This window comes from Podarcis vaucheri (genome assembly GCF_965113315.1).
Source record: "Podarcis vaucheri genome assembly, chromosome: 6".
NCBI classification, from domain to species: Eukaryota; Metazoa; Chordata; class Lepidosauria; order Squamata; family Lacertidae; genus Podarcis; species Podarcis vaucheri.
In genome coordinates this window covers 57825536-57897018 of record NC_138764.1, presented here as the reverse complement: position 1 = coordinate 57897018, position 71483 = coordinate 57825536, and the positions used below count along the sequence as shown (strand labels likewise).

The 71483-nt window shown below is 40.8% G+C and overlaps 4 protein-coding genes across 5 annotated transcripts in view; all 4 read left to right on the top strand.

The window, feature by feature from the left end:
- Positions 1-14656, top strand: part of LOC309535392 (embryonic pepsinogen-like) — a 15600-nt gene extending 944 nt beyond the window's left edge. Inside the window, exons 2-9 of the mRNA XM_082228431.1 lie at positions 405-567; positions 1080-1197; positions 1751-1869; positions 2593-2792; positions 4038-4151; positions 10769-10913; positions 12269-12367; positions 14282-14656. Coding sequence (XP_082084557.1) covers positions 405-567; positions 1080-1197; positions 1751-1869; positions 2593-2792; positions 4038-4151; positions 10769-10913; positions 12269-12367; positions 14282-14419 — 1096 coding nt within the window. The 3' untranslated portion in view covers positions 14420-14656. The remainder of the gene's footprint in view (positions 1-404; positions 568-1079; positions 1198-1750; positions 1870-2592; positions 2793-4037; positions 4152-10768; positions 10914-12268; positions 12368-14281) is intronic.
- Positions 14657-28252: 13596 nt separating this feature from the next.
- Positions 28253-39033, top strand: LOC309535394 (chymosin-like). Its single transcript, XM_082228433.1, has 9 exons — positions 28253-28338; positions 28749-28905; positions 30382-30499; positions 31529-31647; positions 33115-33299; positions 34647-34760; positions 36198-36327; positions 37348-37446; positions 38662-39033. Exons 1-9 carry the CDS (start codon positions 28283-28285, stop codon positions 38800-38802), a joined length of 1119 nt encoding a protein of 372 aa, XP_082084559.1. The 5' UTR covers positions 28253-28282; the 3' UTR covers positions 38803-39033.
- A 3102-nt stretch (positions 39034-42135) lies between these two features.
- LOC309535393 (embryonic pepsinogen-like) lies at positions 42136-54311 on the top strand. Its single transcript, XM_082228432.1, has 9 exons — positions 42136-42254; positions 43608-43767; positions 44922-45039; positions 47771-47889; positions 48611-48795; positions 50180-50290; positions 51040-51169; positions 52630-52728; positions 53939-54311. Exons 1-9 carry the CDS (start codon positions 42199-42201, stop codon positions 54077-54079), a joined length of 1119 nt encoding a protein of 372 aa, XP_082084558.1. The 5' UTR covers positions 42136-42198; the 3' UTR covers positions 54080-54311.
- A 2915-nt stretch (positions 54312-57226) lies between these two features.
- LOC309535391 (embryonic pepsinogen-like) lies at positions 57227-66354 on the top strand. 2 transcript variants are annotated; one of them, XM_082228429.1, is made up of 9 exons: positions 57227-57314; positions 58048-58210; positions 59067-59184; positions 59882-60000; positions 60975-61174; positions 62420-62536; positions 63424-63568; positions 64607-64705; positions 66029-66354. In XM_082228429.1, the coding sequence occupies exons 1-9, from the start codon at positions 57259-57261 to the stop codon at positions 66164-66166; spliced, it is 1155 nt and encodes a 384-aa protein (XP_082084555.1). In that variant the 5' UTR covers positions 57227-57258; the 3' UTR covers positions 66167-66354. The 2 variants fall into 2 exon arrangements, with proteins under 2 accessions (XP_082084555.1, XP_082084556.1); XM_082228430.1 differs by lacking the exon at positions 64607-64705.
- Positions 66355-71483: the final 5129 nt, after the last annotated feature.

Genomic DNA, 71483 nt, shown 5'->3' with positions numbered 1-71483 from the left:
AACTATTTGCCTTGTTGGTTGGGGCTGATGGGACATGGAGCTCAACAACCTCTGGAGATCCACAGGCTTCTTTCCCCTGCATAAAAGCTGTTCAAATCCCTCCCATTCTATGGAAAAGATGCATGAATGAATGTGTGCAAGATTATAGGCTATAGTACTATTTCTTGATGCTAAAAAAAGACTTTTATTGCATTGAGTGGGTGCGAACTTTCAGTTCAATTTCCTAAGTGCTCCCCCCTTTTTTTGAGTAGCTTAGATCTAGTAGTAAAGAGAGTTTAGATGAGGTGGTAATATTAAACCTATTATTATGTTTGGAGTTATGGAGTGGAAAGACAGGTTGCAAAATAAGCAAATTTTAGGGAGACAGAAAATCCAAACCTAGTATTTTGTTTCTTATGTTCCAGGATTCCCTTGCAGAGAGGGACAAAAGTAAGAGACACTCTCAAGAAGAAAAATCTGCTGGAAAATCTTCTTCAGAAACACCGTTATGACATTGGTACAAAATACAACTCAGCTTTTTCTAAGGCTGCCCTGGTGGCTGAAGAACCACTTCTGAACTCCTTGGATGTGAGTTGATGCTTTGCTCTTATCAATTTGCTGTGGTGCTGAACAACATTTCCCAAAAGTTTTCATGATGCTCAGTGGAGATACTTCTTCATATTTCTCCTGACACCCAGAGGTAATCAACATAATACCGTGGTACCTCAGGTTACATACAAACGCTTTGGGTTACAAACACTTTGGGTTATAAACACTTCAGGTTACAAACTCCGCAAATCCGGAAGTAGTACCTCGAGTTGTGAACTTTGCCCCAGGATGAGAACAGAAATTGAGTGTCGGTGGCACGACAGCAGCGGGAGGCCCCATTAGCGAAAGCGCACCTCAGGTTAAGAACGGTTTCGGGTTAAAAATGGACCTCTGGAATGAATTACGTTCGTAACCCGAGGTACCACGGTATGTTGCATGTACTTAGCACAGATTTATAGTGATTACCTTGCATATCTGAGAGGAAGTAAAATGTTCAAAAGCCTAAAAAGAAGGAAAGTTTTGCAAATTGTGTTTGTTTTATGAATTAACAGACTGAATACTATGGAACAATCTACATTGGAACCCCACCACAGAAGTTCACTGTTGTGTTTGACACTGGATCATCCAATCTCTGGGTACCCTCTGTCTATTGCAGTAGTCCAGCATGCCGTAAGTAACTGACTATAAAAAAGTCTTCAAGCATGTCACTCTGATATTAAAAATGACCTGGGAGGGCCTATGAAGTTGTGTAAAGGAATGGATTCATTATTTCACTCAGGTCATAATTCTATTTATCTATGAGTAGGGTTGATTGAACTCAGTGAGGCCAACTTCTAAATAAATATGTGTAGAATTGAAGGTGGGATTGTAATCCTATACCCACTTACCTGGGAGTAAGCTCCTTCAGATTCAATTATGGGGCATGCTTCTGAGTAAAATTGTGTAAAACTTTACTCCAAATCATGTGGATTTGGTTTTGCAAAATTTAATTCCCATTTTTTTGTCCACTATTATTTTTAGTAATGTGTACAAAAATGAAAATGCTAAAAAGAATATGCTTTTTTGAATATATGAGTTTTTCTGCTAGATATTTTCCAAATGCCCTACACTTTACATTGTTCCAATAGTTTTCTTTAAGCAACCAAATTTATACTGTAGTCTTATATCTATAATTAAAAGCCATTTTTACATTAGTTAAACACTGTTTTCTTTTTCTTTTTAGAAAAGCACCAGAGGTTTAACCCATCTCAGTCTTCTACTTTTCAAAGCACTCGACAGACCATATCCATTCAGTATGGGACAGGAAGCATGCAAGGGTACTTGGGATATGATACAGTGAAGGTAATTCAACTCAGTTCAGTTGCATTACATGAGTACAGTACAAACTGCGAAGACAATGTTATAGGCATCTCTAGAACCAGTGCAATTCAGTCTCCTTGAATCCTGGAACTGGAAAGCAGTCTTTCCTTTAAAGATGTGTAGATGGATGCACATCAAGTAATTCAGAACAAACTATCCAAATTATCCAAATAGTGTATATTTTTAATGGCCATTTAGAGAATCAGAGCCGTGCAATATTAAAGCTGGAGTCCTTAAGTCATAGGATCCTAAAGTAAATTTCTGTGAAATAGATGGGACTTCCTTCTGAATTAACAGATTGAAAAAGAGGGTGCAAGCCTGTTAAACAGAAGCAAACATTGATGAACGAATATAAGACACATGCCCTGTGGAAATTCTCTGACAAAAGGGAAGCCTCCCAGATGATCACTGTATGAGGGGTACATAGGAGACGTTTTATTGATTCATGTACAAAATGTCAAGACACAGTTGGTCATATAAAGAAGTTTCATCTTCAAGAAAAAAGCAAGTTTAAAAGAGCCACTACTTGCTCTGCACCTTTTTACAGATTAATCTTGTTCTATAGTTAAAAGAAAAAGAGAAATAAACCCTACCGGGTTTAGTTCGCTTGCATAGAACTGAAGCCTTAATACATCAGTAGTAAAAACCTGCTCTGCAGATCACAGCTTGACATGAAAGTAAAGGTCTACTCTGTTTCTCTCCTAGGTGTCCGGTCTTGCCGTTTCAGATCAGCCATTTGGCTTGAGCAGCAGTGAGCCAGGCATCATATTTGTCTATTCTCAGTTTGATGGGATCCTGGGCTTAGGCTACCCAAACATTGCTGTTGATAGTGCGACTCCGGTCTTTGATAACATGGTGGAACAAGGCTTAGTTCAGCAAAACCTGTTTTCTGTTTATCTCAGCCGGTAAATAGTGTTTTTATCTCTTGGTAATATTATTTGTTTTGTATAGCTGGGAGGAATCATGTGCCTGATCTGACACAGCTTGTCTTTTGGCTATTGCTCTGGCTGTTGTGTTGTAAATCAGGCTGGCCAATCCTGTACTCTAAGTAAGATGGCTGCCACTGTGCTGTACTTGCATTGGTATAAGACAGGGACCCCAGAAAATGATTGGCAGAGGGGGCTGGAAGCCCCCCTCAACTGGCCAGGGCACCGGGCCCCTCCAGAGGTGAATGATCTATTGTTGTCAATGCTACTTGATGAAGAAGGAAACGTCCATCCAGTTTTCTAGGACATAACTGCACCCTCTTGCTTGTTGTGCCTTGAGAGCAGGGTTTTGCTATGAAGAGAGGGGCCAAGCTCAGGGAAGCTAAGTGTTAATGTGGAAGAGAGGGAGGTAGACAGAGTTAAGCAGGGAGAGAAGAGGCCAAGACTTCTGCTTCTAATTTTTTTACTATTCTATAATTTGTGAAATTGTAGAATATATAATTAATTAATTAATTAATTAATTAATTACTATCTCATCAGTAGAGTTAATATCCCTTTTATTGAACCAGCTTGATATCCCTATAAAAACACTTATGGAGTCTTTGCTCCAAATCACAAACTTACCCCATCCAGAATAACTGGAGGGCATTATTGCAAAGATAATTTCACCTATTTCTGAGGTAGAGGAGTCAACAAAAAGTGTCAATCTTTCCCCCTCACCATGTGTATAATATGCAGCCCAGATCTATATATGTCAGCTTAGAAGACAGTGATACTCATGAGTTAGTGTGCACAGGACTGAAGTCTTGTGAAAGGAAGACTGCAATCTTCCAGGTGGTGATAATTCTAGTTCTTGTCCTCTTTCTGGCTGAGAACTACAAGGGTAACACTGACACTAAGGAGGAGGAAACTGAAAGACATTATGAGATTATGAAGGGGGAAATCAGTTTGTGATATACAGACCAGAGTTGCCAATATTATGATGTACTTGACAAGACTGGAGAAATGTATTAACAGAATTTGCCTTTCGAAATTTGCTAACCACCAATAGATACTTATTCACTGTGATATATTATACACCTTCCTACTCACTCTCTCTCTCTCTCTCTCAATGGGAATTGGGACAGAGGTACAGAAGTAAGTGACATTCACATTTTAAATGTGTAGTTTATCTTATTCTGAATGAATGGATTGCCAACAGCACACCATATATTTTTGTTTCAGAAAATCAAGTGGGAGCATGGTCATTTTTGGCGGAGTTGATCACTCTTACTTTACTGGTCCTATTAACTGGATTCCTGTCACTAAGCAAGGTTATTGGCAGATTGCAGTGGACAGGTAAGCAGAAATTGCTGCTGCTGCTGCTATTACTACTACTACTATAACTATTTAAAAAGATTAAATACAGGACTTCCGGTTCGGCGCCAGCGCTAATGGCTGCTCCCTCTCCGAGCTCCGGAGAGAGGACGGCTCTGCGAGTTCGGGTCTGACCCGCTACGGCAAGCGGGGGACCCCTAAAATCACAGGAACGGAGCCTGTGAACAAGGAGATTCGGTGGGCACCTGAAGCGCCCCCCTTTACCGCAGAAAGAGCCTTTTTAAAGGCTCCGGAACGACAACGGGGAGCGCGGTGCTGAGAATCGCTACCCAGCCCGCAGGGTGAAGCCGCATCGCCATTAGTGGAGAGCGCCGATTCCCTTCCTGAATAATTTGGATGAAAAAGACCCGTGAGTAAGACTGAACCTTTATTCGTGTCAAAACTACCTGAAATTAGGCTGAAAACGGGAAAGGCAAAAATTAAGGAAGTCTGCCTTCCCCCGACTGCATGACAATTAAAGCAATGAAAGTTACTGAGCTGCATCCGTATGGGAAATCCTCTTTAACTGTTTGAATCCGACATTTGGACTTTGACTATCCCCTCTAGCTTGCAGGGCAGAGGGGAGGAATAAGTGACTTTAAAAGCTGCATGCCTAATTTAAAGGAAAGGGAACTCTCTGCAGCCTTCAACCTGGCACAAACTGCTATTAAAACAAAGGAGCACTGAACTGACTTTAAATTCCTGTGAAAGTAACAAAGTGGAAGTCTTATTGCTTATTGGTTACAAAGTTTTGGGACTCTGTGGATACAATTTATCAGGGAAGGCTGGGACTCTACCTATTGGGAAAGTGTTGCAATATACATATAGAAGCCTCCCGATAAATCTGCTTTTTAAATACTCTTTGCCTTTGTTTGCGGACATCTTGATTTGCTCCCTCTAGAGGGTAAATTAAAAGTTGCTACGCTTTGGGACAGTGGAATTTTCCTTTAGGAGAAGGCTCTCGTGGGAAACGACCTTGGGATATGAGTGGCCCAGCAGACGAGATAAGCACGAGAGCCAAGACAAGGCAATATCAACAACAGCTACAGCAACACAAGAAAAGAGGCTCGATCTCAGGCATAACCTCTACAGTGACAACAGGACAAGAAAAAGGTACAGCAGTCTCCATGGATGCAGTGTCGCAAGCCCTTCTTAAGATAAACCAGTCTTTGGAGAATCTAACAAAGCAGACGGCAGAAAATACCAAGAAATTGACAGAGAATTCACAGAAATTGACAGACTTAACAACAAGACTTGACCTGAATACAGAATCTATAAACAGGCTTACGCAAGAAAATTCTGCCACACGCCAAATTGCGGAGGAAGCCAGAACTATTGCTGGAGAGACCCAGGAAAAATTAGAACCGATTGCCAGGAAGGTCTATGATCACGACACAACTCTGGCATTGTGGGAACTACAAAGAAAAGAAAGGAATTTGAAATTACGATCAATTCCAGAGGACGAAGGAGACAATCTCACGGACTTTTTAACGAAAGAGTTTGCTGATTCCTGGGAAGATCTAGAGGAAGACGAATTTAAAATTACAACAGCATTTAGACTGGGCAGAAGACAGAACAGAAAGGCGCCGAGAGACTGTCTGATTACCTTGAGATCGAAGGAGGAAAGAGACAGAATTTTAAGACTGCACTTTGAAAAGGCCTTACAAATTGGGAACTCACCGATACAGATCTTCAAAGACATTCCTAAACATATTTTGGACTTGAGAGCTTTTTATAAAGATTTGGTTTACTTGTTGAAGAAGAACACCATTCTCTTCAGGTGGGAATTTCCACAGGGACTGTCTTTTGACTATAGGGGGAAGAAGGTGAAAATAAAGACGATACAGGATAAAGACAGGTTCCTGCAAAGAAATCAAGAAGATCTACAGAAAGGAACTGTAGACCCAATTGCTGAGCAAAAGAGTGTAATAGACATCCTGAACCTTTCGTTTGGACAGAACCTTCCACCACCAACAGAGGAGGAACAACAACTGGGAGCTGTTGGAGGAATACCAGAAAAATAACAAGATGGCCCTGCAATTCCTTAGCTGGAATTGTAATGGGATGAACAGTCCTTTGAAGAGACGACAAGTATTCCATATTTTGTATAGAGAACAACTGGACTTGATTTGTTTACAGGAAACCCATATAACCAGAGCACATAGGAGACTGCTTATGAATAAAAAATTGGGACAAGAATTTATTTCGTCGGACAAAGTGAAAAAAGAGGAGTTGTGATTTATGTAAAAGAGAAGTGGGCCCCAAAAATGATGTTCAAAGATGAACAAGGAAGATATTTGGCGGTGGAGATCCAGGTACAAGGAGAAAAATTTTTGATAATTGGGATCTATGCACCAAATGAAGGTAAAGCAGAATTCTTCAAAAAACTTCATGAAACTTTGACGGATTATTTGGAATACAATATGATAATCATGGGAGATATGAATGGTGTAGTTTCTACAAACATGGACAAGACACAAAGACTGACACTCACTAAAGAAGGGAGACTCCCCAAGACTTTTTTCGAAATGACTGAAAATATGGACTTAATAGACATTTGGAGAACAAGGAACCCTCTTGAAAGAGAGGGAACCTTTTTCTCCCATGCAAAGATGACCTGGACCAGAATCGACCAAATATGGGTTACTAGTGGAATGGCTCCGAAGATTAAGAAGGTAGAAATCTGCCCAAAAACCTGTTCCGACCATAACGCCGTGAAGATGGAAATGAAATTTACAACAACTGGTCAGTTTAGATGGAGAATGAATGACACCCTGTTTCGTGATAGAGAGATCCACATGAAGGCCCAAAAAACTCTAAAGGACTATTTTGAAATTAATCTAAAGGGCGAGGTGGAAAAAAGAGTGATCTGGGACGCAAGTAAAGCTGTGATGCGAGGATTTTTGATTCAACAAAATTCAATAAAGAAGAGAAAACAGATTGAGAAAAAGGAAAAAATTCTGGAAAAGATAAAAGAAGGAGAGAAAAAATTAAGATCAAAACCAAAGTCCCAGGAGATTTTGAGAGAGATTAAGTTGTATCAAACGCAATATATGGAATTGATGAACCAAGAGATAGAATGGAAAATAAAGCAAATGAAGCAAAAGACATTCGAGTCGGCAGACAAATGTGGTAAACTTCTGGCATGGCAACTTAAGAAAAGACAGAAATTAAATACAGTCACAAGCCTAGAAGTGGATGGAAAAAATATATCTAAACCCAACGAGATAAGAAATTGTTTTGTGAGTTATTTTAAAAAACTCTATTCCCAAGGATTACAAAATGAAGAGGACATAGATAAATTCCTTAATAAATATGGACTACAAAAAATCTCTCATCATAGCAAGGTGGATCTAAACCAGAGAATAACAGAACAAGAGATAGAGGGTGCCATTCAGGACATGCAATTGGGCAAATCTCCAGGGCCAGACGGACTGACTTCCAGATATTACAAATCTTTAAAGGAATGGTTGATACAACCGTTAAAGGAGGTGTGTAACGAGATCTTAGAGGGAAAAAAGGCACCCGAATCGTGGAAAGAAGCATATATCTCACTCATACCAAAGACAGAGACTGAAAAGACTCAACTGAAGAACTACCGCCCAATTTCGTTATTGAATGTGGATTACAAAATTTTTGCAGACATTTTAGCAAAAAGATTTAAAAGAGTATTGATGGAGAAGATTCACAGAGACCAAGCAGGCTTTCTCCCAAAAAGACACCTCTCAGACAATGTTGGGAACATAATAGATATTTTGGAAAAGTTAGAGGTGAACATAAATACTAAAGCAGTTTTGATATTTGTGGATGCGGAGAAAGCCTTTGACAATATTTCGTGGAGTTTTATGAAAAAGAATCTTCATGGGATGGGGGTAGGACAAGGATTTGAGAATGGTATGGGTGCAATATATTCCGAACAAAAAGCTAAGCTGATTGTAAACAATGTAATAACTGAGGAACTTAAGATAGAAAAAGGAACACGACAGGGGTGCCCAATTTCCCCATTGCTTTTTATTTCGGTCCTGGAGGTGTTGCTGAACATGATTAGAGATGACCAGCAAGTTAAAGGTGTAATGGTCGGAACCAAACACTATAAGTTAAGAGCATTCGCAGATGACCTTGTATTGACCTTGCAGGAGCCAAACACTAGTACAAAAAGAGTGTTGGAAATAATCCAACAATTTGGACAGGTAGCTGGATTTAAATTGAATAAACAAAAAACTAAAGTCTTAGGGAAAAACCTAACAGATATGGAAAAGAATAAGTTTCAAGAAGAGACAGGTCTGACGGTGGTTAAGAAGGTGAAATACCTAGGGGTTAATTTAACATCTAAAAACTTGAATTTGTATAAGGACAATTATGAAAAATGTTGGTCAGAAATTAAAAAAGATCTAGAAATATGGTCAAATTTGAGATTGTCAATGTTAGGCCGAATTGCAGTGATTAAGATGAATGTATTGCCTAGAATGTTATTTTTATTTCAAACTTTGCAGATTATTGACAAGATGGACTGTTTCAAGAGGTGGCAGAAAGACATTGCGAAATTTGTCTGGCAGGGCAAAAAGCCCAGAATAAAATATAAAATATTAACAGATGCAAAAGAAAGAGGGGGATTTGCCCTGCCGGACTTAAAATTGTATTATGAAGCAGCAGCATTCTGCTGGCTGAAAGAGTGGATGCTCCTCGAGAATACAGATATCTTGGACTTAGAAGGTTTCAATAATGCATTTGGCTGGCATGCATATCTATGGTATGACAAAATCAAAGTGCATAGTGCCTTTAAAAATCATATTGTAAGGAAAGCATTGTTTAATGTTTGGATGAGATATAAAGATCTGTTGGAAAACAAAACCCCTAGATGGTTGTCACCCTTAGAGGCTAAGGCCCACAAGAAAGTTAATATGGAGGTCGGATGGCCAAAGTATTGTGAGATCTTAGAACAGGATGGAGAGAAACTGAAATTAAAGAGCCATGAAAAACTAAAACCCAAAGTACAAGATTGGCTCCACTATTATCAAATAATGGAGGTTTTCAAACAAGACAGGAAAATTGGCTTCCAGGTGGAAAAATCAAAACTTGAGACAGAATTGTTAGAACCCAATACTAAGAATTTGTCAAGAATGTATAACTTGCTGTTGAAATGGAATACACAAGATGAAACAGTTAAATCAGCTATGATTAAGTGGGCACAGGACATTGGTCATAATATTATGTCTGCTGACTGGGAAAGGTTGTGGAACACTGGTATTAAATTTACGGCATGTAGTGCCTTAAAGGAAAATGTGATGAAAATGGTCTATAGGTGGTACATGACCCCAGTTAAGCTAGCAAAAATTTACCATTTGCCTGATAACAAATGTTGGAAATGTAAGGAAACTGAAGGTACTTTTTATCATCTTTGGTGGACATGCCCGAAGATTAAGGCTTTCTGGGAGATGATATATAATGAAATGAAAAAGGTATTCAAATATACCTTCCTTAAGAAACCAGAGGCCTTTCTCTTGGGCATTGTCGGCCAATCGGTGCCAAAAAAGGATAGAACTTTTTTCATGTATGCAACAACAGCAGCAAGAATACTGATCGCAAAGTATTGGAAGACACAAGATTTACCCACCTTGGAGGAATGGCAGATGAAAGTGATTGACTATATGACATTGGCGGAAATGACGAGCAGAATTCGTGACCAGGGAAAGGAGGCTGCGGAAGAAGACTGGAAGAAATTTAAGATTTATCTTAAGAACTATTATAAACTTGATGAAGTTTAGATTGTCGAGATTTTACAGAAAGAAAGGGTTGCAGTAATATAAGAATAGATCAAGAAAGGACTATGAGGAACTAGGATGGGAAAAAACATTTATAAGTTGCTATAAAATTTGGACATGAGGATGCAGAAAGGGGAGGTATGGGGAAGTCCGAGGAAAGAAGTTTATGAAAGGATATTTTGAAATTATATTTCTTTGTTTGTCTGTTTTTCTTTTATGTTTGTTTGTTATAAAAACTTTTGTAAAACTAATAAAAATTTTATAAAAAAAAAAAAGATTAAATACAAAAAGAAAGGAAGAGATAGAGGACAATGAATGAGAATACTAACGTTCAGTTTACTTTGTATTTGCTAGCTGGCAGTTAGGTCGAACTGATTAGTTATTATCATTATCTAGTTATATAGAATCCTCATTAATAGCACTTTTACAGAGTGTAAGAGGACAGGTCCCTGCCCAGAACAGTTTGCAAGCTATAGTGCCTGTGGTCTTATTGCCTTCTACAATTTCCAATGATGTAATACTGGCTAACACAGGAGAGAACGTTTCCTTAATGAGAATGGAGAGCTACCTTAAGGCAGTTATGACATCCCGCTATCCATGTTGTTTTAAGTTCATGTTTGGGGGAAGGTCCTTTGCTCAATGGCAGACCATTTTCATTTTGCATGCAGAAGGTTACAGGCTCAGTCACTTCAAGTAGGGCTAGGAGGAAGACTTATCTGAAGCACTGATGAGCCCCTGGTAGTCAGCTTGGAGTTTACTTAGTGAGATGGACTAATGGTCGGTATATAGCAGTTTTGTATGTTCCATGTCTAAATCTAATGATTTCCAATTTCTCAGCATTCAAGTGAATGGTCAGACAATTGCCTGCAGTGGTGGCTGTCAAGCAATTGTTGACACGGGGACGTCCCTCTTGGCTGGTCCGGCATATGAAATTAGCAAAATCCAAAATGCCATTGGAGCTACCGCAGCACAGTATGGCGAGGTAAGATTTACTCTCTCACACCAATTCTCTTCACTTTGTGGCTGAAAAAGACTCAAAAGCACCCTAGCATCCACACTCAGTACTCAAATCCTTAGCCAGAGTTCGGGTTTCAGATATGCGCAACGTAAAATGGTTAAGATTAGACTTGATCCCGGTTTCCTCCTGGACTACAGCTGCTGGCATCTCAGTCCCATGCTTCATGTTTCTTCATGATACTGCAGAAGCACACAAATGTGCACAAGCATAAGGAAATACGGTGTGTAAGACTGGAGTGGTAGCATCCCTTGTGAGCATGTATAAGGAATGCAGAAGGAAGAGACAATGGCAATGGTAGGAAAAGGAAACAAGCTGAGGTTTGGCTGAGCCTGGGTGACATCCAGGGAAAGAAACAGCTCCAGTGGACCTAATACTGAATTCACAAAGATAGCTGAAGTGATGGCATTCATTCGGAAAGGCTTGTAAATTGCCCTCTGTTGTTAGATCCTGATGTAATGAGAGGATGATCTGTGAAATCTTCTATCTGACTGGAATTTCACATGTGACCTTGCCTTTATCATATGACAAGGGTAACCTGAGAATGTCCCATGAGTTTATTGGACTGTTGTGTGTTCTGAGAAGGATTTGCAATTTATGTAAGGGGACCAGATGCAGAATTGGACAGGGCTCTTGCACCTTTTATAGTTGTACAGAAGAGGGATTTTCAGTAGGTGTAAGCTTGCAAGACAGGCTAAGACATTTGCTCTTTTACACAACTATGAAAGGTGCAAGAGTCCTGTCCAGTTCTGGATCTGACCACACTGCCCGCAGAGAGAGAGAGAGAGAGAGAGAGAGAGAGAGAGAGAGAGAGACCTTACTGTCATTAATTTGTACTATTGTCTCTCTTCAAAATATCCTGACTGATAATTGTGAAAAGGGGTTCTTTCCCTCAAACAGTGTTCTTCAGCACAGAGCATACATAGGCATTCATTACTTCAGCATGCAAATAGCTCCACCTTCCGAATGAAGAATCTAGACTCAGACCAGAGTTTAAAATGCAGTGCTGTATTATCTGAATTGGTTGGGGCACATGGTTGTTATGTATGAAGATTAGATGAGAAGTTTTAGGTTGATTCACTTGTAGTCTTCAGTGAGTTGCTTTGCTTTTATGTCACAATGTTCCGCTCAGGCCTGTGGGTTATACCAGATGCTTATCTGAGTGAAGTCCAGAAGTTTCAGAATTTCACTTAAAGTGGAAGGTGTGGTTTCCTGAGGCAGACTTTGTGGGTGGGGGGAACCACTGCATTTCTTGAGCAAACCTGAGGTTTGCATGTTCATTTCCTTCAGAATAACTCAACACTCCTGCTTATCTTTTTCAGTATAAAATCAACTGCGGTAACCTCCCCAATATGCCTAATGTTGTTTTTGTAATCAACGGAATCCAGTATCCTCTCACCCCTTCAGCCTATACTAATCAGGTACAAAACAGATTTGTATTTACTGAATCAGGGAATTGTATTTACTCATCAGGAGTGCAAGTTCAAAAGGGTTTGGGGGTTTATCAGCAGGGCAAAATCTTTATGAACAAATGGGCTGCAAACCAGAAAAAGGAAAGAAATCTTTGGGAAGAAATATTATCAGATATACAGACACTATCAGAAGAGCTGGGTTGATAGCTGTGTATCTCACGAAAAAACTGGTCAACCCAGGTACAGAAGATGACTCTGTCCTGTCAAGGATGAAGAGACTCTCCATCAACATAGTTTCATGACTGTTGATATTGTATCTCTGACCACAGATGATTCCCATTCTGGGAAAGGTGCCCCACTAAGGTGGAAGACCTGGGTGCCCGATCATTCCCAGGAGGACTCACATTACACCTTCCACCAAAAAATAGCCTCCTGGGATCAAGCTATAAATACAGTGCTCAAATGCTACAAGTTATTTGTTTTGCTGTTGCAGAGATGGCTGAATGTGGAAATATGCTCTGTTTTTCTCCCTTTGTTTCCTCTTATCAGATATTGTACAATCCAGAGAATTTCAAAATCTCACTTCCCGCGTTATCCTATTTCCCAATGCATCAAGTTTAACCTTGGAAATGCAATGCAAGAAAAGGGGCCCCTTTGCACCCACTGCCCCTGACTGCTCCATCTGTAATAGCTCCTCCATTTCCACACCAAAGGCTTGAAGGCAAAGCATTGCACTAAAGCATTGATAGGGAACCTGTGGCCCTCCCAGTGAGGTATGACCCCAGCTCCAATCATAGCGGACCATTAGTCATGCTGTCTGGGGTTGATGGGAGTTGGGAGTCTAACAACACCTGAGGGCCACAATTTCCCCACTCCATCTGAAAGGAAAAAAAGAAAATAACCTGGATACAGCAGCAACGTAACATCATACGAAGCCTAGCATACAATATGTTTTCAATATAGAATGCCTGGCAGATTGATTCTATGATTGTGCTGTGCCAGGTCATTGTCACTTGCCTTGGCTTGAATCCCATCCTTTGATGTAGGCAGAGGCAGGTGGGAGGAAGCAAGTAGCACTTAATAGAATCAAAGAATCACAGAATTGGATCATCTAGTCCAACCCTCTGCAATGCAGGAATCAATGCATTTTTCTTGGGCCCTCCATTGACTCCACAGGGAAGGGCCGTAGCTCAGGGCTGGAGCATCTACATTGCATGCTAAAGGCCCCAGTTTCAATTTGGGGCATCTTCCATTTGTGGCATCTCCGAAACCCTGAAGAATTGCTACCAGCCAGTGTAAACAATAATAAGTTGGATGGAGCAATGGTCTGTCTCAGTATAAGGCAGCTCCCTATCTTCCTATGACTTCAATGGAAGTATTTTTTCCCCTTTAGACAACTTCTTTTGCAGGCATATTGTCACATTCTGTTGTCATCCAACTAAGCTCTTCTCCCTATCAAATGCCCCCCCCCCTGTGGTGGTTGTAATGTCAACCAGGAATAAGGTTAATGTCAATGCAGCAGTGCAAATTCGCCACACTGGCACGACCTTTTCCCTATACAAATTCCAAGGATAGGATTGCATTTCCATTCAATGATTGTTTTCAACAGAGCAGAACAAAAGCAATGTCAGAATCATGATTTCCTATAACTTTTAAATACTATCCATACTTGTACAATTTGCTTATTTGAACTGATTAGGATATTGAATTATTTATTGATAGAGTGAATACATAATGTGCACCATTGTCTCTTTTGTTGTTGAATTTGTGTTATTTCTCTCCATTTCTTTTGAGACTTTTTCAGAGAATATCCTGCAACTTCCTTTTTTAAATGTTGGAATGTTACCCTAAGCATTTTTTACCTAGATGGGTATTTATGTAGAATAACCCCTATCTGATGGCTGTCCTTTTCTTCCCTTCTAGGTGATGCAAGCAGAATGCACTAGCGGTTTCCAAAACACAGCTGGGGACCTCTGGATCCTAGGAGATGTGTTCATCAGGGAATATTACAGTATTTTTGACCGGGAGAACAACCGAGTTGGACTGGCAAAGGCAGTCTAGAATAACTGTGCTTTTAAACAACAGCATGTCCTGTAATTGCTCATCTAATCAACTTACTCAGCTTGCATCTTAACTTCATAGCTATTTATCTGAGCAAATAAGCAGCGACTCCAGTTATGTACTTTTAAAAGTAATATCTATCTAATGTCTTTAAGGAACCTGCAGATGATAGCACTGTTATGCCATATATGATCTGAAAATGGTGAATTTCAAATTAATAAACTGTCCTAAAGCTAAGTTTTTTTGTTAGCGATTTCTGTGTAAAAGCCTATAGTTAATGTGAGTCAAGGGTGCCTATTTGAATAAAATAGGGGGGGCAGATAAGCCCCACCCTGCATAATCAATCACATGATGCAGTGCGCAAACACTATTTGAATGGCAATGCCCATGGGGGGGGGCTCAAATATTTTATTGGGGGACCAAAGGGACCTCAGTGCCTAGGAGTGAAGTTGGGGTGCCATTTCAGAGGTCAGCAAGCAGAGCAGGGGAGGGGAAAGCTAAGGGCCCAGGGCCCACTCTCAGAATCACTCCAGTGCAAGTTATAACTTTATTTGTTGTTATTTCTTTTTATAGCTTATAAATATAAATTACTGTGCAATAAAACAATGCACAGAATTGGAGTGACCAGAAATATAGGAGCTCCTAATTCAGGAATGGGGAACCTGTGCCCCCCCATAAGTCCAGCAACACCCGAAGAACCACAGGTTCACCATTCTATCCCTAACTGATCATCACATTTTGCCCTAAACTGGATGGAGAGGGTACAGCTCTGTCACCTTGCTGCCCTGATAGTTTCAGGTGATTCCAAATTTAGTTATCCTTAGAGCCACCTTGTTAGGCAGGCAAGAACAGTTTGAAAAGTGAGTGTATAACCATTTGGATTAATTGAAATACAACCATATCTGGATCCTGTACTGAAAACATCCTTTCTCCAGGAAGCTTCACCACCAGCGATGGGCAAATCCACCCATTTAGCTTTCTCCCAGTTTCTTCCTTTTCCAGCCTTAACTTCAGTTCTCCACATTTCCAGAATTTAAAAAAAGTATTCATGAAAATTCACATAATTTTAGTTCTAATGTCTCCTAATATGCATGTTTGTATGCCATTTCGCCAAACATGCATATTTTTCCAAAGCAAAAGTGCCTTTTTGTATCTTATTTTCACCAATACATTACCCTGGTATGTGGGTATTTTTTTGCACCCATTGCTTTGCGGGAGAATTGTCCTGCAAAACTTGGAGAAGTCCAAATCCTGAAAGGTGGCTGCATTTTGGCATTTGTTGGGTGGTCTTTCAGTGTGAACAGAATCAAATTTCTCCCCCAACTCTGCTCACCACTTCATGTGCATTTGTACTGGCAAACCCACAGCTGGCATGGCATGCTGAAAGAGTGGCAGAAATTGTGGATTTGGGGGTTTGTAGAGATGAATAAAGACAGACAACGAGATGTTTTCTTTCTGAGAGCTTGCGTGTGTGCCAGATGAAAGTGAGAGAGAGAGAGATTCTTTCTCCTCTAGCCTCACAGCATCTCCTTTTATTCAAAGTTACAAAAAGCATGGCCACGAATGTGCCAGTGGCTGATTGGCTCAATACAAGACAAAGAAACTGAAATCCTATTGGCTCATTTGTATGTAAGGCGGGCTTACATAGCTCCATAGATCTTTGGCACATGAAAGACAGAATGTTAGAGCTGTATTTAGACAGGCATATAAGCTCTTAATCCACCTATGACTAAGATTGATAATGTTATAACGAAGGTGTTTACTAATGTTTAGATTGTTATATAAACTCACACAATTAATTATACATTGAGGATTAACACATCATTGTGATTTACACATCATTGTGAACTAAAGGTGAACTAAAGAAGACAAGTGTGGTATGTAAGGAATGCTATACAGAAAGATCTGTGCCAGGCACAGACCTTTAGCCTTGTGCGTGAAAGAGAGGGAGAGAAGCGTGATTGATTATAAACAGGCCTTATAGTCTGTTTTAGAAGCAAAGAGAAGATAGAAATAATTCCCAGAATGCAGGAGGAAAAGAACCAATGTTTTACTATACTAGGCACATAGAAATAACATGTCTACATCTCCTCCTTTTTTTTCTTCTTTGCGAGGTAAGGCAACTAGGTGAATAAAGCAACAATACTTCCGGATTAGTGGTTTGCCATCAAATGCCGGAAATAATACTGCTAGGCTTGATGGGGCAAAAGTACTTCAAGATTAGTGGTGTGCCAACGAATCTCAAAATAATCCTACCCACATCTCCCCTTTTATTTTTGTTTTTTCTTACTGGTGGCGTTGCCATTTCGCATAATAGGCTGCAAGGAGCGCGCTAGGTGGTGGTGGAGGAGAGAGAAGGCGAGAAAAAAGATTTGTAAGGCTAGGAATGCATTGGAGAAAGCAACAAAACAAAATTAATATACATACAATAATAATTACATAAAAAAAGGCATTGCGTAGCCAATCGAGATTAGGGAGCCACGCCATAGACCACAAGGAAAAGGAATCCCAGAGTCCGGAAAATCCTATATCCTTTTTAATGTGGTGAGTGAGATTTTGCAAATGAGAAATTTGCCTTTGAACGGCCTTAGAATTGTCAGTGATGTTAAAACAGCACATTTCCTTGAATTGTTCGCAACCATAATGATGTACCATGAGTAGGTAGTCCAAAGTAGATTTCGACCTTAATAAACCGTTGCGAAGTTCGGCTTGCTCTGTGTTGAGAAGATGAAGCGCCTGAGAGGTAAAGTTCAGGGATTTTGCTGCAGAGCAAGCTAAGGAATTAATATTTGCGCTATTACGCACAGCCAAACCTGGAACACCTAAGAGAGAGACAGCTAAAGAGATGTATTCAGACCTGCTAGGGAGAGAGACAAGATCATCACAGTCATCAGACAATTCAACACTACGCTGATGTCTAGAGTAAGAGAAATGATGTTTTCCAGGCAATATGATAGACAGACGGCTTAAACAACAAGGTGTGCCGTGACTAATGTTTGCCGGAATGTAATTGAAAGTGTAACCTGGGCAGGACCAAAACCAGCCTGCTGGCAGTTCTGTGTACTTATATATATAAGAAATATTTACATAATCAGAGCAATTAAAGTTATTTTTGCCCATTTTCACGCAGTTTTGTTTCGTACAGTTGACCATACGTGCACAAGTAGCATTATAAGAGGCCACATATGGTGTTGTCAAATCAATAGCTAAAGGTGGGCGTTTATGCACTTGCGTGCCCCAATTATGATAACCTTTATATCCAAGGGTACGAAGTGAATCATTTTGAGGTAGGAATGAGAAAAACCAAGTATCATTCTGTATGTCATGAGGATCATGGCAAACTGGAATGAGACAAGAGCCAAGGATATCACCAATGGCTACTTGCTGAGTAAGGCAAAATGCTGAGACATTGAGCGTCCTTGCAAACGATTCCCATACATTTAACGATGTGGAATCACCAGTAGGAAGAGCTGAAGTAGAGAGAGGCAAAATTAAAATACTGAAAATGAGAATTATCATGGAATTCATATTAAGACAAGCAATGAGGGATAGAAGCTGGTTAGTAGGGCTTGCTTCCAGCTGCTGTTCTCTCCTATACTGTTCAGCTTGTAGAGAGAGCGATTTTATTTGGCCCCACGTCACTGGGGGATTGCGATGTCCCCGCTTACGAGTCCTGGGGGGGCTAGACGTCACATCGCGGGTGATCTGGAGTTGGTGGTTGAATTGAGGCAATGGATCCGGAAGAACCTGTCGCCACGCCATGGTGCAGCCGGATACAACGTGCAGGAACCCACCGAGCACCCTGTGGAGTAGAAACTGCAGCGTAACCCTTACCCCATGTAATCAATTTCACTGGTTCACTCCACTCATTGGAGGGTAGAATTTTATAGCGCACCAGTGGAGCTGGAAGAATTTCCTTTTGCTGGAAATGCTTTTGAAGACGTGTGTAAGATTGATGATCCTGTATGGAGATATTCAAATGATTAAGAGTAAAGAGTACACTTGACAACCAACTTTCCTTTTCTGAAAGTGAGTTTGGAATGCCTGCTTTCTTTTCCTGCCTGATCAGTGCAGTTTTCAGGGTACGATGAGAGCGTTCAACTATAGCTTGACCTTGAGAATTATAAGGGATGCCAAACAGATGATGAATATCCCAAGTTTCACAAAATTTAGCAAAGCCTTTTGCACAATACGCTGGGGCATTGTCAGTTTTTATAGAATGAGGCTTGCCCATAACTGACATTGCACGAACAAGATGATTGCAAACATGTTTTACTTGCTCTCCTCTTTGAGGCGTAACCCAAAGGAAGCCTGAGAATGTGTCAATACAGACATGCAAAAACTTCCAGGGTGAGAAAGGGGCAAAATGGGTTACATCCATTTGCCACAATTGATTGGCTTCCAGTCCACGGGGATTAACACCAGGGCTGGGATGGCCAATCTGATTGGAGCATTGAGGACACTGCTGAATAATTGCACGCGCCTCTTCCAATGAAATTTGAAATTGGCGGCTAAGGGCTTTTGCATTTTGATGATGAAAAGCATGACTTTCTATAGGAGAGACAGGCAAAATCTTTAGCAAAGAATCTGCTTTTGCATTTCCATCTGAAATGAAACCTGGAAAAGGTTGGTGAGAGCGAATGTGCACTACAAAGAGTGGGTGAGAACGATTAGAAAGAAGCAGTTGCAAAGACAGGAAGAGACTCAACAAGTTATCATCTAATAAAGGACTTACATAACTGCCTTGCATTCTGCTTATGACGTTTGAAACATACAAACTGTCAACAATCAAGTTAATTGGTTGTAAAGAAAAATGATGCAGAGCTTTTACAGCAGCTGCAAGTTCAGAACGCTGAGCAGACTTTTGTGGGAGAGTGTACAGGCTATGCCACTCCTCATTCTGTTGCCAAGCAACAACTCCTCTAGAAGGAGCCCCGTCAGTGAAAACAGTCAGGGCATTCAAAGGAACAGGGGAAATGATAGAAGAGAAAGACATAGGGAATTGCTTGCTCATTTGCAGGCGCGTATCGGGTGGAATATGACAATCCACCTGACCCACAAAATCAGCGAACGCACACTGTAAATCCATGCTCGTGGAGAGAGCTGTTTCCCATTGTTCTAAAGGCATAGGGACAATAATTTGATTACAATCAACACCAAAAAGATGCTTACAACGTCGTCGTCCCTTGCTAATGAGCTGAGCAAGGAGATCCACTAAAGGGTTTACTGTGTTTCTTGGTGCATGATGTAAATAAAGCCATTCTAGTATATGAACTTTTGATGGACCTTTCTGAATAATTGCAGCAAAAGGTTGTACAGAATCCGTCATTATGACCAAATCAGGCATAACATTAGGAATCGCTCGATCCACCCAATGAATACGCATGAGTGCTTTCAACTGTGCAACAGTTTTGAGTTGATCAGAGTTCAAGGTGATTTGCTCACCTGGAGATTGATGGCCTTTTAAGGCTGAAAACAGTGGCCTTAGCACTTCAAGAGGGATTTTAAAATAAGGCCTTATCCAATTAATGTTTCCCAGCAATTGTTGCAGTTGTACATATTTCATTGTTTTTGAAACATGAAGTTCTGGGATTATTGGAATAGAGTAACTAGCTATCATTTTATGTCCTAGATACTGAAAGGGGGGAGATTCCTGAACCTTCTCTGGAGCTATTTTTAAACCATACAAAGACAAACTGGTTATTAAATCATGTTTCCAATTAGGGGGAAGGACTGGTGCATAGAAAAGTATATCGTCCGTATAATGCTGAATCTTAAGATGTGGGTACTTAAGACGAAAGGATTGAAGTGCCTTATCCACAAAATATTGGCACATAGTGGGGGAATTTATCATGCCTTGGGGCAAAACCTTCCAGTGGTATCTTTTAGATGGTCTACTATTATTTAATTCTGGAATTGTAAATGCAAAAAATTTGCGATCCTTTTCATGCAGGGGAATAGAGAAGAAGCAATCCTGCAGATCTATTATAGCCAATTGATATGAATGTGGAATCATATTTGGATTAGGCATACCACATTGCAAAGGCCCCATGGGTTCAATGATGCTATTTATGGACCTCAGATCGTGCAAAAATCTATATTTTCCATTTTTCTTCTTAATTACGAAAACTGGGCTATTGAAAGGGCTGACAGAAGGTTCTATATGGTCAGCTAATAATTGCTGATCGACCAATTGTCTCAAAGCAATCAATTTCTCTGTAGTAAGAGGCCATTGCGGAATCCATATAGGATCAGTGGACTTCCAAGTAAGTGGAAGCACAAACTTACTCATTTATTTGAATGGTTGCTTGTAATTGTTGCAACAAATCTCTTCCCCACAAATTAAGATGAATTTTGAGCACACAGGGCTGAATATATGCAATAACTTCAGAGCTATCAGGCAAAGAGACAGGCAGCCACTGTGCGCTTTTGCAAGAAGCCTGATTACCTCCCACGCCCCACACTTCAGGAGAAGTTTCAAGCGGCCAAGTTTGTTCCCAAAAATTACTGGAAATGACCGAAACATCCGCACCAGTGTCTATCAGACCCTCTAATATTTTTCCATTGATTTTATACTTACGAAGGAGTTTCTCTCTTCCAATACGTTGGGTCACAGCTAGAAGCTGTGGGGAAAAAGATAAAGAGAGCTTGTGCAGATTAGTGTCAATTGCATAAACAACATCAGGTGGTGAAGGCAGCATCACCAAATGAGCAAAAGATTCACCCTTTGTTAACTGCATGGGCATATGGCTCCAAAATTGAACCATGATTGTGCCCACATAGTCAGGAGGCAAGGCACCTGGGATGACATGAATGCCTTGTTTTGCAGCAGAAAATTTAGGTAAAATTAAACCTGTGATATTAGGAGGAAGTGGACCTGCCATTTGGCTGGCCATGATTATGATTTCACCAGGCAATGCAGTGTTTTTGGTCTCTTGATTAATCAAATCAATGGCAAATTCAGAAGGCATATTTTTAGTAACTTTTGCAGCAGCAGAAACCAAAGGCTGACATCTCTCTATTCTTTGGGGCCCGAGAGACTGGGCCCAGTGAAGTTTCCCTGAGACCTACATTGATTTGCCCAATGATAGCCTTTCCCACACTTTGGACATTTTTTGGAAGGTCTGGTCGTGGTATTTGCATTATTATTCTTCTGTGCAGTCCCACCTTGGGCCTTGCACTGCTTTGCAAAATGACCAGGACGGTGACAATTATAACAGTTGCCTGTTTGTCTCACGGAAGCCTGAAGTGCATTGGCAAACAAAGATATTGTATGAGATTGACTCCCTACTTCCGAACACGCTTTTATCAAATCTGCAAGGGAATATGTTGAACGGCTTATGATTGATTGCAGCATTTTTTTACAGTCCGTGTTAGAGTTCTCATAAGCCAATTTTTTTAGCAACTCATTCTGAGCCGTTTCATTATCTATCTGTCTACAGATAGATTCCTTCAGTCTATCCACAAATTGATGGTATGGCTCTGTATTCTGCTGTTTAACATTTACAAAGGAACTCAGTGGCTGTCCTGAGACAGGAATTTTACGAAATGCACGCTGCACGCAAGTTGCAGTGCGCTGAAAGTGTGAAGGTGACAACACGGCTTGGGCAGCCAGGGTCTCAAATGGAGGAGCGCCGAAAAGCTGGCTTGCTGTATGCGTTGGATCAGCCAGAGCTATGGCGGCATGTTTAAATTCATTTTCAAAAACTAAAAATTGCGCTGGAGATAACATCATCCTCATCAAATCTTTCCAGTCACTCGGAATCATTGTATAAGAGGTAGAAATGCCCTCTATAATACCCATTACATAAGAAGATTTAAGACCTGAATCACTAATGGCTTTCCTGAGATCTTTCATGACAGCATAAGGCAATTTTTCATGATAAACTTGTAATTGCTGACCTCCAGGAGCATTTTGATATGTGAGAGGAAAAATTAATGGCATTTCACCAGCCCATGCAGCTGTTTCTTCCAATGAAAAAAGCCCATCTTGCTTAGCCTGTAAAAGCCCAGCACGGACGGCTCCATATTGTTTTGGCAAAGCAGCATGGTCTAGAGACAAAGAGGAAGGGACAAAGGCATGCTGATTTGCTTGTTCAGGCAGAGAAGGGGGGTGAGGGGGGATTGGGGGGGAATTTGTAAACTGAGACGGTTCAGGAGCAAGGGAAGGAGAAAAGGGAGGGGGATTTCGGCTAGGTGATGAAGGAGACAAAGGGGGCAAAATCAGAGGGTATGGCGGGGGGGAGGTTTCTGCAGTTGCCAGCAATGGAGAAATTGAAAGAGAAGATTGTTCTAATTTTGCTATGGCGTTAGCACACTTTTGCCATGTGAGTAGGCAGCTGATTGGAGCACGTGGCTCGGAAAATAAAATTTTGCCGATCTTCTCCCATGTGCTAATTTGCAATGAGCCTTCTGCTTGATAAAAAGGACATTGATGATTTATTTCCTGCAGTAGCTGTTCAATCTCTTTTAGAGAAATTTGAACTTTGTCTATTGTCTGTCTTACTAACGAAAGAAGCTCTTTCGCGTGAGCCTTTTGCACCTTACTTAAATCCCCTCCCATACTAACGAATTAAGCGCTTTAGACTTTTTCCCAGTTGGATTAGTATGAGGAATGCTTTTGGCTCTAAAGGGATCTCTATTGGGATCTGATTACTTACCCTTCTTCAGGATCACGTCGGGGTCACCAGATGTGGATTTGGGGGTTTGTAGAGATGAATAAAGACAGACAACGAGATGTTTTCTTTCTGAGAGCTTGCGTGTGTGCCAGATGAAAGTGAGAGAGAGAGAGATTCTTTCTCCTCTAGCCTCACAGCATCTCCTTTTATTCAAAGTTACAAAAAGCATGGCCACGAATGTGCCAGTGGCTGATTGGCTCAATACAAGACAAAGAAACTGAAATCCTATTGGCTCATTTGTATGTAAGGCGGGCTTACATAGCTCCATAGATCTTTGGCACATGAAAGACAGAATGTTAGAGCTGTATTTAGACAGGCATATAAGCTCTTAATCCACCTATGACTAAGATTGATAATGTTATAACGAAGGTGTTTACTAATGTTTAGATTGTTATATAAACTCACACAATTAATTATACATTGAGGATTAACACATCATTGTGATTTACACATCATTGTGAACTAAAGGTGAACTAAAGAAGACAAGTGTGGTATGTAAGGAATGCTATACAGAAAGATCTGTGCCAGGCACAGACCTTTAGCCTTGTGCGTGAAAGAGAGGGAGAGAAGCGTGATTGATTATAAACAGGCCTTATAGTCTGTTTTAGAAGCAAAGAGAAGATAGAAATAATTCCCAGAATGCAGGAGGAAAAGAACCAATGTTTTACTATACTAGGCACATAGAAATAACATGTCTACAAGAAATTGCTCATTAAATGAGCACCTAGGTTTCTGTGCATCCTGTTTTGCACAGCTTTTCCCCATGAGCCCATCACACAGGCAAGATACTGGGCAAAACCTTGCCTTGTATTTTGCTGCAAAGGCACCCCTTGCTTATTGGGTGTGGAGCGAGGCATGCAAGATTAATATTAACCAAACAGAGCTTTAAATTTTTAGAGGCTTTTTCTTAAAAATATATATATATAGAAGAAACAACTAAATTTCAAAAGAAAAATATAAACCACTAAAATATATTGTAAGTTGCCCACTCGCCCCCTCCCCATAAGAAATTACTTTATACAGCAAATTATGATACCTTGGGAAGAAAAAATTAAAGTAGATCCAGTTGTGCCTTTCTAAAAGTAATAACTTTAAAGTGCCTGCAGGTGGAAGCATTGCTATGGCACAGACATTCTGAAAATTATGAATTATGAAACTGGCTCAAAGCTTGGCTTTCTGTAGTGATTCATGTGCGGAAACCTATAGTTAATGTCAGCCTATAGTTAATGCCAATTAATTGGATGAATTGCTCATTAGATTGAGGGGACTGATCTTTGAAGTCCAAACACGTTCCTCCACAGTCCTCATTTGCTTTTAAAGTTGTATCACACTTTTCAGGTTAACAACAAACCCAGCCCACACTCAAAGATAGCCACATTTGTTTATGTATCATTATTGTTACTTGTGTAGGTTTTTCGGTACAGACTTCATCAGTGCCAATAGGGTACTGTTGCTAAAGGACTATTGAACAGCCCTAGTCAAAGCCATATGCCCCTCTCAAACTTTGTTACAATCAAAATTCTGTTATCTAAAAATGTAATGTGAATGTATTTGAGATATACAGTGTATTTTTTAAAAAGTTACAGAGAGAAAATTCTGTTGGCAGTAAGAAATGTCTTGAAAACCAGAGTATCCACAGTTCTGGATTCCTAGTACATTCAAAAAATGGGGGATGGGGGTGGCTACCAAACCAGGAATAATTGCCTGGATATGAAATATTCCTGTGGTCTGTGCAGCTTCATTTGAATTTTGGACGGCATTCAGTCCAGATTTCAGAACAGGGAAGCCTGCCTAGCTTTAGCATAGAAATTTATTAGCAACTTCCACCTTTAAAAAGCAAATATAGGAATTTAACTGAAAGAACCACACTGTAAGGGAAGTGGTTTTTATAATATTCATGAAGACCTACCACTCTCATAAGAAGTGTCCCTTTTTAGAACTGTATCTGATAATATCGGAGCACATCAACGGTTTCATGAAATGGATGGATCAGAGTCTGGTGTCTAGACTGTATAGTATGCTAATCTTAATAGATAGGGTACATCTGATGGTCTAAGTCAGATGTGGGAAGCCTGCTGTCACTATTAATAAAGAGGTCTGGGCATCACTGTAGGGAAATTTCCTTTTAAATCTGTCTCAACTCAATGAAAGATAGCACTTAAAATATTGCAAAGATGGTATCTCACGCCTATATGTTTAGCCCATATTAGATTGTCTTATTCACCAAACTGTTGGAGAGGATATGGCCCGTTTGGCTCTAATCAACATACATGGTGGACATGTGGGGAAGTGGTTCAGTTTGGGGGCCAAATATTTGTCAAAATAAAAGCAATTACTGGACAATATGTCCAGAGTTTCTGCTGTTCCATCTTTTCACACAAGATAACACTAACTTACAGTTCAAACCCTTAATAGGTTCCATTTTGCTAGAGGACAGGCTTGTAATAAGGAGACACTGGAAGAATGTAGAGATTATATCTTTGACAAATTGTTACAATCAAGTATGACAGCAATTGTGGAAAAATTGACTAATAAAATGAAATTTGCACAAGGCTTGAAGCATAACGACTCTCTTGCAATGTATTCTGCTGTATCATTATATATATATATCACAGAAATAAAACTATACAGTCGTACCTTGGCTCCCGAATGCCTTGGGAGTCGAAAGTTCTGGCTCCCGAACAATCGAAAACTGGAAGTGAGTGTTCCAGTTTTCAAATGTTCTCTTGGAAGCTGAACATCCGACGGGGCTTCTGCGGCTTCTGATTGGCTGCAGAAGCTTCCTGCAACCAATCAGAAGCCACGCTTTGAAGCGCTTCGTAAGTCGAACGGACTTCTGGAATGGATTCTGTTCGACTTCCAAGGTACGACTTTACCAAAAAAAAAAAGCCATTAAGAGGCAAGAAATAAAAACAGAGGACTTTCCACACATTAGAAAATGTTTTGACTCATATAAGCTGTATATTGCCTTCTATACAGATGCTTGTCAAGACCTGAACTAATTGTGTTATTTAAGAGAAATAAATATTTTTAATGGGGAAAACAGTTTCATAAAATTTTGGCTCTCTAAAATACTTCTGTTACAGAGCACTCCAACCTTCTCTGACTGGGCTTGTGGGGAGAGTGAATGGATTAGGTGGACATGTTCTTTCACCTAAGCCCAGGCTGGTGCAGTGAACTGCCTGTTCCCCCACCTTCTGCCCTGACTGCTAGCTGCCAGGAGTGGGTGTCAAGAGCAGGTCAACAATAAATCACACAGACTAAGTGAAGTTAATTCTTTACTAGAAGAAACAAGGTCTGCTCAAGAGTACTAGGCCTAGTGAGCATGGCAGCTCTTCTCAGCTGATCTTGCCCCTATGAGGCAGTTGTGGGGACTGCAGGTCTTCGTCTAAGTCTTCTCCTCTCCAAGGTCCCTCCCAAGCAATCTGAGACTCCACTGGTGCACCTATCTTTGCTCCTCTTTCTTCATACCTCTTCTAGTTCTGGGAGATCAGGAGGGAGGGTAGCTTGTCGCAGCAGGAGTGGGAGACATCCTGGCTTCGTCCCAAGCCTGACTCATCCCTGCCTCTTGGCCTCCCCCCTCTCCTGTTTCTGCTTCCGCATTTCTCTCTGCCACAGACTCTCCCTGCTCAGTAAATTATTATACTTTGGAAGAAAAAATAAATAAAGTAAAAATGGAAAGATGGGAATTCTTAAAACTAGCTTTTTCCGGATGAATATATGCAAGAACGATCAGTATCTTATCCAGTATAAGCTTTTTTTGGTTTCAACATCTTCCTATAGCAGCTACTGAGGAAACAGTGAGAATGTGGCAATGTTTGAGAAATGAATTCCTATGGCCTAATATAAAAAAACCAGTAATTAAATCTAGGCCTTGAGGTCATTAAATGAGTTCAAAAAATTCATACTGTATAAACCAAAGTAAGGCAGCGTAAAAGTTATCAAATTATGAGGAACTTGGGAAACAACAATTAACTATCATTCATTTACATTTTTATAAGAAAATATGGCTTCACTGCAAATGGCCCTCCTATTTGGTAACAGTAATTATCAAAGGATCTAAATTTCAAATTATTATTTGGTATACTGTAAAGGGAATTGCTATTAACTGTCAAGAATGCAATCAGTTGCTATTGTTACGGGGGGGGGGGGTTGGCCCAAGACATTTTGGCACCTGAGGCGAGCAAAAACATGGCACCCTACCCACTGCCAGGGAAGAGGGGGCAGAAGGGGCCTGGTCTGAATCAATGTTGGGTGGATGCAAAACCTAGGAGACTCAAGATGGCAGCCTCCACCATTTCCTTCCTGGGGTAAGAGGAGACGAGCAGCTCCTCCAAGCAGATCTGGCCTCCACAGGTCACATGGCAATAGCAGCAACAGCAGGCAATGCATTCCTTGGAACTTTAGCAGTTGCAGGCACTTCACTTCAAATGTCAATGATGGCAGTAGCTGACTAAGTTGTATTAAAAGCAATGTTGTCATACTGGATAAATTCTCAAAAAAGGACCTGGTATGAGGAAAAGCCACAGAATTCCACTGCAAGCAAGACAACTTCACAAAGACAACAAGCATGCAAACTTTGGGTTTGTTTGGTGCTCAGTTCACCTGTATGAATTGCTCCAACATTAAAAAAAAAATTATTATTACATGATTTTAATAATTATAAAAGTTATTATTAAAATAATTGTTTTGCTCAGTCATTATTTGTCTGGACTGGTTGAAGACCACTGGACTACACTGACTGTCAGTGAGTCTCCAGGGTGTCAAACAGGAGTTGGAAATAGAATGCATGGCAACATATTTAATGGAATTGTTTATATTTACAGTGGTATATGCCAGGCACCCCCAACCTTTGGCCCTCCAGATGTTTTGGCCTACAACTCCCATGAACCCTAGCTAACAGGACCAGTGGTCAGGGATGATGGGAATTGTAGTTCAAAACATCTGGAGGGCCAAAGGTTGGGGATGCCTGGTATATGCTGAAATCTTATGTGTGATTTCCACATATTTGCAAAGAAATGTGACTGATCAGTTCTGGTTTCCTGGAATGGGCTGGACTTTCTGTGATGAAATATGACCACCTGTTCTTTAGAAAATGGTGGTTACTTCTCAAGCAGCTATAAAATAATGGAGTTTCTAGAGCAATTAGCAGAGAAACTTGTGCAGTCTCTGATGAACTAGCAGGATGAAGTGCCTTGCAATTCTCTTCACCTTTGTTGCTCTCTCTGAATGTCTTGTTAAGTAAGTGATCATTAAGTTTCTAATATTTACTTTATTGACAGCTGTGTTTTCTGATTAAATAATAATTCAACAACATCTGGAGATCTACAGGTACTCTAACCCCGAATTACACCTGTTCAAATCCTGTTGAAGTCAATGGAGAAGATGCATGAATGACTGTGTGCAAGATTGTAATCTATATTAGTCTTTATTGATACTGAGAAAGACTTTGGTCATGTTGAGTAGATGTGACCTTTAAGTTTCATTTCCGAAATGCCTTAATTTTGGAAATGCTTAGACCTGGTAGTTGAGAATGTTTGGATGTGGTGATGGCATTAAACCTATTAATTATGAAAGGCTGATTTCAAAATAAGCACATTTACAGGAGCAGAAAAGAATCCAAGCATAATCATTCATTTATTTTGTACCAGGATTCCATTGCAGAGAGAGAAGACGCGAAGAGGGATGCTCAGGGAGAAAAACTTGCTAGAAAGTTTTCAGAAAACCCATCGGGACATTGATACAGAATATATGACAGCCTTTTCTAAACGTGGCCGATTTAAGAAACCACTTAAGAACCTCCAAGATGTGAGTCTGCTTTGCTTTTATCAATTTGCTGCGCCATTGAGCAAATTTTCACCAATGTTTTCCTGATGTTTGATTGAAATACCTCATATTTCTCCTGACACCCAGGGGGTGTCAACATAATCAGTTAAGCAAATCACACCCATCATTCATTCCCACTGAAAGCATGGAAAGGGAATTTAGCCATGGCTAGATCAAAGCCCCATTTATTTCTATGGGACGAGTTGCTGGATTGCACCCAGTTAAGCACTTTGGAACCCCATTGAAATCCCATTGGCCAGATGCAAAAGAGAACAGAGTTCTTGCATCTGTAATATCTGTAGTGGTGTAGAATACAGTGCTTCAACAAGAGTGGTTTGTTGTCTTGCAAGCTTCCACTTGCTCAGAGTCTCTTTGCTAAAGACCCTTAAAGGTTTGTCAGCCCTGCCAGCTAAATCAGGTGAGGGGAGCCAATGGGTGTGAGACCCTTGGTGAGTTGGGAACGTGTCCTCTGAATGAAAAGACAGGCTCTGGTGGATTGAGCGGATGAGACCAATAGTGGGTGGAACTGTCAAGAAAGCGGTTTCTGTACATGCTGTAGAACAGGGGTTGTCAACCTGGTCCCTACCATCCACTAGTGGGTGTTTCAGGATCTGGGTGGGCGGTAGGGGGTTCTACGGAACAAGCTGAATCCTCCTTCCATGAGCACTGACGAGCAGTAAGGAAATTTTTACCGCCAAGAAAGATACATTAGTGGGTGGTAGGTATGAAAAGGTTGACTACCCCTGCTGTAGAGGGAAGCGAGGGGCAGATGGGGCTTGTTAACTTGGGAATGTAGCCCATCTAGGAAAATGAAAACTCAGATTCTAAACCTCTGCTGCCTCTGATTCTAAGTCTTTTCAAAAGAAGAAAAGGCTAAGGATTAAGACGTTGAGCAAGGACAAATGATAGAGGGTAAGGATTTGCTGAATTAAATATCTGAACTGGAATACAGTTTCTTTTTTTCTTTTTTTCTTTCTTTTTTTCTTCTTTTTAGCTGTTTTCTATTTTGCATTTTTCACGTGTTTTGTTTTTGTATTTTTGTAGCTCTTTTTTCTTTTATTAGGGTTATTCTTTGTTCTTTTTTATGTTTAAACTTTGAAACTTTTTATTGTTTGTAAAACTTCAATAAATATTACTTTAAAAAAATAATAATAAGTGAGATAAACGGTATTTATTGCCCATGCACAGATATACATGGGAAGGGCATGTCAGCTCTACTGCTGCATCTTTCAAGTTTCAAGAATTTATACTGTTTATTTTTCATTTATTTGAACAAGGTCCTTTCCACATGACCCTACGAAAGACTGTGATTTATTTCTGCCTCTCCCCCACCCCACCTCTTAGTTAAGTACTCAGATTTACAGGATTATCTTGCATAAGTATGAGGAACTAAAATGTAAAGCCAAAAGAGAGAGGCAGGGTAGTGCTGCAATGCATATTTGTTTTATAAATCTACAGCTGACCTACTATGGAACTATCTACGTTGGAACCCCACCACAGCCATTCAAGGTTCTGTTTGACACTGGATCATCCCCTCTCTGGGTGCCATCTATCTATTGCAAGGACAAAGCATGCAGTAAGTAACTGAGAATGTCCAAGTGTTTAAGCATGTTAGCCAGGTATACAAAAGGAAGGAAACGAAGTGGCATAAAGGAAAGAGTTCATTATATCATAACCAGTCTGGTTGAGGCCTTAATTCTATTTGCCTAAAAGTAAGACTCATTGAATGCAATGGGACTTCTAAATAAATATACATAGTCTGCAATCCTATATGCTCACTTACCTGGGAGAAATTAAACTCAATTATAGAAGTTACTCCTGAGTAAACACGTACAAGAGTACACAATAAATCAAGTAGATTTGGTTTTGTAAAACCTAGTTTCCATCATTGTGCACAGTCATTTTTAATGACAGGTACAAAATGATAATGCTAAAACAATGTGGTTCTTTGAAATATATATGGTGGAAGGAGAGACAGAGCTGGCCCACCCATGAGGCAGCGTATGGTAGCTACCCCGGGCAGCAGAAGCAGAAGAGGTGGCACCTGTGTGTGTCCTGTTGGCCGGCACCACCAGCAGCACCAGTTTCCGATGAGATCCCATGAGATCTCATGGAGCATGCAAGATCTGGCAAGATTTCGGTGAGATCTTGCTAAATATCACTGGAACCAGCTGTCATCAGTGCCCCCACACAACCCAAGTAAGGGTGGCAGTGGAGGAGGGGTGGGGTGGGGAGGCAGGGTAGTAGAGTGGGGGCACATCCCATTATGCTTTAAGTGGCAAAACAGGACGCTCCACTGCTGGAGAGAGAAATCTCAGTTTTCAATGATCAGGGTTAGGTCAAATTTCCTTGTTAAAATAAGAATACGTCCTAGCTCCTGTTTACTATAATAAATTAATAATTATAATAATAATTTATTATTTATACCCCGCCCATCTGGCTGAGTTTCCCCAGCCACTCTAAATGTTTCCCTAGTGTTTTCCAATGTCCTTTTATTACAATTTTTCTCTTCAGAAAATTTATATCTTCAGTTTGTTTCTGCTATCGATCACTGATTAAAAACTGTTTTTATATTAATTAAATTCTGTTTTCTTTTTACTTTCAGTAAGACACCACAGATTTGACCCACGTAAGTCTTCTACCTTTCACGGAACAGGAAAGCGATTCCCCATTAAGTATGGGAAAGGAAGCGTGGAAGTGATCTTAGGACGTGATACAGTCAAGGTAAACTAATACAGTAGTATTTTATAGATACAGGATAAGTTGGGAATACAAACTTATAAATACTTAACTGTTCTGTGTATTTCAAAGGCCATTGCATCTCAATGTTTTTGAATCTTGGAAACTTTAAAACAGTAAAAACAGAATCAGCCCATTATATTACTTGGATATATTTATGTATATATTCATAGAATGGCTGCTCCTCAAGGAATTCAGAAAACAATATATGGTAACCAAGAAGTTGATTTTAAATTGTCGTTGTTAGAATCAAAGTAGCACAAATTAAAGCTGCAGTGCTAAGGTTATGCAATCCTGAAGTAAATATCAATGAAATTGATGAGACCAACCTCTGAATAAACAGGTTTAAAACTGGGACTCAATTTGCTCTTGCCCACTCTCCATAGGAGCCAATTCCTATGGGCCATGGTCCCTTCATCCCCCGAATATTATCTGACGAGGGCCGCTGCCCAAAGTTAATGGGCTTTGCCATTCAAATGGTGTGCATGGACTGTGTCTTGTGATCAATTATGCAGGATGGGACTTACCTGCCACCCCCAATATTTTATTACCTACCACTATACATGTTTAAATATTATTGTCTGAAAGGTCAAATGAGGTTCCCGTTCATGTTAACATTGTCGTTGTTAGATTCGAAGTAGCACAAATTAAAGCTGCATTATTAAGGTTATGCAATCCTGAAGTAAATATCAATGAAACTGATGAGACCTACCTCTGAATAGTGGGACGCAGGTGGCGCTGTGGGTTAAACCACAGAACCTAGGTCTTGCCAATCAGAAGGTCGGCGGTTCGAATCCCCGCAACAGGGTGAGCTCCCGTTGCTCAGACCCTGCTCCTGCCAACCTAGCAGTTCAAAAGCACATCAAAGTGCAAGTAGATAAATAGGTACCGCTCCGGCGGGAAGGTAAATGGCGTTTCCATGCGCTGCTCTGGTTAGCCAGAAGCGGCTTAGTCATGCTGGCCACATGACCCGGAAGTTGTACACCAGCTCCCTTGGCCAATAAAGTGAGATGAGCGCCGCAACCCCAGAGTCAGCCACAACTGGACCTAATGGTCAGGGGTCCCTTTACCATTACCTCTGAATAAACAGGTTTAAAACTAGGACCTAATTTGCTCTTGCCAACTAGCCAATTCCTATGGGCCATGGTCCCTTCATCCCCCGAATATTATCTGACGAGGGCCGCCGCCCAAAGTTAATGGGCTTTGCCATTCAAATGGTGTGCATGGACTGTGTCTTGTGATCAATTATGCAGGATGGGACTTACCTGCCACCCCCAATATTTTATTACCTGCCACTATCCATGTTTGAATATTATTGTCTGAAAGGTCAAATGAGGTTTCCTTTCATGTTAACATGCACAGGATTGTAGCCTGAATGCAATGCTCATAAAAGCCTGCTCTGTACTTTACTGCATGATACAAAAGTAAGGGAATATTTTGTGTTTCTCCTAGATATCCAATCTTACTATTTCTGATATGGAATTTGGATTGAGTACCAGTGAGTCAGAAGACCACTTTTCCAAATCTATATATGATGGGATCCTCGGCTTAGGCCCTGGGTGGAGAAGTTCATTCATTGATAACCTGATGAAAAAAGGCTTGCTTGAGAAAGACGAATTTTCTGTTTATCTCAGCGGGTAAACACTATTTTGCTTTATTGCTAAGTTGATTTGTTGTGTGTACTTGGAGGATTCATAGAAGGAAAATGCACCTGAGATTATTTTACAGGTTGGCTATTGCTTTGCCTGCTGTACAATTCTGTCTGCCACTGTGCTTTGTTTGCACAGAGGTTGATGGGTAGAGGGGACTGGAACCCCCATCCTCAAATTGGTCAGAATGCTAAGCTTCTCCAGGGATGAATAAGCTATTGTAGTCAAGGCTACTTGATGATGAAGAAGAAAAGGTCCCTCCGGTTTTCTAGTACCCAGCAGTCAACTGCACCCCCCTTGCAGCTTGTTCCTTGAGAGCAGAGCAGAGCGGGAGCCAAGCTCAGGTGAGCTAAGTGTTAATGTGGAAGAGAGGGAGGGAGACAGAGTTGAAGCAGAGAGTGAAGAGGCCAACCCCCCTGCTTCTAATTCTTGTACTATTCCGTAATGCATGGAAATACGGTACACACACACACCCATGTAGCTACCTTCACTTATTATTTTAATTTAATACTTCTGGAGTCTTTGCTCCAAATCAGAATCCTACCTCATGCAGAATAATTGGAGGACTGTAATGCAAAGGCAAAGACCTTTTCACCTGACTATTTTGGGAGTAGATCAATAACGATAAATCTCTCCATCACACTAGGTGGATAACATGCAACTCATCCTGTACATGTCAGCTCTACTGTTGAGTAAGTGTGCCCAGCACTGCACACTTAGTGGTTTTGTGAAAGGAAGGTAGCAAGCCTTTCTAGGGCAGAAGGCAGGAAGGGAAGCAGTAGGTGGAAGTAGAGCCAAATGAAGCCGGCTCTTTCTCCGCATTCTCCACCATAATGGCAGCAATGAGACTGACTAAAGCGAAGGAACACAGTGACACTCCCTGGACTGGGTGCAAGCAAGCAAGCAGGCAGGTGAAGGTAGGCTGGGGTTGGTGGAGTAGAATGGCCTCCACTGCCCCAAACTGGCTTGCTTAAAATCACAATGAAAACCAATTAGGAGAACAAAACTTATGAAGGTTATGAAGGGGGAAGTCAGTGTGTGATATACAGAGCTGAACAGGAAGAATGGTGATATATAGAACAAGAAAGGAAAAGTACATGAACAGCTTTCACCTTTCAAAATATTAGAGCCTTCATTGTCCAGTGTTCACCAGTAGATACTGGTGCACTGCAAAAGTTCCTTTCTCTCTCTCTCTCTCTCTCTCTCTCTCTCTCTCTCTCTCTGTCTAATTTGGACAGAGGTACAAGAACATGGTACATTCACACTTTTCATATGCAGTTTAGCTTATTCTGAATGAATGACTTGACAACAGCACACTATATATCTATGTTTCAGAAAAACAGATGGGAGCATGATCATTTTTGGTGGAATTGATCAATCCTATTTTACTGGTCGTATTAACTGGATTCCTGTCATATATAAATATCAATGGTGGATTGCCGTGGACAGGTAAGCAGGAATTATTCTTATTAGTAGTATTAGCAACATTATTGTTAATCTTAACATATTGACTGGCTACAATAAAACTGAAAAGTTTTTCTGAATAATTTTAATGGCTAGGTAAAGGTACAGGGACCCCTGACCATTAGGTCCCATCGTGACCGACTCTGGGGTTGTGGCGCTCATCTTGCTTTATTGGCTGAGGGAGCCGGCATACAGCTTCCAGGTCATGTGGCCAGCATGACTAAGCTGCTTTTGGCGAACTAGAGCAGCACACGGAAACGCCGTTTACCTTCCCGCTTGAGCGGTACCTATTTATCTACTTGCACTTTGACGGGCTTTTGAACTGCTAGGTTGCCAGGAGCTGGGACCGAGCAACGGGAGCTCACCCCATCGCGGGGATTCAAATTGCCAACCTAATGATCGGCAAGCCCTAGGCTCTGTGGTTTAACCTACAGCCCCACCCGTGTCCCTCATTTTAATGGCTACTAGTTAGCTAAACAGGAAGAGATGGAGGGCAATAAAATGCAAATACGAATGTGCAACTTACTTTGTGTTTTTTAGTTGTCCGTTGTTAGGATGACTTATATAGAACCGTTCTTGCAAATGGCATTAACAGAGTAGATGATTGCAGGCCCTTGACCTGAGCAGCTTACAATCTGTAGTTCATGTGTTTTGTTTTATGCCTTCTACAATTTCCAATGAAACTTCCTGAAAGTACTTATCACATCCCACTCTCCATTAAAAAAACAACAACCCATGTTTGGGGAAGGGCCCTACCTCAGTGGCAGGTCAATTGCTTTGCAAACAGAAGGTCACAGGTTCCATAACCATAGCTGTCAACTTTTCCCTTTTCTTGCGAGGAATCCTATTCGGAATAAGGGAATTTTCCTTTAAAAAAGGGAAACGTTGTTATAGGACTATGCAGAATTGGATAAATTAACAGGAAGAATTCGAAACCAGTGGGACCAGAAATTCACGTAATACTGGAGTAAATTTACGGACTATTTGAAAAGTATTAGTGAAGACCAGACGACATTTGTAGGTTTACAAGAAGTTCTGTGAGGAGTATTATTGGAAGTATTACAAAAATAGATAAAGGAAAGGATAATTTGTTAAGAGACTTAAAGGCAATATAAAATTAAGAAATGTATAAGAAGTAGATAAAACGGTGGATTATCAGAGGTGCTGACGGAAGTCTAAAAAGATTGTATAAGTGATAAGTTTCATGGTACATTTTATAATTTATATGTTAAAATCAATAAAAATTATTATAAAAAAATAAAATAAAAAAGGGAAACGTTGACAGCTATGTCCATAACTGATATCTTCAGGCCGTGCTATGAGAACTCCCAATCTGAAATCCTGGAGAGATGCTCCATACAGTGTGGCTTTATAATGTTTCATGTCAGAAACTAAAGAATATAATGATTTCCAATTTCTCAGCATTCTAGTGAATTCTAAGAAGATTGCCTGCAGAGATGGCTGTCAAGCACTTCTTGACACAGGGGCATCCTTATTGCTTGGTCCAAAATCTGAAATTAACCAAATCCAGCAAGCCATTGGAGTTACAACAGTAAGATTGACTTTTGCTGGTTGTCTTCATACTGTAGCTGAAAGAGCCCCTGTATCATCCATATCACTGTAGTGTCCACACTCCTTACTCTGTTAGACAGAGCTCCAGTTTCAGAGGCGCACAACCAAAGGTGGTGAGGATTAGGCACTGGTATGAAATCCAGGGGGCCCATGGGCGATCAGGCACCACAAAAATTGTGGGTGTTAGGCACCCACACTGCAGAGCCTTCAATGTGATTTTGGGTGCTTCGTAAGGCCCCAGAAGTCACATCCAAGGCCTTGCGGGGCCTCCTGAAGCGACTTTTAGGAGAAACCTAATGTTAGTGGTTTTGCGAGACCTCAGACATGACCCCGGAGATTGCATTGGACATCATAATGTCAACGCGTCATGTTACGTCGCAGGTTCCATTGGGCACCCATAATCTGGGGCCCAAGTTGGTGCCCCTGCCTCCTGGACTACAGATGCTGGTACCTCAGTGTTAGCCTTCATGGTTCTTCATGATACCTACTGCACATGCATGCAAATGTGCATGAACATCCAAGCTACAACAATGAAAATGGCAGAAAAATAAAATAAGCTGTGGCATCCAGTAAAGGAAGGAGGAGAAATAGAGCACTGCTGTTATTTTGTACTGTAGTCTGTCTGCAAAATACATTGGCTTTGTTTCTTCCAAACAATATCTCTCAACACAGATTGTACATCAGCCTGCCATCAACACCCATTTGCATCATCTCCATTGCTTTAGACTGTGAGGTTTAGATGTGAAGTGTTGAGATGATTTATTTGTAATATTCAGCTAGATGGCGTGCTTCTGTGCTACAGTGTTCTACAGTGTGCTGTTCAAACCTGTGAGTTACACTAGATGGTTATTAAGTTCTCACTTAAAGCGGTATGTTTGCTTTCCCGAGATTGGCTCAGGGACAAATCCACGACATTTCTCAAGCAAACTTGAGTTTTGCTGGTTCAATTCCTTCATGATCAGAATAATGCCCAAACTCAACTCTTCCTTATCTCTTTCAGCGTTCCATCAACTGCAGAAACCTCCGCAAAATGTCAAATGTTGTTTTTGTAATCAACGGAATTCAATATCCTTTGACTCCACAAGCCTATGCTCGTAAGGTACATGATTGAACTGGAATACTATCTACTTGCCATAATAATGCAGCTTCGAACTGTTTAAGGCAGATTAGAAGTGCAAAATATTTGTGAACACATGGGCCAAAGACAGGGGGAAATGGAATACATTTGGGGGCAGAAAGCTTATTAGATATCCTGAGACGGTAGGAAGAACTGGACCCAAACTTGCATGTCTTATAGAAAAAAAGGCCAATGCAAATTCCCCACCAACATAGTTTCATGACAGTTTAGTATAGTATCTCTGACTACAGATGATTCCCATCCCAGGAAGGTTGCCCCTGACATATTGTATAACATGGGTGCCTGATGACCCCGAGAAGGACTTAAACCTTCCATCACATATAGCAACATATATACTGTATGCAGCTCTCAGATGTGTTTGCTTGGCAGTTGCAGATATGGAAGAATTTTGAAACAAATAATGTTCTTTCTCCCCTCATTTCCTCTTGTAGTGATGACACAATCTAGAGAATTTTGAAATCTCACTCTCGGCACCATCTTAATACACCACATGTATCCCCGAAGAAGGGCTTCTATTGGCAGAGGGACACAGTGATCCTATCCTTTATAGCTAGCAGGAGAGGTGGAGCGAGGTGGAGATGGGAAATAAGTCTCTTGTGATCTCCACTGACTCCATAGGGAGGGGCCATAGCTCAGTAGCAGAGGATTTGCTTTGTAAATAGAAGTTCACAGCTTAAACATCCAACATTTCCAAGTAGGCTTGGCAAAGATTCCTTGTCTGGAACTGATTCTATTATCATTAAGCCGGTATACTAAGCCGGTATAATTCCAGGGATAAGATGGCATTTCAATGCAATTATTTCTTCCAACAGAGCAGAGCAAAAAACATTTTGAATTGTGGAGACTACCTATAATTTTAAAATAATTTGCTGACTTGTACAATTTGGTTGTTCCTTATTAAGGTATTATGCTAATTATTATAGACTGAATACACAATTTACAATACTGTGTGCTATTACTATTGTCCTAGTGTTACATCTACAATATTTATCTCCTTTTGAGACTTTCCCCCCAGGAAAAATCCTTCCTTGTCCTTCTTTATGTTGGAATGTTACCTTATGGTAGGATTTAACACATGGCAACCCTTTCTTGTGCATTTTTACCTCAATTAATTTCTTGGTTGATATGGAAGTTGAATCACCCACATCTTAAGGATATCCTTTCCTTTCTTTCTAGGATAACGGCCATTGCAAGATTGGCTTTGGCGTTGGCAGCAAAGATTATAATCACTTGATACTAGGAGATGTGTTCCTCAGAGAATACTACAGTGTATTTGACAGGGGGAACAACCAAGTTGGACTGGCAAAGGCAGTGTAAAAATATTCCTGCATTTAAACTATGCAAGTGCTGTAGTTTCTCATTTAATCAACTAATGCCAATGTCATTGTAACTTCAAAGCAATGTATTTGAGCTAATACTATCACTCAGTGTCCTATTAAAAATTATATTTGTCAGATGCCTTCAAAGAAGATGCAGGTGGTAGCATTGTTGTGGCATATATGATCTGAAAATTATGTATTTCAAATTAATAAACTGTTCCATGGCTAAGCTTTTGGATGTGATTGAAGCTGAGGTGCCATTCTCATGGATAATCACATCAATTGTCCTAAACTGTGTGGCAGTGAAAGGACTGTGCCCCCTCACCATCTAGTGGTTTCTCTGGGGCAACATCTGTTTTCACTGCCTCCTTTCACAATTTCACATTCTGACCAGATGAGACATCTGATTCGAGGGCCAAACTTGGCAGCCTTTTTAACATGCTAGAACATGGGTGAGTCTTTTGGTCAAGGAGTTTTTAGGTTGCTTCACCATCCACTGACTGTGCTACAGATCAGGAAAGATACCATGAAAGCCCTAAGGATACCAGCATGGTTAAAGAGCAGAGTCAAATAAGCTACTAGAGGCGAAAGGCTTCCCTTAACAAATAAAGTCTTGTCCAAACTGAGAACAAAAATAACACAAACTTTGGTGAGGGGGGAAAAGATTTAACTTTTGTAGGATCAACTCTGAAGAACTGATGAGTGCTGATAAGAAATGAAGTTCTAAGCCTAATAAACAAAATAAAAATGGACATATAACCGAGTCTACATGGAATCCACCCAAGTTCTCAGTGAATGAAAATGTGCAATCACTGATCTTCTAACAAAAATATGTTACTTGTCCCTAAGATCAGCCGCCATACACAAGACCTGGAAAGTAGACAATGTATCACAAGTTTTTAGGAAGGGATCCAGGGGGGCTCCTAGAAATAGCAGGCTACTTACCATAACAAGTCTCCAGGGAAAACTGGTGGTAAGTATTATTAAGGATAAAATGTCCAACATTGGGGTGTCAAGTTAAATAAAATATTGGGGGAGGCAGGTAAGCCTCACGCCACATAATCAATCATAAGATGCTGTACACGAACACCATTTGAATGGCAATGACCATCAACTTTGGGGTCCACAGGTCCACTAAATATTTTATCGGGGGGGGAACCTCAGCCCCAAGGAGTTGGCTCTTATGAACCAAGCAAGGCTCCTCCAAGGGAAAGAGTTGTCTCACAAACCCTAGATAGAGATGATCTGGTCAAAAAAGCATACTTGGACATTCAAAAACCTTCTGACAAAGTTCCTCATCAGTGACTCCTGATTAAGCTTGGCAGGCATAGGCTAAGAGGAGGGGTCCTCTTCTGCATCAGGAATTAGCTGGGAAGCAGGAAGGCAAAGGTAGGAATAAATGGACAGTTCTCCAAATAGAGATATGTAGAAAGTGACATTATAAAATGACATTACAAAAAACAAACTACATAAACAGAATAAAATACTTTATACAGTTAAAATAATTTTTTAAACCATGCATTCTGTCAGATAAGAGTTTGTTCTCCTGAAGAAATTTTTCTCCTTAAAATTGCTGCTCTAAAGGCAAAACAAGCCACTTTCTCAGAGGTGCAGAGTGACTTTTGTCCTTTCAGAATTTTTAGTTTTTCTTGCACTGCCAGTTGACTAAAATTTTTCAGAAGTCTTCTTAACCCTTGTTGTGTTTGAGACAATTGAATAGCACACACTTGAAAGACATTTACCCATCAGGTTTGGACTTTAACACCTTGAAAGTAGAGCAGAATTCAGGATGTTGTTCAGAAGATCATCACAGGACATTCAGATTAGGTGCAAATCCATGGCGGAAAAATGGTTCAGATATACCCTAAACCACTGAGCCTCTTGGGCTTGCTGATCAGAAGGTTGACGGTTCAAATTCACGTGACAGGATGAGCTCTCGTTGCTCTGTTCCAGCTTCTGCCAACCTAGCAGTTCGAAATCATACCAGTACAAGCAGATAAATAGGTACTACTGAGGTGGAACGGTAAACCGTGTTCTGTCAGGCCAGAAGAGGTTTAGTCATGCTGGCCACATGATCCGGAAAGCTGTCTCCAGACAAACGCTGTCTCCTCAGCCTGAAAAACGAGATGAGCGCTGCAACCCCCTGGTAGCCTTTGACTAGACTTAAGCATTCAGACTTAACCTAACACACACCTGCAAAGTTATTGAGAAGCTTATCTCATTCCATTTTGAGCAGCTTATCAAATTTCCATTAAAATGCTTAGTCCAATAGCAGTGTTAAATATGTACATTTGTTATTAATAAGACATCAAAGTGATTGTGCTCAAATATATGTGTTGAGGACCACAGATAAGAGTGGTAAATTTGCTCTTTGGACATACAATGCCGGTAGATATACCCATCAAGGGCATGAGAACATTGGCTGATATAATGTAGGTGGACTAACAGTTGGATCTGTATAAGGTAGCTTTCTCTGTTCCTAAATGGCTGGTATATTACCCTTAAGGAAATGACAACTCCCAAAATAAGATTGATTCATTTCTTTTTGTGCAATTTCAGGTCCTTCCTGGCATCCTTTTCTCTTCTTTTTTCCCATTCATTATGATTTGTGCTCATGTGCTATTGAGGTGGTCACATGTGGTCATGATTTTAATTATGTTTGCACATGAAAAATTTCTGGAGTGTCACAGTGCTTCATTTGCAAGCAGTGCATATTCTGATATATATATTCCAGATTTCACGGTCCTTCCCCCGTTATCATTTGCCGATGGCCATGGGACTTTGGGGATTTGGGTTTGGGATGGGGGTTTTGGAAGAAGCCTGCACGTGAATTTGTTTTATGTATGTAGATCAGTGCATGCTGACCAACACTCAGTCTTCGCAGTAAGGCTCTATTTTGATGGCATGAGTACCACAACGAGTGGTAGATTCTTATCTGCTGCAGCCTTCATCCACCTTCACAGCCATTGTAAAATACCTTGCTATTTTCCACCTCTTCAGCTTCTGAGGACTTCTTGGATCATTCTTTGTCTAGATCCTCCCCTTTGACCTTACCGTCTTGGGTGACTCTGCTGGGAGTACGAGACTCATGATGGCTTTGCTCACAAGGGTGATAGGAAGGTGCAAGCCCACTCACCCCTGACAAGGTGACAATCCAGCGAGTGAGATATTTACCCTATTAAATGCTGAATACATGACTTCCTCTTAGGTATGATTTCATTGTGTTTACAAAGCAAGGTGACTGATTACTTCTCATTTCCAAGTATGGGCTGGACTTTCTGTGATGAAATATGATCTTTAGATGATGGTGGGCACTTCTCAAGCAGCTATAAAATAACAGTTTCCCCCTAACAAGCACCAGAAAAACTAGAGCAGCCCCCACTGGACAAGCAGGATGAAGTACCTTGCAGTTCTCTTCACCATTGTTGCTCTTGCCGAATGTCTCGTTAAGTAAGTTATCGTTTTGTTGCTGATATTTACTCATCTGACAGCTACACTTTCTGATTAACTAATGAAGAGGAGAGAGAGTGTGAATTATAACTTCAAATCTTATATAATTTTTCAGATTATATATATATATATATATATATATATATATATCACATACACACAGCTGAGAGGAGATTAATAAATGCAAAATGGTCCTCTGGCCGCAGTTACAAGGGTAGAAGCACATAGACTCACTGAAAAAAGCATGGCTAACATCTAATTTGAGATGGAACAATATTTGGGGGCATCTGTGTGTGTGTGATTTTTTTAGCCCAGTAGGTCTCCTTGCCCTCAGTAGCGCAGTAACAGGATGATTCTCAGCCCCTGAAGCTCACCACAGCATGTCCGAAGTGACAAGAGAAAGTGGAATTGTCAAACTGTTCAGCAATTGAGGGCCCAATAGCACACTTTGAAGTGCTGCTGACACTAACTGAAACAAAAGGAGTCTTAAAAAATGGGCTGCAAAGAATTCATTTTATGTCAGTCAAATATTAAACACCCTACACACCTACAGTTGTTTTTCTTTCAGCTATCTTCCTTAAAGTAATTGAGAGATGAAGCAGATTAACATCCCTGTCATGCATTACAGCAGGAACTAGGATCCTAACACTCCATATGGTGCTGGACTTGAACCCCCACCGTCCCTGACTATTTGCCTTGTTGGTTGGGGCTGATGGGACATGGAGCTCAACAACCTCTGGAGATCCACAGGCTTATTTCCCCTGCATAAAAGCTGTTCAAATCCCACCCATTCTATGGAAAAGATGCATGAATGAATGTGTGCAAGATTATAGGCTATGTTACTGTTTCTTGATGCTAAAAAAAGACTTTGATTGCATTGAGTGGGTGCGGACTTTCACTTCAATTTCCTAAGTACCAAATTTTTGGAATAGCTTAGATCTAGTAGTTAAGAGAGTTTGGAAGGTGTGCAGGGCTCTAATTAGGGGGTGGCAAGGTGGGCCCCTACCAGGGACGCAGGCTAGGGGGGGCCACAAAATTGGATAAAATATGTCCATAAATATGTCTATAAAAATATTGATTATTGCCTCATTAGAAAAGGTTTTAAATAGAGGGTGAATTGAAGGGGGGATGGAGGAGAGGTGGAAAGAAGAGCTAATTTGTCAGTGGCTAAGGGGCACAATCTGGACAGTTCTGCCAGGAGCGCAAGATTACCTAGCTATGGCTATGATGGGATGGTGATATTAAGCCTATTATTATGTTTGGAGTTATGGAGTGGAAAGACAGGTTGCAAAATAAGCAAATTTTAGGGAGACAGAAAATCCAAACCTAGTAATTTTGTTTCTTATGTTCCAGGATTCCCTTGCAGAGAGGGACGAAAGTAAGAGACACTCTCAAGGAGAAAAATCTGCTGGAAAATCTTCAGAAATACCGTTATGACATTGGTACAAAATACAACTCAGATATTTCTAATGCTGCCCAGGTGGCTGAAGAACCACTTCTGAACTCTTTTGAGGTGAGGTGATGCTTTGCTCTTATCAATTTGCTGTGCAGCTGAACAACATTTCCTCAAAGTTTTCATGATGCTCAGTTGAGATACTTCTTCATATTTCTCCTGACACCCAGAGGTTATCGACATAATATGTTAGATGCAATTCAGCAAAACACAGCCACAACTCAATCACACAATGGACTTAGTTATGACTATCACAAAGCCCTGTTGTGTTCAACTTTAGAAGTTGCAACTAACTTTTGCTGGATTGTGACCCATAGAGGAGTTATGATCCAGCCAAAGTTAATTACATTGAAATCCTATTGATATCTAGGATAGCCAGATACAGTAGAGAAGAGGGTTCTTGCACCTTTAATAGTTGTGTAGAAGAGGGAATTTCAGCAGGCTGTGGCTTTTCATTCAAGTTCACAGATGCTGAGTGGCCCTTTATTACAACTATTCAAGGTGTGAGAACCGTGTTCTTTTTTGCATCTAGCCATCTTATTAAAGGGCAGAGCAGGAAAATGATGAAGCCAGGGTGTTGTGTAGGCCAGAAAAATAGTACTTTAGCTTGCTTTTTGTGGTGAACATTGTGAGAGTTCTTCTATGGCAATAAATGGTGCTTACTTGTTTTTTTAAAAAATATTTATAATTTTCAATTATACAAAAAGGAAAACATTTCAAAAATCAATCAACAGTAATTCTGGCACTTTGAATCTTGACTTCCCTCCCCCTTTTTCTGTAGTTCCTTAAAATTGTTTTCATCTTTCCCTGTATATCCCAAATTATCTCAATCTATTCTTCTTAAAAAAATCTGATATTATATATATTTTTAGAAACTGCAGGTTTTTACAATAGCACTTATTTGTTATGCACAGAAGTTATTTGAAGTGGGGAAAATGTCATTTTTTCTGCTATATTTCTCCTGTTCGTGAGTTATGTTAAAGCACATACTGCTTTTACATTATGTCGTTTATTATTTGTTTATTTGAACAATTCCCTTTTCACATTATCCCACTATTGACAGGAAATAAATTTCTGCTTTCTAACTATTTTTTTTTTTAATGTAGCACTTAGATTTACAGTGATTGCCTTGCATATCTGTGAGGAAGTAAAATGTTCAAAAGCTTTAAAAGAAGGGAAGTTTTGCAAATTGTGTTTGTTTTATGAATTAACAGACTGAATACTACGGAACAATCTACATTGGAACCCCACCACAGAAGTTCACTGTTGTGTTTGACACTGGATCATCCACTCTCTGGGTACCCTCTGTCTATTGCAGTAGTCAAGCATGCCGTAAGTAACTGACTATAAAAAAAGTCTTCAAGCATGTCACTCTGATATTAAAAATGACCTGGGAGGGCCTATGAAGTTGTGTAAAGGAATGGATTCATTAGTTCACAATCCAGCATTGCAGACTAAGGTCATAATTCTATTTACATATGAGTAGGGTTGATTGAACTCAGTGAGGCCAACGTCCAAATAAATATGTGTGGAATTGAATGTGGGCTTGCAATCATTTACCCATTTACCTGATGTGTCATCAGTGTCCCCACACAGCCCAAGTAAGGGTGACAGTGGAGGAGGGGTGGGAGGCAGGGTAGTAGAGTGGGGGCACATCCCATTATGCTTCAAGTGGCAAAACAGGACACTCCACTGCTGGAGAGAGAGATCTTAGTTTTCAGTGATCAGGTGTAATGATCTCAGGCAGGCAAACAAGCTCCAAAAAGAAGTAATGAGTTTCTTGGAAGATTTACAGTACGTTTATTTACAATTAATATAGAGAGAGCAGCATGAGCCTGCCATTCTCAGTTACGAGGTGCTCAATCTGAGTCCCCACCTTGTACATAGCTGTCAACTTTCAGATTTGAAAATAAGGGATCAGGAGCCTCAAAAATAAGGGATCAGCAGTCTCCCCTGTCCTGGGGACAGTCTTTTGTTGTTTAGTCATTTAGTCGTGTTTGACTCTTCGGGACCCCATGGACCAGAGCACACCAGGCACTCCTGTCTTTCACTGCCTCCTGCAGTTTGGTCAAACTCATGTTGGTAGCTTTGTTTTTGTTTTGTTTTTTAATGATATTTATCGAAAATTTAAGAAGAAGAAGAAGAGTTTGGATTTGATATCCCGCCTTTCACTCCCCTTCAGGAGTCTCAAAGCGGCTAACATTCTCCTTTCCCTTCCTCCCCCACAACAAACACTCTGTGAGGTGAGTGGGGCTGAGAGACTTCACAGAAGTGTGACTGGCCCAAGGTCACCCAGCAGCTGCATGTGGAGGAGCGGAGACACGAACCCGGTTTCCCAGATTACGTGGCTACCGCTCTTAACCACTACACCACACTGGCTCTCTTAAAATTACAGAAAAAGAAAGAAACAAGAAAAAAATAAAAAGGTAAAAAGGTAGACAAAAAGAGAAATTAAACAATACAAGTCAATAAAAACGAAAGTCAAAAAAGAAAAAAAACAAATCACACAATACATCAAAATCAAAGAGCAAAAATAAACAAAAAATTTAAAAACAAATCCAATATTCCCAAATCTTTATCTTTCATTAACTTGTTTCATGGACCTCCTCATACCTCCCTTTTTTGTATTCTAGTTATTAATTATCTCAGCAAATCCTTTCCATCTTTCACAATATTCTGTCATTAAATTACCTTAATCTATTTTAACCTTATCTTACCATAAAAAACCCTAAAGCTTAAAACTTAAGTTTTATTTATACCTAATTCTTTTTAGCAGAACATATTTATACATAATTCTTTTTAACATTTCTACTAAAGCCAAATAGTTTCATTCCAACATTTTTCTAATACTCATTAGTTTTACAATGATTTTCCAAATGAATTTTTAAAACTTTCTTCCAATCTTAATCCATCGTCTCTTCTTCCTGGTCTCGGGTTTTGTCAGTCCTTTCTATCCCATCCATCTAGTCCATCAACCTGGTGACATTCTATCTGAGGCTCTTAAGTCTTTTCCATGTCCCTTCCGCAGGTCTTCTTCATGTTTATACCTGTACTTTACTTTATCTTCTGCTGATCTTTTTCTTGATTTCCTTCCTTTCTCTCGGGAGACTCCAACTTGACAATATCTTTATCCCTTCTCAACAAGTCAGCCCATTCTCCATAGTCAACACTGAAATCCATAAGATATTTAAAGGCATGTTTCAAAGTCCCTCCAAGGTTAAGGGCCCCCACAACTCCAAACTCCCCCTGGCCCAAAGCCAGATCTGAAAAGCCAAAGCATGCCTGCATAGGGGGATCTGTCCAGCTTCCCATCTCCAAACCAAACAGTACTCCATCTCTCCAAATCTGACTTTCTCCAGGTTCAGTCGTCAAAAACAACAACTTATGTTCCTGCAAGGCCGCAGCTCTCTCCACTTCTGCTATTTGAGGTTCAGCAACAACCTCCTTTATCTTCTTCACCACTTGCTCTGTCAAAGCACTTTCCTGGATTAATTCCTGAGTGGTTTCTATATAGGTATTCACTGTTTGTCCAAAATTTCCAACTGCAACAGTCATCAAATCCATCTTCTCATGTAGCTGTTTCAGTAAAGCGCTTATTTTGCAAAAAGCAAGCACTAAAGCTTCTTCTGGGCACATTCTTGTTCAAGGTCAAAGTCTGGTCTCACGATCTTTAATCTCTACAGCTGCAAAATTCCCCAGATCGACTCTAACAACAGTTTCACAAGCTCCCTCTAGGGGAAACAATTTCTATTTGTATCCGTCTTTTTAAGAGAAGATCTAGCAACAAAGTTCCGTTTGTTTTTCAGATATTTTGTTCCTTTTAAGTGCAAAAGGGAACATTGGAATCAATATGTTTCTCTTTTTTAACTATCTGTCAAAAACGTTTTATCCACAGTCAATGAACTTCCCCAAAGTTCATTGTTTTCCAATGTCCTTTCCAATGTTTTCCAATGTCCTTTTATTACAATTATTCTCTTCAGAAAATTTATACCTGTTTCTGCTATTGATCACTGATTAAAGGCTGTTTTGTATAAATTAATTTCTGTTTCCTTTTTACCTATAGAAACACACCATAGATTTGACCCAAGTAAGTCTTCTACCTTCCAAGGAACAGGACAGCCATTCTCCATTAAGTATGGGAAAGGAAGCATGGAAGGGATCTTTGGACTTGATACAGTCAAGGTAAACTAATAGTATTTTATAGATACAGGACAAGTTGAGAATACAAGCTTATAAAAATATCAACTCTTCTGTGCATTTCCAAGGCCGATACTTCTCAATGTTTTTGAATCCTGGAAAATTTAAGGCAGTAAAAACTGAATCAGCCCCTTATATTCTGTGGAGATATTTATATACAGTATATATACATTGATGGCTGCTCCTCAAGGAATTCAAAACACAGTATGTGGTAATCAAGAAGTTTATTTTAAACTGTCATTGTTACAATCAAAGTAGTACAAATTAAAGCTGCAGTACTAAGGTTATGCAATCCTGAAGTAAATATCAATGAAATTGATGAGACCTACCTCTGAATAAACAGGCATAAAACTAGGACCCAATTTGCTCTTGCCCACTATTCATAGGAGCCAATTCCTATGGGCCTTCATCCCCCAAATATTATCTGACGAGTGCCGCTGCCCAAAGTTAATGGGCTTTGCCATTCAAGTGGTGTGCATGGACTGTGTCTTGTGATCAATTATGCAGGATGGGACTTACCTGCCACCCCCAATATTTTGTTACCTGCCACTATCCATGTTTGAATATTATTGTCTGAAAGGTCAAATGAGGTTTCCTTTCATGTTAACATGCACAGGATTGTAGCCTGAACACAATGCTCCTAGAAGCCTGCTCTGTACTTTACAACGTGATACAGAAGTAAGGGAAGACTGTGTTTTTCTCCTAGATATCTGATCTTACCATTTCCGATATGGAATTCGGCTTGAGTACCAGTGAGTCAGAAGACCCCTTTTCCAGAACTAAATATGATGGGATCCTCGGCTTAAACCCTTGGAAAAAAAGTTCATTCTTTGATAACCTGATGAAGAAAGGCTTGCTTGAGAAAGATGAATTTTCTGTTTATCTCAGCGGGTAAACACTATTTTGCTTTGCTAAGAAGATTTGTTGCATGTTGATTGAGGACTCATGGAAGGAAACTGCACATGAGATTACTTTACAGGTTGGCTAATGCTTTGCCTGCTGAATCTTGTAGAACAGGCTGTCTACCACTGTGCTTTGTTTGCACAGCGGTTGATGGGTAGAGAGGACTGGAACCTCCATCGCCAAATTGGTCAGAATGCTGAGCCCCTCCAGGGATGAATAAGCTATTGTAGTCAAGGCTACTTGATGCTGTTGAAGAAAAGGTTCCTCCAGTTTTCTAGTACCCAGCAGTCGACTGCACCATCTTGCTTGTTGTGCCTTAAGAGCAGGGGCCAAGCTCAGGTGAGCTAAGTGTTAATGTGGGAAGAGAGGGAGGTGGACAGACGTGAGGCAGAGAGTGAAGAGGTCAACCCCCCTGCTTCTTTTACTATTATTTAATGCATGGAAATACGGAATTTAAAAAATGTTGTATTTCATCCATGTAGCTACATTCCCTTTTCATTTTAATTTAATACTGTACCAACTTGAAATCTGCCCCCAAAAAACACTTTAGAGATTTGGAGTTTTTGCTCCAAATCACAATCCTACCACATGCAGAATAACTGGAGGATAGTATCACAAAGACCATTTCACCTGACTATTTTGGGGGGGTAGATCAAGAACTGAAGGGTATAAATTGCTCCCTCCCATCAGGTGGCTAATATGCAACCCATCCTGTACATGTCAGCTCAGAAGTCAGTGCTACAGTGCCTGGCACTGCAACCTTAATGGTTTTTTGAAAGGGAGGTAGCAAGCCTTTGTAGGGCAGAAGGCAGGAAGGGAAGCAGTAGGTGGAAGCAGAGCCAGACACAAGTGAAGCCAGCTGATTTTGTCCGCATTCTCCACCCAGCTGAGGATATAATGGTAGCAATTAGACTGACTAAGGAGGAGGAATCTGACAGACAGTGACACTCCCTAGACTGGGTGCAGGCAGGCAGGCTACTAGTAGATTGAGGCTTGTGGAGTAGAAGCCATTTCCACAGAATGGCCTCCACTGCCCCAAACTGGCTTGCTTAAAATCACAATGAAAACCAATTAGAAGAACAAAACTAATGAAGATTATGAAGAGGGAAGTCAGTGTGTGATATACAGAGCTGAATAGGAAGCATGGTGATATATAGAACATTAACAGCATTCACCTTTCAAAATCTTAGAGCCTTCATTGTCCAGTGTTCACCAGTAGATACTGGTGCACTGCAAAAATTCCTTTCTCTCTCTCTCTCTGTCTAATTTGGACAGAGGTACAAGAACATGGTACATTCACTCTTTTAATATGCAGTTTAGCTTATTCTGAATGAATGACTTGACAACAGCACACTATATATCTATGTTTCAGAAAAACAGATGGGAGCATGATCATTTTTGGTGGAATTGATCAATCTTATTTCACTGGTCCTATTAACTGGATTCCTGCCACATATAGGAAATTTAAGATTGAAGTGGACAGGTAAGCAGAAATTATTATTCTTATTAGTAGTATTAGCAACATTATTGTTAATCTTAACATATTGACTGGGTACAATAAAACTGAAAAAATTTTCTGAATAATTTTAATGGCTACTAGTTAGCTAAACAGGAAGAGATGGAGGGCAATAAAATGCAAATACGAATGTGCAACTTACTTTGTGTTTTCTAGTTGTCCGTTGTTAGGATGACTTATATAGAACCGTTCTTGTAAATGGCATTTATAGAGCATATGAGGGCAGGCCCTTGCTCTGAGCACTTTACAATCTGTAGTTCATGTGTTTTGTTTTATCCCTTGTACTATTTCCAATGCTGCTACCTGAAAGTACTTATCACATCCCACTCTCCATTTAAAAAAGCCAACCCATGTTGGGGAAGGGCCCTACCTCACCTGAGAATCATTTGCTTTGCAAGCAGAAGCCTCCATGGACACAGCTATACAGCTGCAAAGAAAACGTTTTAAGTGTGTTTTAAGTGAAATACGGTATACAATATGACGCTAGATGTTGATGGTGAGCCTTACAGAAAATTCATTGTATTTTTAAAAACTTTTTTTAAAAAAAATAGCATTTTCAGAACGGTTTTTAAATTTCACCTAGGTCGCATAGCTGATATTTCCAGGTAGTGCTATGAGAACTCCCTCTCTGAAATCCTGGAGAGCTGCTCCATACAGTGTGGGTTTTTATGTTTCATGTCAGAATCTAAAGAATCTAATGATGTCCTATTTCTCAGCATTCTAGTGTATGGTCAGGCAGTCGCCTGCAGAGATGGCTGTGAAGCACTTCTTGACACAGGGACGTCCTTCTTGCTCGGCCCAGCACCTGAAATTAGCCAAATCCAACAAGCCATTGGAGTTACAAAAGTAAGATTGACTTTTGCTGGTTGTCTTCATACTGTAGCTGAAAGAGGCCCAGTACCATTCTCTTCACTCCAGCATCCACACTTCATACTCTAATTGTTAGCTAGAGCTCAAGTTTCAGAGGCACACAACCAAAGGTGGTGAGGATTAGGAGAATCTCCCATTGGGTTTGTTGCACTGTTGCATGTGCTTTGGGCTATCCTTTCCTATATGCAGGGTTCTGAAAAGAGTCCACTATACAGTACAGGAAAGGTGGCCAGATGCAAAACGCAACAAAACACTTGCACCTTTAATAGTTGTGCAGAGGAGGAACTTTCAGCAGGTATTAGTTCTGCTGAAAACCCTTCTTCTACATCCAAGTCCCATACAGATAGAGGGTGCATTTCATCCTTATCACTCTAGTGTCCACACTCCAGCCGGAGCTCAGGTTTCAGAGGCACACAACCAAAGGTGGTGAGGATTAGACTTGACTTTCAATACCTCCTGGCACTGGTACCAACTCCATGGGGCCCATTGGGGGCCCAGGCACCACACAAAAAATTGTGGGTGTTTGGCACCGACACTGCAGAGCCTCCGTTGTGATTTTGGGTGCTTCGCAAGGCTCCTGAAGTCACATCCAAGGCCTTGCGGGGCCTCCCGAAGCGACATTCAGGAGAAACCAGAAGTCATGTTGGAGGCTTTGAGAGACCTCAGTCATGACCCCGGAGGTCACATTGGAGGCCTACCAGGAACTGCTGCAGCGTGTGCAATGTAACGTGACATCAAAATGTCAAAACATCACGTTACATCACGGATGCCATTGGGCACCCATAATCTGGGGCCCAAGTTGGTGCCCCGCCCTGCCTCCTGGACTACAGCTGCTGGCACCTCAGTGTTAGCCTTCATGGTTCTTCATGATACCTACTGCACATGCATGCAAATGTGCATGAGCATCCAAGCTACAACAATGGAAATGGCAGGAAAAGAAAATAAGCTGTGACATCCAGTAAAGGAAGTGGGAGAGAGAGAGCACTGCTGTTATTTCGTACTGTAGTCTGTCTCCAAAATACATTGGCTTTATTTCCTCCAGACAACATCTCTCATAACAGATTCAGTACATCAGCCTGCCATCAGCAGCCATTTTAGAATGGGGATTTGGTCTCATACTGGACTTTAAAAATGGATTGGATCATCTCCATTGGTTTAGACTGTGAGGTTTAGATGTGAAGTGCTGAGGTGATTTATTTGTAATATTCAGCTAGATGGCGTGCTTCTGTGCTACAGTGTTCTACAGTGTGCTGTTCAAACCTGTGAGTTACACTAGATGGTTATTAAGTTCTCACTTAAAGCGGTATGCTTGCTTTCCTGAGATTGGCTCAGGGACAAATCCACAACATTTCTTGAGCAAACTTGAGGTTTGCTGGTTCAATTCCTTCATGATCAGAATAATGTCCAAATTCAATTCTTTTCCTTATCTCTTTCAGCATTCCTTCAACTGCAGAAACCTCCACAATATGCCAGATGTTGTTTTTGTAATCAACGGAATTCAATATCCTTTGACTCCACAAGCCTATACTCATAAGGTATATGATAGAACTGGAATACTATCTACTTGCCATAATAATGCAGCTTCAAACTGTTTAGGGCAGATTAGAAGTGCAAAATATTTATGAACACATGGGCTAAAGACAGGGGGAAAAGAAATACGTTTTGGGGCAGAAAGCCAATTAGATATCCTGAGACAGTCAGAAGAACTAGACCCAAACTTGCATGTCTTATAGAAAAAAAGGCCAATGCAAATTTCCCCACCAACATAGTTTTATGACAGTTTAGTATAGTATCTCTGACTACAGATGATTCCCATCCCAGGAAGGTTGCCTCTGACATGTTCTATAACATGGTTGCCTGATGGCCCCGAGAAGGACTTAAACCTTCCATCACATAGAGCAACATATATACCATATGCAGATGTATTCGCTCGGCAGTTGCAGATATGGAAGAATTTTGAAGCAAATAATGTTCTTTCTCCCGTCGTTTCCTCTTTGTAGTGACAACACAATCTAGAGAGTTTCTAAATCTCACTCTCAGCAGCATCCTAATGCTCCACATGTAGTCCTGAAGAAGGGCTTCTATTGGCAGAGGGACACAGTGATCCTATCCTTTATAGCTAGCAGGAGAGGCGGAGCGAGGAGGAGATGGGACATAAGTCTCTTGTGAACTCCATTGACTCCATAGGGAGAGGCCATAGCTCAGTAGTAGAGGATTTGCTTTGTCAATAGAAGTTCACAGTTTAGACCTCCAACATTTCCAAGTAGGCTTGGCAAAGATTCCTTGTCTGGAACTGATTCTATCATCATTAAGCCAGCATAATTCCAGGGATAAAATGGCATTTCAATGCAATTATTTCTTCCAACAGAGCAGAGCAAAAAACATTTTAAATTGTGGGGACTGCCTATAATTTTAAAATAGTTTGCTGACTTGTACAATTTGGTTGTTCATTATTAAGGTAATATGCTAATTATTATATAATGAATACACAATTTACAATATTGTGCACCATTACTATTGTCCTAGTGTTACATCTACAATATTTATCTCCTTTTGAGACTTTTCTTCCAGGAAAAATCCTTCCTTGTCCTTCTTTATGTTGGAATACCTTATACTTACCTTATGCTAGGGTTTAAAACATGGCAACTCTTCCTTGTGCATTTTTACCTAGATTAATTTCTTGGTTGATATGGATGTCGAATCACCCACATCTTAAGGATATCCTTTCCTTTCCTTTCCTTCTAGGATGACAACCATTGCAAGAGTGGCTTTAGCTCTGGCAGCAAAGATTATGATCACTTGATACTAGGAGATATGTTCCTCAGAGAATACTACAGTATATTTGACAGGGGGAACAACCAAGTTGGACTGGCAAAGGCAGTGTAAAAAAAAAATTCTGCATTTAAACTATGCAAGTGCTGTAGCTGCTCATTTAATCAACCAATGCCAACGTCATCGTAACTTCATAGCAATGTATTTGAACAAATACTATCACTCGGTATCCTATTAAAATTATGTTCATCAGATGCCTTCAAAGAAGATGCAGGTGGTAGCATTGTTGTGGCATATATGATCTGAAAATTATGTATTTCAAATTAATAAACTGTTCCATGGCTAAGCTTTTGGATGAGATTCGTGTACAATACCCTATAGCTAATGTGAGTGAAGCTGAGGTGCCATTTCTGAGGTCAATGAGGAGGGAAAAGGCAAAGGAAAAGGGCCCAGTCTCAGGATAGTCAAGTTTAAGTTATGGAGAGAAAGAGAGAGTAAAAAGCCACCAATGTACATTAACGGTATTTTTACTCATTTATTTCTTTTTTATGCCCTATAAATAATACACAGCAAGTACTGTACACTAATACCACACACAGAACTGGAGAGTTGTCACAGATACAAGCACTCATCCTGCAGGGAGAGGGACCCTGTGGGCCCCCATATGTTGTTGAGCTGCAGTCCAGCCCCAACCTGCATGGCCAGAGTTCAGAAATGATGGAAACTGTAGGGTCAAAAGTTTGCCATGCCTGCCCTTATTGATAATCACATATTGTCCTAAACTGTGTGGCAGTGAAAGGACTGTGCCCCCTCACCATCTAGTGGTTTCTCTGGGGCAACATCTGTTTTCACTGCCTCCTTTCACAATTTCACATTCTGACCAGATGAGACATCTGATTCAAGGGCCAAACTTGGCAACCTTTTCAACTTGCTTGGACCTTGGGGAGTTTCTTGATCAAGCAGTTTTTAGGTTGCTTCACCATCCACTGACTGTATAGTACAGATCAGGAAAGATACCATGAAAGCCCAAAGGATACCAGCATAGTTAATGAGCAATGTCGAAGAAGCTAGTATAGACAAAAAGGCTTCTTTAAAAGAAATAAGTCTTGTCCAAATGGAGAATAGAATGGAAACAAACCTGGAAAGTAGCCAATGTATCACCAATTTTTAAGAAGGGATCCGGGGGGCTCCTGGAAAAAACAGGCTGCTTACCTTAACAATTCTCCAAGGAATACTGGAGGATAAAAATAACTGTTAAGGATAAAATAACCAAGCTTATTGAAGAGCCAACCTGCCTTTCCTTCTTTCTGGGGCAGTTGAACTGCAGCTCTGAGCTTTGAGTTGGAACTTACAAATTTCTCCAGCATAAAGGAAATTGCACCTATTTACTGTCTTCGTCTTCACAGCTGTTGCTTTTACAAAACTTCTTCTGAAGAAACGAGTGATTGTGAAAGCTAGATCACCTTCCTGATGTTGCACCATTAATGATCACTCCCAAATAAAAGTGATTCATCTGTTTTGGTGGAATTTAGATTAGGTCCAAGTTTCCTTGTTTTTCTTGCTACCCAATTCTTAAAACACATTAAGTTGAAAGTTCAGTCCCATGTTAGGTCTGAATCATGTTGGGTGAATGCAGAACCTAAGAGGAGACTAGTAGCTCCTCCAAGTCGCTGTAGAGGTGGCATGGAGGGGGGCTGCTGAGGAGGCAGCAGGTCTGACATGCAAGGAGCATGTCTCATGGATGGGCTGGCCCTGGCTCTACCTCTATATGGAGCAGAGGTTCTTGGTTCACGTTCTAACCTGTTTCTGTGGCCTTCTGGACTCCTCCAGGAATGGAAGTATGCTGGAATGCAGAAGTGTCAGTCCAGTGGGAGAGCTTGGTTGCCCATTTGCTGCCATGATGGCATCCTCTGGACCCTACCAGTGATGGCAGGAATCTGGTGGTTGAAGGTGGTAAGAATTGGAGGGAGCCGGAACACATGTTTATGCCAACAATACTCCCAGCAACCTGCAATAGGACTGGGTGAAGGGAAAAGTTCCTTCCTGGGCAGAGAGAAGGGATCCATTTCGAGGTCTCTCTGTTCAGTTGTCAAGTTCCTAATGCCTCAAGTGGCCCTGTTGCCATTCACCTTCATCCTGCTTCATATGTACCCTTCTCAGGGTATCTGGTCAGGTCATATGCCCATTTCACCCAGCCTCACACCGGCACTTTTATTTTTTTAATGTTCTGGTGAGCTACACATGAAGAAAGATGTGCTAAACTTTCCATGTGCATCAGAAGTAGATTTATGTGTGTGAAGAAGGGGTGGAGAGATGATTTTAGCTAATTCTTATTGGGTCATAGGAGCATGATGGAATGGGTTTGAATGCCTATAAGAAAAGCAATAAAAGCTGGTGAAAGAAAGTGGAATTAAGGTGAGAGAAAGAGAGGACTCCACTGTGTGATTAGGTAAAGAGAAGGTGGACGAAGGTGTCGGCAGAGAGGGAAAGGGGACAGGCAGAGAGCTGACAAAGGGAAGAATTGTGAAAGGAGGAAAGACTTGTAAGTGGCAACAGAAAAAGGACTAAGAAAATGAAGGAAGGAGGCTATAGTCACAGGGGGCAGGGGTGGGAGAGACAAGAATAAGACGGTGAATGTTATTAGTTAATGGCTAACATCATCGCCCCCACAATCAATCAATCAATGAGACTGAAGTTAAAGCAAATACAGATTTCAGCAGTAGCAGGCACTTCAGTTCAGATGCCAAGTCCAACAGAAGCTGATCGAATTGTATAGAAAGCAATGTTGCCATACTGGCAAAATTCTCAAAGACAAACAAGCAAGCAAGCTCAGTCCTTGTATTGGAAAGCCACCATATTTCTCTGTAAGCAAGACCACAAAGACAATGAACATGCAAACCATGGGCCTGTTCAGTTTGCCTGGATGAATTTCTCCACTATCTCTAGACTTGAGTCTGGACGGGTTGAAGACTACTGGCCTACGCTGACCATCAGCACATCTTCGTGGTTTCAAATAAGATATGAAAATATAATGCATGGCAATTTATTCACTGGATTTATTTATAACTGAAAATATTTTATGATGAAGGCACACCTTAGGGAGAATTTCAGCATATTTACAAAGAAATATGACTGGTCAGTTTTGGTTTCCTGGAATGGGAGGGGCTTTCTGTGATGAAATATCATAATTCACCCTTTCAATAACATTGAATACTTCACAAGGAGCTATAAAATAAGAGCCTTTCTGCAACAAACACTAGAGAAACTGGAGCAGCCTCTGCTGAACAAGCAGGATGAAGTGCCTTACAGTTCTCTTCACCATTATTACTCTCTCCGAATGTCTCTTTAAGTAAGTTATCGTTATATTGCTGATATTTACTTCACAGACATATGTGCTTTCTGATTAACTAATCAAGCAAGAGAGGAAAGGAGTGTGAATTGTATCTACAAATCTAAGAATATATATATATATATATATATATATATGCTTTCGTAGATTTTCACGGGTACAGGAATGCAGGTTTTGGTGTCTTCGGGTGTCTTCCCGTGTAAGAGTCGGGGTGTCTGGGCGACGTTTCGACGAGGTCTCACTCGTCATCTTCAGGCTGGTGCTTTCGGCTTCTTGTTACTGGAACATACACACACACACACACACACACACACACACACACATTTATATTTGTGTGTATATATACATATATACACACTGCATCAAACCTATTCTTAAGTTTTGGGCTATAGAGTGGAAAGACTAATTGCAAAATAAGCACATTACGGGGAACCAGATAGAGGGCCTTTTCAGTAGCTGCACCCTCCCTGAAGGAACGAGGCAGAGGGCCTTCTCGGTAGTGGTGCCCGCCCTGTGGAATGCCTTCCCATCAGATGTCAAGGAAATAAACAACTACCTGACTTTTAGAGGACATCTAAAGGGAGCCCTGTATATGGAAGCTTGAAATGTTTGATATCTTACTGTGTTTTAATCTGTTGTAAGCCACTCAGAGTGGCTGGGGTAACACAGTCAGATGGGTGGCATATAAATACATTGTTGTTGCTGTTGTTGTTATTTGTTTCTTTTGTACCAGGATTTCTTTGGAGAGGAGGAAGAGTCTAAGAAAGATTCTCAGGGAGGAAAACTTGCTGGAAGATTTTCTTTTGAAAAACTGTTATGGCTTCTTTTGTACTCGATACCTCCCTTTTGCAAAAAATGGCCATGTGTCTAAGGAACCGCTTCTGGATTTCTTGGATGTGAGTTCATGTTTTGCTTTTATCAGTTTGCTGTGCTGCAGAACAACATTCCCAAATATATTCATGAGGCTCAGTTGAGACCCTTTTTACATTTATCTTGGCATGCAGGCTTAAGAACATAATAGGCACAATTAAGCAAGACATAGTCATTCCCACTAAAAGCAACAGAATACGATTTAGTCATGACTAGCCTTGTTGATTTCTATGGGACATGTTGAAACTAACTTTGGATGGATTGTACCCATGATCCACCCATAGTTAAGCATTTTGAAATCCCATTGACACCTAGGGGGAGCTAGATGCAAAAGAGAACAGAGCTCTTGGACCTTTGATATTTCCAACAGTAGTGATTTCTCATCATGGAAACTTAACACCTGCTGAAATGCCCTTTACTAAATAACAACCCTAATTCTACACATCCATTAAAGGTCTGTGAGTCCTGACTTCTTTTGCATCTGGCCACCCTACTGAACCACATGTAGGGCAAGTTGGGGTGACATGAGCCAGAAAAATATTATTTTACCTTACTGACTATGCACAGAAGGACACTGGGGAAAATTGGTATTCCTACTGTTGTATCTTTGCTGATTGTAGGTTATGTTTCTGTGCATTCAGCTTGAACATTTTGATGTTCATTCTTCATTTATTTTGGGGGGGGGGGAATCCCCTTTCTGCATGAACCAATCTTTGCCAAGAATCTATTTCCTGCTTCCACCCTTCAGTTAGTTATGTGGCACTCAAATTTACAGTGATTAACTTGCATATCTGTGAGGAACTAAAATTTTCAAAAGTCAGAAAAAAGAGAGAAGTAACCAAAATAAGTGTTACAAAGTGTATTTGTTTTATAAATCAACAGCTCGAATACTATGGAACAATCTACATTGGAACCCCGCCACAGAAGTTCTCTGTTGTTTTTGACACTGGGTCATCTGATCTCTGGGTACCATCTGTCAAGTGCAGTAGTGAGGCATGCCGTAAGTAACTGAGTACCTCAATGTTGTCAAACATGTTAGTCAGATGTAAAAGTGGTGGTGGGGAGCTATAAGGAATGGGCTCATTATTTCACAACCAGAAATCCAGAGTCTGGTTGAGGCTATAATTCCAGTTACCTAGGACTCACTGAATGCACAGGGACTTGCTTCTGAATAAATATGCATTGGATTGGCGAGTGAGCCTCCAATCCTATATACCCACTTTCCTGGAAGGAAGTGCCATCAAAGTCCATTAGAGGCATTACTTCTGAGTAAACACACATAAGAGTATACAAGAATATCAAGTGGATTTGGTTGTGTGAAACTCAATTCCCATCATTGTACATAGACATTTTTAGTTAATGGTACGAAAATGTTAGAATGAATATATGCATGTGTGGAGAGAGAGAGAGAGAGAAATGGGGGAGGGAAAGAAAGATTCAAGTTTCAATATCAGAGAATCATTTTGTATTGGGTAAAATTTATTCAGTTAAATAATAATAGCTCCCAGTTTTATCTAAATATTTCCTGCAGGTAGACTAACAAGATTGCTAGTATTTTCCAAACATCCTTTACGTTAAAATTTTACAATAGTTTTCTTCAGACAGCAAATTTATACTGTGATTTCTGCCTGATATCTATGATTAATTAAACACTATTTTTATATCTATTTAATGTTTTCTTTCTTTTTTACTTTTAGTAAAACATCAGAGGTTTGACTCATCTAAGTCTTCCACCTTCCGCAGAACAGGAAAACACTTCCACATTGTGTATGGGACCGGAAGCATGAAAGGAATCTTGGTATTTGATACAGTTAAGGTAAACTAATAATATTATATAGGTACAGTACAATGTTATACTCAGCTATTGGTTCTGTGCATTTCCAAGGCCAGTGAATCTCAGCCTGTTTGAATGCTGGAACTCAAACTTTAACGCAGGAAAAACAAAGCAGCCCATTATTTTCTCTGGAAACACACACACACACATATACATATATACATAAATACATATGTAGATGTAGCTGCAGATGGGTGCATATAAAGGAACTCAAAACAAAATATATTTTAACTTAATAGCTGTTTTGTTTTTTGTTTAAAAAGACTTTACTGAGTAATCGAAACATTATACAATACAACAAAAAAGAACCAACTGGTGACTTACTATGATAGATCTGTGATACATAGTTAGATATCACTTCATAACATAGAAAGGTTCAATCCAATATCAATCAAGAAAATGAGAATACTATTTTGGGGGAGGAAGCAGAAAGGGCTACTGCCAAATAAAATAAAAAATGATGGGAACATGCCAACCCTGAGTTTGTTTTTTAATATACATCAAAGCATTCCCCACATAGCAGCATAGTCCATTGATTTCTTGATTTTTAATTGCCATTGTTGGCATCAAAGTAATACGAAATTGAAGCAGTACAAAATCATGGGATCCTGAAGTAAACGTCAATGAAATTGTTGAGATTTACTTCTGAATAAAGAGGTTTAAAACTGGGATGTAAGACACACTTACCCACTATCTACATTTGAATATTATTCTCTGGAAAGCCAAATTCCATACATGTTTAAAAAGAAAAGCAAGACAGAACACTGTTTGATGAGGTTTCCTTTTTGTTAACATGCACAGGGCTGTAACTTCAATACATCACGTGTGTGTGTGTGTGTGTGTGTGTGTGTGTGTGTGTGTGTGTGTGAATAAGCAGATGAACATCACTAGTAAAACCCTGCTCTGTACTTCACAGCTTAATATAAAAGTAAGGAGATACTTTGCTTCTCTCCTAGGTATCTAGTCTTTCCATTTCTCATCAGGGATTTGGCTTGAGTACCACTGAGCCAGGTAAAGCCTTTGTCAACATGACATTTGATGGGATCCTGGGCTTAGCCTACCCCTCCCTTTCTAAAGAAAAAGCAACTCCGTTCTTTGATAGCCTGATGAAGGAAGGCTTGCTTGAGAAACACCAATTATCTGTTTATCTCAGCAGGTAAATACTATTTTGCTTTACTGCTAAGTTGATTTGTTGAGAGAAGAGCTTTGCTTTAAGGGAAGAACCAAGTTCAGGTGAACTATGTTGATGTGGGAAGGTAGAGAGTTGAGGCTGAGAGTGAAGACGAAGAGCATTCTATAATTTATGTAAATGCAGAATAGGAAATTAGATTATATCTCATCAGTATAGCTCACATCGCTTTTGATTTTAATTTAATATTGGATCACCTTGAGACCCTCCTACCTAAAAACACTTCTGGAATCTTTGTTCCCAATTGCAACTGTACCCCATCCAGAATAATGGGAGGACAACATTACAAAGACCTTTTCACCTGACTATTTTTAAGGTCAAGTAGTCGGCAAAATGTATTGTTATGAGTTGTGAGAGCCGTAGGCTGTATGGCAAGACCCTTTTAATTCCTGGGTCCAACAATCTAATCAAGGATTCGAATTCCTGGAATAGCTAGGCTAGCTTCTTTGCTGAAGTGATAGCCTAGGTGATGAGTTATCGAGGCAACAAATGAAGGGTCTCTGTGCTAGCCAGCAAATAAGTGGGACCGCCTCCCTCTACTTGCTAGTAGTTAGACAGACAAAGGCCAGAGTGAAGGGTGGAGTGATGTCAGCTAGCCTTTCTAGGGCAGAAGGCAGGAAGGCAAACAGTATGTGGAAGCAGAGCCAGTCACAAGCAAAGACAACCAATTCTTGCTTTCTTCCCCATTCTCCTCCGTGCTGTGTATATAATGGCAGCAGTAAGACTGACTGAGGGTAAGACATCTCACAGGCAATGCCACCCCCTGAACTGGGTGCAAGCAAGCAGGCAGGCAGGTGAGGCTGGCTGGAGATAAACTGAGGTTGGTGGAGTAGAGGCCGCTTCTGCAGAATGGCCTCCACTGCTCCAAACTGGCTTCCTTAAAATCACAATGAAAACCAATTAGGGAAGAACAAATCTTATGAAGATTATGAAGGGGGAAGTCAATGTGTGATGTACAAAGCAAAACAGGAAGCATGGTGATATGGAGAACAAAACAGGAAAAGTATACAGTATTAACAGCATTCACCTTTCAGAATCTTCATTGTTCACAATTAGATACTGGTGCATTACGAATGTTCCTTTCTTTTTTTCCTCTTTCGGTAGTAATTTGCACAGAGGTACAAGAATATGATACATTCGTTTTTTAACATGCAGTTCAACTTATTCTGAATGAATGGCTTGGTAACAGCACACCATATATTCATGTTTCAGAAAGAAAAGAGGAAGTGAGTTCATTTTTGGTGGAATTGATCAATCTCACTATACTGGTCGTATTAATTGGATACCTGTTAATTATCAGTCGGGTTTTTGGCAGATTGCACTGGATAGGTAAGCAGGAATTATTATTAGTAGTTGATGTTGTAGCATTAAGGTATTCTTAACATATGGACTGCCACAAGGGAAAGTAGGTGCCAACAATAACACTGGAAAATTTTTGTGACTAATATTCATTGGCCAAATCTATACTTGTCAGTTATAACATTAAAATGTGTTATAAAAATATGACACCAGCGCTGTGCTGCAGAGATGCAATCAGTTGGCAATGAGAAATTACATCGAGAGCTATGTAACTTTAAAATAAAATCCTTCAATTGCGTTTTTACATATCAGTGCAGATCCAGCCCTAGTTATTGGCTAGCTAAAAATATAAGGCACAAAAGGAAATGAAGAGAAGGATTTGCAATAAAATGTAAATACTAATATACAGTTTACTTTGTATTTGCAAGATGTCAGTTGTTAGGATGAATTGTCAATGTTATTATCATTTTATTTATTTATTTATTATGCTGATGGTGATCTACAGTGTATATAAGGACAGGTTCCTGCCCTGAAGACCTTACAATCAATAGTTCATGCATTTTGCTTTACTACCTTCTACAGCTTCCAATATGTGATGTAATATTGGCTAGTACAATGGAGAACCTAAGCTGCATAGGGATGGATAGCTTCCTGAAACCACTTATCATATCCCACTATCCATTTTGTTTTAAGTCCATGTTTGGGGAAGGGTTGTATCTCAGTGGTAGGGCCTATGTTTTGCATGCAGAAGATCCCAGGTTTAATAACTGATATCTCCAAACGCGGTTAGAGGAACCCCACATTTTAAATCCTGGAGAGCTGCTGCCATTCACCATAGACTATATTGAGCTTGATGGACCAGTAGTCTGATCCCATGCAAGTTCTATGTCATACTCTAATGATTTCTCATTTCTCAGCGTTTTAGTGAATGGTACGGAGATTGCCTGCAAAGGTGGATGCCACGGAATCATTGATACAGGGACATCCCTCTTGCTTGGCCCAAAATATGAGATGATTAAAATCGAAAAAGCCATTGGAGCCACTCCAACGCACTTTGGCATGGTAAGTTTTGGCCATTGTCTTCACACAGTAGCTGAAAGAGGCCCCATATCATTAGCTGAGCTCACATTTCAGATACATGCAGAGGAAGGTGCTTAAGATTAGGCTTGACCTGGGATTCCTGCTTGCATCCCAGTCCTAGTCTTCACAGTACTTCATGGTGTTGCTCATGCACACTAATGCGCCTGAGCATAGGGGATATGGCATGCAAGGCTTTGTGAGTATGTAGTGAGAGTGCAGGAAGGAGAGGCAATGTTAAGAGCAGGAAAAGGAAACAAACTGGGGTTTGGCTGGACCAGTGTGACATCCAATGAAAAAATGGGCCTAATGTTGAATTAACAAAGTTAGCCGAAGTGAGGATATGTTTTTCATAGGTTTACTGACTCTTGGCAAAAGAGGACCTTTAAGAGTTATGCAGAAGAAGGAAGTTCAGCAGATGTACCTTGTCATGCAACCTTAAACTTGCTGAAGGTCCCTTCTTCAGTACAAATATGAAAGGTGCCCAATTCTTTTGCACTCCATCTGCAGGGAGAGGGGGGCAGGCTTTGCTGCTATTATCTAGTACCATTGCCTCTCCTCAAAATAGTTGTATTCACAGTTGTGATATCTTTATTTTCCCCAAACCGTATATTTCAAGAAAGAAAAGACATACAGATTCAGTATGTCAGCATGGCATCAGCATCCCTTTAGAATGGGGAATTTGGTCTCAGAGCAGAATTTAGAATGGGTGGTTGTATCATCTGAATTGAGAGGATATGGTTTGGGATATGAAGACTGGACTCAAAGCTTTGAGTTTATTTGTTTGCAATCTTCGGCTAGATGCCCTGTTTCTGTGCTACAATGCACTGTTCAGACCTGTGCGCTACATTAGATGGTCTGAAGGGAAGACCAGAATACTCAAGTCCTCTCTTAAGGTTCTTTCCTGAGATTGGCACTGGGACGAGTCCACTGCATTTCTTAACCAAGCTTGAGGTTTGCCAGTTCATTTCCTTCATCATCAGAGCAACACAAGAACTCAGCTCTCTTCCTTATCTTTTTCAGAGTGAAATCAACTGCAGTAAACTCTCCAATATGCCAGACGTTGTTTTTGTAATCAATGGAATCCACTATCCTTTGCCTCCATCAGCCTACACTCTAAAGGTACATAATCGTTCTCGAATCTCATTTATTTGCCATAAGAATGCAAATTCAAAAGGGGTTGGGGCAGATTTAAAGTGCAAAATCTTTATGAACACATGGGCTAAAAACAGAAAAAATGGAATAAATATTTAGGGGGAAATCATATTAAATATGCTGAAAATGTCAGAAATGCTGGGCTAATACATGCATGTCTGATAGGGGAAAAAATCAATCCAAATTCGGGTAACAGCTCTGTTCTGCTAAGCAGCATCCCGATTCCATACCAACATGATTTATTGATTGTATTGTATCTCTGACTACAGAATTGTATTGTACAATACAGAATTGTATTGTACAATACAGAATTGTATTGTACAATTGTATTGTATCTCTGACTACAGATATTATATCTCTGACCACAGAATAATTATTCCTATCCCCAGAATGTTTCCCCCGTTAGTGCAAAACCTGGATGCCCACTCATCCTCAGGACGCATATTACACCTTCCATCAAAATGTAGCAATGTATCTATGGGGCACTCAGGTGTTCCAAGTATTTGCATGGAAGTTGTAGAGAAGACAGAAGGTGGAAGCAAACACTATTTTTCCTCCCCTCGTTTCCTTCTTGTGGTGATGAGGCATTCTAGAGAGTTTCAAAATCCCATGGACCAAACAGGAATGTGGATAGGCCCATGCTGTACACCTGTACTGTCACTGCCTCTTGCATTCCCTTGAATGCTGCCTTTGTGGCAGGGGGCAAGGCAGGGGAGGAGATAGGAAACCATTCTCTTGTGCTCTTCATCAGCTCCACAGGGAGGAGCCATAGCTCAGTGGCAGAGCATTTGCTTTGCAACTTGAAGATCTCCAGCATTTCCAAGTAGGGTTGGCTAAGATTTCTGCATGAAACTCAGTCAGTCGAACTGTAGACAATACTGTTCTAAAGGCCAGTGGTCTGACTCAGCGTAAGGCACCTCCCTATGATTTCAATGGGAGTGTTCCCCACCCCTAGCCACTACCTTTGTAGGCAAAAAGCATTTTGGAATTGTGAAGGATTCCTATCACTTTTCAATACTTCGCTCATTTGTACACTTCTCTGGTTTGTATTGATTGGGAAATCATCCTGTTTATTAAGAGGCCAAATACATAATGTACAGTCTTGTGCACTATTACTGTTGTACTGTTGTTGTATCTACATTATTTATCTCCTTTGGAGACTTTTTCAGGAGAAACTCTTCCTTCTTTGTGCTGGAATGTTACTGTATGCATTGCTACCCAATTACTTTCTGGGATGATATTTTTGTAGAACCTCCTGCATGTGATGACTATCCTTTTCCTTCTCTCTAGGAGAAACAAGCCGGCTGCTTTAGTGGTTTCGGATACTCATCTGATGGCAGTTGGAACCTAGGAGATGTGTTCATCAGAGAATACTACAGTATCTTTGACCGGGAGAACAACCAAGTTGGACTGGCAAAGGCAGTCTAAAATAATTGTGCCTTTTAACAACAGCAAGTGCTGTAATCATTCATCTAATTGACTTATGCAGATAGCATTTTAACTTCATAGCCATGTATTTGAGCTAATAATAGCAACTCCAATGATGTCCTTTAAAAAGTAATATTTGTCTAAAGTTTGTAAAGAATCTGCAGGTGGTAGCACTATTGTGGCATATATGATCTAAAAATTATAAATTTCAAATTAAAAAATTGTCCAAATCTTCTTCTTTTTTAGTGATTCATGTACAAAAGCCTATAACTAATGTGAGTGAAGCTGGGGTGCCATTTCAGATGTTAGTGAGCAGGCGAGGGGAGGGACAAAGGCCCACTCAAATCACTCAAATAGGCTCATCCACACTTCTGCTTCTCCCATGACTAGAAAGCATGAGTCAAAATGGTTTTCTGCTTGACCCATGCTTACTAGGCATGCTTCAGAGCATTTTCCCTCCATGCCCCATTCCTTTCCCAGAGAAAACCCACTCTTTAGTGCCAAATCAGAGCAAAGATCAATCTGGAGAAAACCCAAATTGCCGCTTGCTCAAACTGAGCACTAAACAGCAGTTTTCCCTGGGGGAAGGCAGCAGGAAAATAGGTGCCTCTGGTTCCTGTAAGCTCAAAGTTCTGCAGAGATTTTGACTTAGTTATGTATCCCCCCCCCTCTCTCTCTCTCATGTGTGTGTGTGTGTGTGTGTGTGTGAGAGAGAGAGAGAGAGAGAGAGAGAGAGAGAGAGAGAGAGAGACTTGGTGCAAAGCAAAGTCTTTTCCTGTCTATTGTGAAAAAAACACAAAAATATAATCTAATACCAACAACATAGACAACTTCAAAACAGATACATATTATCTGTTTTTCTATATTCTTTCCCCCTGGATAATGGGTAAGGATGATTGGAGTTCTAGTCCAATAACATCTTCAAGGCCACATCATCTCCCTGCATTTTTCTTAATTAAACAATTTTGAGCATTGGAAGCCTCAAAAGTAGGAGGCCCAGGGTTCACTCTGATTGTTTAGAAATACACAATCGCTTTGAGGTCCTCTCCCCTAGCATGGAAGACGAAGAGCAGACTCCATTTGAGGATCTCTCCCTCATTACAGTCGATCAGGTATATGAAGACGAGCAGCAAAGTCAGTCCTCAGGGAATGTGCAGGCGACCTTGGAACGGACAGCTCACGGAAGAACCCCGACCAAACCCAAGAGGAGGCGTGTAGTGGTGATAGGGGATTCCCTACTGAGGGGAACAGAAGCAGTGATCTGTGGGCCTGACAAGATGTCTCGGGAAGTGTGCTGTCTCCCCGGGGCTAAGATCCAAGATGTAACTGAACGACTGCAAGGAATCATAAAACCCACTGACGAATACCCCTTCCTCTTGGTTCATGTGGGAACCAATGACACTGCAAGCAATAGCCTCCAGAAGATCAAAAGAGACTACGAGGCTCTCGGCAGGAAATTGAAGCAACTAAATGCACAAATTGTCATCTCGTCTGTCCTCCCAGTTGAACGACGTGGCCCAGGGAGAGAGGGGAAAATAGTGGAAGTGAACAGCTGGCTTCGCAAATGGTGTAAACAGGAACGGTTTGGATTCTTAGATCACGGACTGCAGTTTCTTGAAGATGGACTTCTGGCAAGTGATGGGCTGCACCTCACAACGGTTGGGAGAAATGTTTTTGCCAAAAATCTCAGAAACCTCATCAGGAGGGCTTTAAACTGACTAATGTGGGGGAGGGAGACAGTGCTCCTGAAGGTAGGAGTCTATCAATTAATGAAGATGATCATCCAAATGTCATAGACCAAATGGAGCAAACAGCACGCGGACCTAGTGGAGGGAGGAAAAAATCCTTAAATAAGAGACACGGGGGAATGATTAATGGACTTCAATGTCTGTACACTAATGCGCAAAGCATGGGAAATAAACAAGATGAGCTTGAGCTCTTGGTACAGCAAACTAAATATGACATAATAGGCATCACTGAAACCTGGTGGGATAAGTCCCACGATTGGAATGTAATAATGGAGGGATACAATCTATTTCAGAGAAACAGACCAGACAAGAAAGGAGGAGGAGTGGCGTTATATGTCAGGGGTGTGCATACCTGTGAAGAGATCCAAGATTTAGAACCTCAAAGCCAAAGTGAGAGCATTTGGGTCAAAATTAAGGGAGAGAAGAATAACAGAGACCTCATTGTGGGAGTTTACTATAGATCCCCAAGCCAAACGGAGGACATAGATGATGCCTTCCTGGAACAGATGGCCAAGCATGCAAAAGGAAGGGAGATAGTAGTAATGGGGGACTTCAATTACCCGGATATTTGTTGGACGTCAAACTCAGCCAAGAGCATAAGGTCAAACAGATTCCTCACTGGCCTTGCAGACAACTTCATTGTCCAGAAAGTGGGAGAAGCAACAAGAGGAACAGCCATTTTAGACCTGGTCCTAACCAATGTTGATGACCTGGTTAGTGGGGTAGATGTGGAAGGATCATTAGGCGCGAGTGATCATGCTCTTCTGAAGTTTACTATACAGCGGACAGTAGCAGCCAAGCATACTAGGACTCAATTTCTTGACTTTAAGAAAGCCGACTTCATAAAACTTAGGGAAGTGCTGGGTGAGATCCCATGGACAGCAATACTAAAAGGAAAGGGAGTTCATGATGGCTGGGAGTTTGTTAAGACGGAGATAGTAAAAGCACAACGTCAGGCAATACCAATGAGACGAAAACATGGAAGGTGCCTAAAGAAACCAGGGTGGCTATCTAAAGAACTTTTAACTGAATTAAGATTAAAAAAGGATGTGTACAAAAAATGGAAAAGGGGGGAAACCACCAAAGAGGAATTCAAACAAATAGCCAGCACGTGTAGACACAAAGTCAGAAAAGCTAAAGCACAGAATGAACTCAGGCTTGCTAGAGAGGTTAAAAGCAACAAAAAAGGCTTTTATGGGTATGTTCGTAGCAAAAGGAAGAACAAAGAAACAGTGGGGTCACTCAGAGGAGAAGATGGTGAAATGCAAACAGGGGACACAGAAAGGGCTGAACTCCTCAATGCCTTCTTTGCCTCAGTCTTCTCCGATAAAGAAGACAATGCCCGACATGAAGAATTTGAAGCAAATGATTCAGCAAAGGAAACACAGCCCAGAATAACTAAGGAGATAGTACAAGAATATTTGGCTAGATTAGATGTATTCAAGTCTCCAGGGCCAGATGAACTGCATCCAAGAGTATTAAAAGAACTGGCAGATGTGATCTCAGAACCACTGGCAGTCATCTTTGAGAATTCCTGGAGAACAGGCGAAGTCCCGGCAGACTGGAGGAGGGCAAATGTTGTTCCTATTTTCAAAAAGGGGAAAAGAGAGGACCCAAATAATTACCGCCCAGTCAGTCTGACATCAATAGCAGGGAAGATTCTGGAGCAGATCATTAAGCAAACAGTCTGTGAGCACCTAGAAAGGAATGCTGTGATCACCAATAGTCAGCATGGATTTCTGAAAAATAAGTCATGTCAGACTAACCTGATCTCGTTTTTTGACAGAATTACAAGCCTGGTAGATGAAGGGAACGCAGTGGATGTAGCCTACCTTGATTTCAGCAAAGCATTTGACAAGGTGCCCCATGATATTCTTGTAAAGAAGCTGGTAAAATGCGGTCTTGACTATGCTACCACACAGTGGATTTGTAACTGGCTGACTGACCGAACCCAAAGGGTGCTCATCAATGGTTCCTCTTCATCCTGGAGAAGAGTGACTAGTGGGGTGCCACAGGGTTCTGTCTTGGGCCCGGTCTTATTCAACATCTTTATCAACGACTTGGATGATGGACTCAAGGGCATCCTGATCAAATTTGCAGATGACACCAAACTGGGAGGGGTGGCTAACACCCCAGAGGACAGGATCACACTTCAAAACGACCTTGACAGATTAGAGAACTGGGCAAAAACAAACAAGATGAATTTTAACAGGGAGAAATGTAAAGTATTGCACTTGGGCAAAAAAAATGAGAGGCACAAATACAAGATGGGTGACACCTGGCTTGAGAGCAGTACATGTGAAAAGGATCTAGGAGTCTTGGTTGACCACAAACTTGACATGAGCCAACAGTGTGACGCGGCAGCTAAAAAAGCCAATGCAATTCTGGGCTGCATCAATAGGAGTATAGCATCTAGATCAAGGGAAGTAATAGTGCCACTGTATTCTGCTCTGGTCAGACCACACCTGGAGTACTGTGTCCAGTTCTGGGCACCACAATTCAAGAAGGACACTGACAAACTGGAACGTGTCCAGAAGAGGGCAACCAAAATGGTCAAAGGCCTGGAAACGATGCCTTATGAGGAACGGCTAAGGGAGCTGGGCATGTTTAGCCTGGAGAAGAGGAGGTTAAGGGGTGATATGATAGCCATGTTCAAATATATAAAAGGATGTCACATAGAGGAGGGAGAAAGGTTGTTTTCTACTGCTCCAGAGAAGCGGACACGGAGCAATGGATCCAAACTACAAGAAAGAAGATTCCACCTAAACATTAGGAAGAACTTCCTGACAGTAAGAGCTGTTCGACAGTGGAATTTGCTGCCAAGGAGTGTGGTGGAGTCTCCTACTTTGGAGGTCTTTAAGCAGAGGCTTGACAACCATATGTCAGGAGTGCTCTGATGGTGTTTCCTGCTTGGCAGGGGGTTGGACTCGATGGCCCTTGTGGTCTCTTCCAACTCTACGATTCTATGATTCTATGATTCATCTGAGTAAACTGTCATAAATCCACCTATCCCTTACTGACCACAGTACACAAAAGGAAACCACACAGTCTTGCAAAAGGAAAGCACAGATCTTCTCAGGAAGGAGATGCTGTGGCCAAACATGGTTTCAGTTCTTAGGAAGCCTTACCTGTGAGGAAGTTGGTGTCACACCATCATTCTCACAGAGGGATGGTGGAAGGCTGACCCCATCACTGAGCAGTAGAAACTGTTGTGGCGATTTAAGTGATCCCAGGCATGTTTAAAGGTCTAATATTACTCCAAGCATGAGAAGAAAATTGTTTGCTGGCCAACTAGTGGTTCCAGTCAGTTGGGAGTTAACTGTCAATTGTTGGTAGGATAGCTGAGATTTGTCAGTTGAGGAGAAAGGGGGTGATAAGTGATTTGTGAGGGTATTTGGTTGGTCAGGCTGTCCAAGCAGTCAGAATTCCAACCAGAGGAGTTTTGAGGTTCGAGGATGGATTGTCCCAAGTGGCTAGCCAGGGTTCTGGGAGTCTTTGGCTCAGATATAGATTTGGGGTATTTGGACTGAAGTTCGGGTCACTCAGAGGCTCATACTGGCAGGAGTGTC

Coding starts and splice junctions, on each gene's coding strand:
- LOC309535394 (XM_082228433.1), top strand. CDS start 28,283: ATGAAGTGCCTTGCAATTCTCTTCACCTTTGTTGCTCTCTCTGAATGT. Junction 28,906..30,381: donor CACTTAAGAACCTCCAAGAT/GTGAGTCTGCTT, acceptor ATAAATCTACAG/CTGACCTACTATGGAACTAT. Junction 31,648..33,114: donor TAGGACGTGATACAGTCAAG/GTAAACTAATAC, acceptor TGTTTCTCCTAG/ATATCCAATCTTACTATTTC.
- LOC309535393 (XM_082228432.1), top strand. CDS start 42,199: ATGAAGTACCTTGCAGTTCTCTTCACCATTGTTGCTCTTGCCGAATGT. Junction 42,255..43,607: donor CTTGCCGAATGTCTCGTTAA/GTAAGTTATCGT, acceptor CTTATGTTCCAG/GATTCCCTTGCAGAGAGGGA. Junction 52,729..53,938: donor CACAAGCCTATACTCATAAG/GTATATGATAGA, acceptor CTTTCCTTCTAG/GATGACAACCATTGCAAGAG.
- LOC309535391 (XM_082228429.1), top strand. CDS start 57,259: ATGAAGTGCCTTACAGTTCTCTTCACCATTATTACTCTCTCCGAATGT. Junction 61,175..62,419: donor TTATCTGTTTATCTCAGCAG/GTAAATACTATT, acceptor TTCATGTTTCAG/AAAGAAAAGAGGAAGTGAGT. Junction 63,569..64,606: donor CTCCAACGCACTTTGGCATG/GTAAGTTTTGGC, acceptor TATCTTTTTCAG/AGTGAAATCAACTGCAGTAA.